The sequence below is a fragment of the Quercus robur genome, chromosome 2, assembly GCF_932294415.1.
Source record: "Quercus robur chromosome 2, dhQueRobu3.1, whole genome shotgun sequence".
Classification (NCBI taxonomy): domain Eukaryota; kingdom Viridiplantae; phylum Streptophyta; class Magnoliopsida; order Fagales; family Fagaceae; genus Quercus; species Quercus robur.
Genome location: NC_065535.1, coordinates 53,509,663 through 53,581,751, shown reverse-complemented (window position 1 = coordinate 53,581,751; position 72,089 = coordinate 53,509,663). Strand labels below are relative to the sequence as shown.

The following is a 72,089-nucleotide window of genomic DNA, read 5'->3' as shown; positions in this document are numbered from 1 at the left end:
ATGGCTGAGATGCTCCTGAAGGCCCAAAAATACATGAACGCGGAAGACGCTCTAGCTGCCATAAAAGATACCGAGAGGCTAGGAGACAAGTCCAAGCGGGAAGACGACCGTAGAGGGCAAAAGAGAGACAGACCAGAACATCGGAACAGTGACGGGAATAGAAGGAGAGATGAAAAAAATCCTCGTCAGGTAAAATTTACTCCATTGGTTATGCCTGTTGACAAGATTTTCACGCAGATCAAGGACGAGCATTATCTCAAATGGCCCAGGCCATTACACTCGTCCCCCAACGTACGTGACAAGAACAAGTATTGTCGGTTCCACAGAGACCACGGCCACAACACAGAAGATTGCAGAGACCTGAAGGAACAAATAGAGGAGTTAATACGGAAAGGAAAGTTGCAGAAATTTGTAAAGAAAGGAGAATATAGCAAGTTCAGAGACGACAACAGGACCCAAAATGAATCCTTCACTCGGGATGACGACCATACGTCCCAACCTCCACGCAAAGTGATCGGGGAGATAAACACGATCACGGGAGGACCATTCTCAGGAGGGTCATTCAGATCGCTTAGAAAAGCATACCACAGACAGGTAAACAGCGTCCACACCATTCCTCCGTCCAAGTATCGACGAACATACCAAGATATGTCCTTTAATGAAGGAGACGCCAGGGGAGTGAAACAGCCTCACAACGATCCCCTGGTCATAGTGCTGAATATAGAAGGGTTCAATACCAGAAGGATCCTTGTTGATAACGGAAGCTCAGCGGATATCATCTACCTCCCAGCTTTCCAGCAGTTGAAGTTAGATCCAAAAAGGCTCCGTCCTTTTGACTCTCCGCTTGTCAGTTTCAGTGGAGACAGGGTCTACCCCAGGGGTATAGTGACTCTGACGGTGACAGCAGGGACCTATCCGTTGCAGCTGACCAAACAAGTAGATTTCCTGGTTGTAGATTGCCCCTCGTCCTACAATGTCATCATTGGGAGGCCTACCCTAAACAAGTGGAAGGCGGCAACGTCAACTTACTGTTTGAAGGTGAAATTCCCAACAGACGATGGTGTGGGTGAAGTGAAGGGTGATAAGGTCTTGGCAAGGGAGTGCTACCAGGCCGTACTGGCAAGAAAGGAGAACCACACGTGGACGATAGAAGAAAAAGAGGAAGACGGAGTGGAGATCCTGGAAGCAGTGGAGTTGGTAGAAGGGAATGCGGACAGGACAACCAGGATAGGGACGACGCTAAGCCCTGAGATGAGAGCAAGACTAATAAAGTTCCTCAGAGGGAATCTTGATGTCTTTGCATGGAGTCACGAGGACATGCCAGGCATATCTCCAGGGATCATCCAGCATAGACTGAATGTGGACCCCAACAGGAAGCCCGTTCAGCAACGACGAAGAACTTTTGCTCCAGAGCGAGATCAGGCAGTAGCAGAGGAGGTAACCAAACTCTTGACGGCTGGGTTCATCCGGGAGGTATACTACCCAGAGTGGCTCGCCAACGTCGTCCTGGTAAAGAAACCAAATGGAAAGTGGAGAATGTGTGTAGACTTCACCGACCTGAATAAAGCATGCCCAAAGGACAGCTTCCCTCTACCAAGGATAGACCAACTCGTGGACTCTACCGCTGGACACAAGTTGTTGACGTTCATGGACGCTTTCTCAAGGTACAACCAGATAAAGATGGCTGAAGAAGACCAGGAGAAGACCGCCTTCATCACCAGCCAGGGACTCTATTGTTACAAGGTGATGCCTTTTGGGTTGAAAAACGCTGGAGCTACATACCAGAGGTTGGTAAACAAAATGTTCAACCAACAAATTGGCAGAAACATGGAGGTATACGTAGACGATATGCTCGTCAAGAGTAAGGAAGAGCTCGCTCATCTGGACGACCTGGAGGAGACTTTTGCAACCCTGAGAAAACACCAGATGAAGCTGAATCCTAGCAAATGTGTTTTTGGGGTAGCCTCGGGAAAATTCCTGGGATTCATGGTGTCCCAGAGAGGAATAGAAGCCAATCCAGAAAAAGTACAAGCTATCATTGACATGGCTCCACCCAAGACCGTCAAGGATGTACAAAAACTTACGGGAAGGATAGCAGCTCTAAACAGGTTCGTCTCCAGGGCCACAGACAAATGCTTGCCCTTTTTCAAAACCCTCAAGCAGGCCTTTGCTTGGACTGACGAATGCGAAGCAGCGTTCCAAGAGTTGAAGCAATATCTGAGCAGTCCACCTCTCTTGAGCCCGTCCAAAGGAGGGGAGAACCTATATTTGTACCTGGCGGTATCAGCCTCGGCAGTCAGCGCAGCCTTGATTAGAGAAGAAGGCAAGAAGCAACTCCCGGTGTACTACGTCAGTCAGGCCTTTCAAGGAGCTGAGTTCAGGTACCCAAGAATTGAAAAGATTGCGTTCGCACTTATAGTAGCCTCGCGCAAGCTCAGACCGTATTTCCAGTCAAATCCTATCCTTGTAATGACGGACCAGCCAATCAAGAAGTCAATGAACAAACCGGAAGCAGCAGGGAGAATGATCCAATGGGCAATCGAACTCAGTCAGTTTGACATCGAGTACCATCCAAGAGCAGCCATCAAGGCACAAGCTCTGGCTGACTTCATCGCTGAATTCACTCTTCCAGACGAAGAAGGAACTACCGACGAAGTTGATAAATGGATAATACAGACAGATGGTTCGTCAGCCCAAAAGAGGGGGGGAGTAGGGGTCGTCATAACCACCCCCGACGGAGAAGTGATGAAATATGGAGTTCAACTGGAGTTCCCAGCCACCAATAACGAAGCCGAATATGAAGGAATATTGACGGGCTTGAGGCTCGGAAAAGCTCTTGGTGCCAAAAACTTGCTTATCCAGAGTGATTCAAAGCTGGTAATCGGACAGATCAGTGGAGAGTACGAGGCAAAGGAAGAAAGGATGCAGAAATACCTTAAACTGACAAGGCAGCTAACCCAGGAGTTCGACACAGCGGATTTCGTCCAGATACCAAGAAACCAGAATATTGGAGCTGACGAAGTGTCAAAACTAGCGTCGTCAGAAGCAGGAAGGACGAGCACAGACGTGGCAATAGAAGTTCAGAAATACCCAAGTATTGAAGAGGTGGCAGTGCTCACCACCCAGAGCACAAACACCTGGATGACGCCCTTAATATCCTTCCTCCGAGACGGGCACTTACCCCAGAATACTGACGAAGCCAGAAAGGTCAAAAAGAGAGCAGCCAGGTTCACGATCCTAAATGACGTCTTGTACAAAAGAGGCTTCTCTATGCCCTACCTGAAGTGCGTCGACGAGGACGAGGCCAAATACATCCTAGAAGAAGTACACGGAGGAGTCTGTGGCGACCATGCCGGCCCCAGATCCCTAGTAAACAAGGTGATAAGAGCGGGGTACTTTTGGCCAACCATGCAGGGGGATGCTGCTAACCTCGTCAGAAGATGCAACAGATGCCAGCGGTACGGAAATGTACAACGGCTTCCAGCAGAGAAGATGACGACCATATCCTCCCCATGGCCATTCGCGCAATGGGGAATCGACATCGTCGGTCCTCTGCCCCAAGGTAAAGGTCAGGTAAAATTCCTTCTAGTTGCTATTGACTATTTCACAAAATGGGTTGAAGCAGAGGCCCTAGCAACCATCACTGAGGCTCGGATCCGGAGCTTCGTGTGGAAAAACATTATCTGCAGGTTCGGGATCCCTTTGACGATCATATCTGATAATGGGAAGCAGTTCGATAGCCAAGGCTTCAGAGAGTTCTGCTCGGACCTCGGGATCAAGAATCAGTTCTCATCCCCGGGACACCCCCAGGCAAATGGACAGACGGAAGTAACAAACAGGACGTTGCTCAAGATAATCAAAACCAAGCTGGACGAAGCAAAAGATGCCTGGCCAGAAGAACTGCCTAGTGTCTTGTGGGCATACAGGACTACAGCCAGAACCCCGACAGGAGAGACACCCTTCAGGCTTACCTACGGCTTAGAAGCAGTGATCCCAGTAGAAGTTGGAGTAACAAGCATCAGGTGAGGAGCTTTCAGAGAGGGACTCAATGACGAGGGGCTGCGGTTCAACCTGGATTGCTTGGATGAAATAAGAGACAATGCGTCCAGTAGAATGACACAGTATCAAAAGAAAATGGCCGAGTATTACAATAAGAGGGTCAAACTCAGGCGTCTGGCCATAGGGGACCTCGTCCTTCGCAAAGTCACTATAGCCACTAAAGACCCTACTCAAGGGAAGCTGGGCCCTACATGGGAAGGGCCATATCGCGTCGTTCACTACTCTAGGCAAGGGAGTTACCATTTGGAAACTATGGACGGACAAAAGCTCCCTCGTCCTTGGAACATTGAGCATTTAAAGAAATACCATGAGTAAATGTAATACACGAATGCACTCGTTACTGAAGTTAATAAAAGTATTATTCCTTCAACGTTTTTGCGCAGGCAGTACAGGTCGACCATGAGGCCTATAAATCACTAAGTAACAAGATTCCGCCTTGACGGATGTAAGTTACCGACGACCATAATACTATGGTTAAAAAGAATAAAGTAACAAGATTCCGCCTTGACGGATGTAAGTTACCGACGACAATAATACTATGGTTAAAAAGACTAACAAGATTCCGCCTTGACGGATGTAAGTTACCGACGACCATAATACTTTGGTTAAAAGACCAAGTGACAAGAGTCCGCCTGGACGGTCATAAGTCAAATGGCAGAAGTCAGCTAACGGAAGAGCACAATGCATTAAATCAACAACTAATTAACAAAGCACAAAAAGTACGGACGGATGTAAATCAGCCAGAACATCAAGAAGAAAAGTAAGTACGCTTCATTCCAGCCCATAAACACTGAGCCAATATCATTGTTTTCAAAATAAAGTAAATTGTTTGGAAATTAGATTTACAAAAAGAAAGGCCCAAAACAAGACGGGCACCCACAATAAAAAAAAAAAAAAAAATTTTTTTTCTAAGTATGTAGAGTCAAGCATCAGCTGTGCCTTCACTGGCCGGCACGTCAGCAACAGGTTCGGGAGCATCATCACCGGGGGCAGAAGACGAAGCCGCCTCCTCCAGGGCCATTTCCTTGTCCACCTCCTCCAAATCCAGGCTCTCCAGGTTGACTCCAGAAGGATGCTTGATCATGTACCTCCGGAGAAGCTCAAATCCTTTAAAATACCAGCTGAAGAGCACGGTATTGTACTCGTCAGTGGTCTGGAAAGCCTCCACGGATCGAGCGGCGATGGTCACTAGTTTCTCCTTGGCTGCTAGAAGTTGCTCGTCCTTCTCCTGAGTCAACCCGCGCTCAACTCTGAGGTCGTCCTCCAGCACCTTGACCTTCTCCTTCAATGTCGTGGCCTCGTCCATAGAAGTGATCAGGTTCGTCCTCAGGTCTGAGTTCTCCTTCTCCAGGGCCTCTATCCGGGTTGCCAGAGACGCCACCTTGGCCCCTTGAGTGAGGTACTCAGCGGTGATATGGATACTCTCTCCCAGCACCTGGAGGAAATTATGAAGTCGTCTAAAAAAAAAAAAAAAAATGATGATGAAGAGGGAAGAACCCCACACCTGGACAAGTTTGTGGACGTGACGAGAAGCCACATCGTTTAAGGACAAGTCAGATAGAGCCTTCAAGTCCGCTGAAGTAACGACCTCGTGAGCTCTTTCCACGGCCAATGACTCGTCATCCCATATTGTGGATGAACGAGTATCAGTCTTCTCCTTTCCTTTGCCAACCACGCGCGGCCTTTTGGAGCCGGGAGTAGGAATCTCTTCTATTGAAACGGCCGGGGAGGCAGTCCTCGTCGTCTCAGAAGCTATTGAAGGAACGATGCTGAGCGGGATGGAAGCAGGACCCTTCCCGGTGACTCGCACAGTCTTCTTTCCCAAATTGGACAGGGGTTCGTCCTTCTTTGACCTCATCTTTGCATACATGTCCTTGTTGAACTTTGTCGTCATCTCTGCAAGAAGAAAGTGTGTCAAAAAATTGCTTAAGTATACGTAAGGGGAATCAGCATTGACGAAGTTATACATAAGGGGAATCAGCATTGACGAAGTTAAAACTTACTCTTTTTGCCTTCAATGCCAAGCTGACGAAGAACGAAAGGAGATGGGTCAGGACCAAGGTTGTAAAACGCAAGAGATCGAGGGTCAACCAGCTCGTCCCAGCTCTCAATCGTCTCAGCGTACCCGATGGCGGTCTCTATGCGTTCCTTATATCGTCTCTTCAGCCCAGGCCGTCTCTTAACTATACCAAACAAAGAAACAAAGAAGTCAGCAAGATCAGAACTTCAAAATTGGCAAGATTGAAACAACGGGGAGAAATACTGACGCACCTAAGGTCGGGGTTCCCCACCGACGGAGCAACCTCGGGATATCACCCCAATCACTGCTAGATTGGGTCTCGAAGTCGTCCCCAGACACAAAGAAAAAGCGCGACTTCCAATACCTGAATGACGAGGGCAATCCCTTGACGATCCTAATCTTTCTCTCCCAAGGGACTAATTCGTAATACCCCCACTCTTTAGACTCTTTCAAACGATACAGGTAGGTGAGCTCACCTATCCTGATCATATCCCCGTTGGAGGCCAACCATATTTGCATACAGTTGATGACGATCCTCCACGAATTTGGCATGAGCTGTCCAGGGGCTATACCAAAATGATCTAAAAGTTCCATCAGGAACGGGTGGACGGGGAACCTAAGCCCACAGGTGAAGGCTGATTCATAAAAGCATATTTCGCTTGGAAAGAAGTGACAAGCCCTATCTTCTTCCCTAGGACGACGAACACGAACCCTAGACGGAAATTGAAACCTATCCTTAAATCTATTTACGGTCTCGTCATCCAGACCACAAATCTCCCTAAGGGCATAAAAAGCCCTAACCTCTCGAGAACCAGAGACGGCGGTATCTCCTTCAGCCGGGCCACCACTGGACGATAGCCCAGTCTCGAGGTCACTAGACCTAACCTCAGACATTAATCTTCTCCCTCCTAAACCCTCAAACCAATTTAGCGATTGACGGAGCAACGGCAACAAATCACTCAAAACGACGCTCAGACTATTGCCTTCGTACACAAAATTTTCTAAAAAAGGGTAAGTACCCAAAGACCCCCCTAGATACGCAAAAAGGAAGGAGATCGACGGGCAAGCTATCCTAACTTCTAAGCTATCAACCATGGAAAATACAGAAATCAAAAGGAAAACAAGGTACGAAACTGAAACCCCAAAAGAAAAACAAAAGCCAACACCAGAATAGAAGCGAAAAGGGAATAGCAAATCAGAAATTATACAGTAAAAGAAGAAAAAGAAGAAAGAAAAAGGAAAGAAGAACGTACCTCCAATGGCGGAATGGCAGAAAGCAGCGCAAGGCAAATCGGAGAAGAAAGGAAGCCTCAAAGTATTCAGAGTATCACTAAAAAATTGGTTTGCTTTTGCTCTCTGAGAAATAAACGAAAAGTTGAAAAGGAGAAGTTTTAAATGTGGGTCAAAAACGATTGAAAAACCAGCGGGAAACCCAAGGGTCATGCCATTAATTCCACAGACCATCAAGCGCCACGTGGCCATGATTGCGTGTAGCGCCGCCACTAAGCATTAAAGGCGGAACAAAACCCCAAGAGTCACAAGAAAAACTTTTCATCTTCTGTGATCGTCATGACGGGTCACCGACGACCCCAGAACCTGGGGGGCAACTGACGGGAATGACGACTCTACATCCCGCTGACGAACATAACATTACTGACGGGAGAATCATCCATGACGAAGTAATCAGAAACAACGAAGGAAGCCATCATCACTAACGAAGGCAGAGAGTTATTCAATGCGATCAATCAATGATCCGAGCAGTTACCAAATCGACCAAAAAGACCGTTGGAGGGCACATTAAAAGTCTCATTACTGGCCAGGTGCGTTACAAAAGAAAGCATTAACAGCCTCAACGGCTAGCCCTTATGGCCTCAGGTATAAAACTTTCACACAACCAACAGAAACGGAGATATGCAAAAATACTCTGAAACTATCTTTTATTTCTTTATTGTGTTTAACTGTGATCCTAACTTTGGCATCGGAGACTTTGTGGCAGGCGCCACACCGGTGTCCCTCGTCGAGCAAACCTTCACATTCCACGGGTGATTCCATCTGCTCACTCATTGACGGATTTGTGTTCCATCAGATCACAAGCGGAATGCTAATAGCTTGTGGAATTTCTTGGTGTGTTAGATTAGGGTTTTTTGTAGTTAATTTTCATAGATCTATAAACCCATGTGTTTAGATGCCAATAGAGTTTTGCCTCATCAAAATCTGGAAAATGCATTTTGAAATGATATCTTTATGCACAGTAGTGCTAGCATGTAATTTTGTCTTCTGCATTGCATAAAGAATAATGAGAAAACACAAAATAAAATATGCTTTTATATTTCTCATGTCGTCCACATAGCATATAGAGTCGTCCACATAGCATATAGATTAAGTTCATGTATATTCCTCACATGAAATATGAGAAAATGGAATCATAATTTTTTCATCTTAAAAGTGTTAAAAATTACCCAAATACAGTTTTCTGAAATCACAGCATGTAAGATGATTTTGTGAAGAAATAATATACCTCCGTGGTTTGATGATGAGCTCTACATGGAAATCTTGAAAAGGAACTCTTGATTTGTCAAATAATGGCAGCTGCAAGTTGAGAATTACGTGTGTGGGAGGAGGAAAAGCTACCCTCTGCCCTAAAACACCCGAGAGATAATAACAATTAAATGGGTCAATTTCAATTTTATTAGGGGTGGGAGTAGAGGTTTACTCTTGTGTTCAAAATATTGGTCTGCCAATAAATAGAAGAACCTCAGCCCTAAAACACCCGAGAGATTATAACAAATAAATGGGTCAATTTCAATTTTATTAAGGGTGAGAGAAGAGGTTTACTCTTGGGCCAAAATGGCCCAATACCATGTTTTTTTGAAATTTTTAGCAACAGAGCACTGTTTCGGAAATAATTTGGGATCTACCACTTTTTGTGGTACTCGAGCATGGTGAGCTCGAGTACCATCTTTTCATTGGTCAAACATCTTCTAAAAAAAAAAACGTCGCTATAGGGTCCGAAAACGTCACTATAGGGCTTAAAAACGCCACTATAGGGCCCCTTGAACCTGGTATGGGGACTTATAAAAAAATTTTGCAGGAAAACGCCGCTATAGGGCCCAAAAATGTCACTATAGGGCTTAAAAACGCCACTATAGGGACCCTTGAACCTGTTATGAGGGACTTATAAAAAATTTTGCAGGAAAACGCCGCTATAGGCCCCGAAAACGTCACTATAGGGCCTCTTGAACCTCGTATGGGGGCTTAAAAACGCCGCTATAGGGCCCGAAAACGTCACTATAGGGATTAAAAACGCCACTATAGGGCTCCTCGAATATGGGGCGACGGTGGATTAAAAAAACATGGTACTCGAGTTCACCAAGCTCGAGTACCAGAAAAAGTGATATTTCCCTAATTATTTCCGAAACAGTGCTCTGTTGCTAAATATTTCAAAAATTAATGCTAATGGGCCATTTTGGCCTTTACTCTTGTGTTCAAAATATTGGTCCATCCTACTATGGGCCCATAAATAAAAGAAAGATAATGGAGACCCACATTCACTTGTTTAATAGAAAATTAAACAAATATATGACAAGTTGTGATTGATGGAATATAAAGTGGAACACAAAAAGTGGAACACAAAAAGTGGAATTGAGGATTTGTATTCTGTTTAATATGACTATGCTAGTCCACATGATAAATAAGGGATATATACAATAAAAAGGTAAAAAAAAGAAAAAAGTGAATAAAATGGTAATTAACATGAAAAATCTTTCTCTTGAAGAATAACCCGTGAAAATGATTTCATACATAGAGTTTGCATCTCAGCATTCTCACATGACCATGCATTCCATACCATACATTGCATGCATTACAACATCCTTACCTATCGAGATGAGCTAGAAGGGTGGGCGAGATTGGAGGCAGAGGATTAGTGGTCATTAGAGGCAATGAAGCATCATGATGAACTTCTTGAGAGATCTCAATGGGTTCGAACCTTGAAGGAGTGGGATCCTCATATATTGGTCTCTCTTCTTTGAAATAGTAGGTATCGGCCGGTCATTAGTATAAGGCTTGAACTTGGCCAAATACTGTTATTAGACATTCTTGATAATTAAGATGACAAAAAATAAGCAAGTCTACAATACATAATAAAGGAAGATGAGTAGAAGGGAAAGGTAGTCATACTCTTACTACCAAGTTGGACAAGGGTCCGCCTCCACATCACTGCAATTAGGTATGGAATGTTCCCTCCTGGACGATTGGGATCCTTAACCAACAAGGACTCGACTCTCGAGGCAGTCAGCTAAGACGAGAAGAACTCACCAAGAACTCATAAACAACAACTCAAGCACATGAGAGAAGCTCAACTAAGAAGAATGAGGCCTAATCTGAAAGCCTAAGCATGACATTAACTGCATTATTTTTGTTTATGAAAACCTACAATCGTGAACCTATGATTCCACCTATCTTAAGGGCAGAGTTGCTAATGACAACGGTTACGCACCTCATTGAGAGATCCAACGGAAACATCCTGTCAACGAGGAGCTCCAAATCTAAGGGAGGCATGAGAAGTTGAGAACCAAAACTTACTATGCTCCAAAGCATCATAAAAAATCCCACAACTTAGTGGCAGTTCTAGAATTTTTCTAGGGTTTATTAAAAAACTTAAATTATACAAAATCTAATAAAAAGAGAACTTTATATTTTGACAAAAAAATGTAAATCCATAAAGTTTTACAATTACCTTTTACTAATTTTCATGTTTTGAAATTGTTGTATGATAGTCTCATTATCAATGTTGCTGACTACATTTCTTTCAATGTACACAACCAAACAATTATTCATTCATTGATTTCCCATTCGATTGCACAGTTCATTCTTTATAAATTTCATTGTTGAAAAACTTCTTTCTACTATTATAGTCGCGACAAGAAGGGTCAAAACTCTTCAAAAGCAATAAACTAATAGATATATGACATACTTCTGTGTCTCCACTAATCTTTTACCAAGGTTATCAATTCATTTTAGCTCTAAAAAGAGTCGTTTGTTGTGAATATCAAAAATGTAATTTTGAAGTTGATTGTCAAGTGCTAAGAAATCTCTCAGAAAAATCGGATGGATGGAACTCTTTTTGTTGGATGTTTTCTTTTTGATTGAAAGGGACTAATATATTGTTAAGGGACCAAAGTTGGGGCCAAAAATAATTTTAGGGTGGTTACATTTTTTTTTTTTAAAGGGTAGACAAATCATAAATTTAAAAAAAAATATTATATATATAATTTTTTTCTAGGTCACGGTGGTCCTGTGATTACCATGCATTTAATGTGGAGTCGCCCATGCCATAGTTGACTTAGGCATCAAAGCTCTTAGGACATGTTTGATAGACAATAATATGCATTGTAATCTAATAGCTATTTATATTGTTTTTTGAGGAACAACTATTTATATTATTTAACTATTTTGTAGTTTGATTATGTTTTATTAAATGGTGTTAGGGTTTTAAGCCTCGGTTGTCATTAAATTAATAAAATTTTAACCAATTAATTAATTAATTAATTAATTATGCTCTTGATTAAATTGATTAACATATCAAATAAGCACAGATCACATAAACAACAAAAATGATGATTTACGAAAATTAATGAAACTGTTGTTTCACAGAAAAAAATTTGGGGAGGGTTAACTTAAACAATCCTCAAGGCAACACATACATTAATAGAATTGAAGTTTGTATAATAAAATTGTGTAGTACTTACTGGTGTGATCACACGTAGTTCTGAATCTATAAACTCTTCTAATATGAATTGTTGTACACGAACTCCCTTGTTCTTGACTCTGGAATCTCCGCTCAAAGATTTGATTAGTAATTGTGGTTAACTGACTGCAACAACTTTGCTTTGTAATCAGATCTGATGTTTGCACTTAGTCTCCGGTTATAGCTTCAAAAGAGTTTGGAAAAACTCCAGATCTATGTATAGAACACTACCTTATTGTGTCTTCAAAAATGTGCTCTAGGGTTTGTATTTATATGTACTTAAGATCCATCAAAACCTTAGATCAAGCAGTTGTGAGAGAAATCTAAATTTCTAATTTGCACGAATCTCGATCAGTTGAGAAATGCAGTTCGATCAGTTGAGATAAATGACTTTTGACCTGTTAAGCCTGCAGTCGAAATGCAGTGTTCCAACACTCTATTTTTTGCATTCTTAAGTCTTCACCTATTCTCAATTTGATTTGTCTTGTTCCAATGATTAATTCAACAGTAATCATCTAAACAAATTAAGTTCTAGAGGTTACTTCTGTTCATGGTTGCCAATCTAAAAATATAGACTCTACAAGGAAATAATTATTTCTTATGAATAATTATTCTTTAAAATGAGGAATAACTATTCCTCTCTGAAAGGGTTGTAATAGCTATTTTCTTAGTAAGTGTAATAATTTCTAAAATTAATATATTTACAAATAAAAAAACTTTCCATTTGCATATAACAATTATGAAAAAAAATCATAAAAAATAACTCATATCTCTCTCAATTTAAAAAAAAAAATTTTTTTTTTAGGAAATATAATTTTTTGGGTAAAATATTTCTTAAAATATATCTTGAATTTTATTTTAATGTTACAATTTACAACCAAACTTATAAATATGTTTAATTATTTCATTACAAAATATATTTTATTTCCGATAATAAAAATTACCATTCTTGTTGTAATATCCATTCAATGTACTAACACACCCTTAAGTTGGTATCACATATATCCTTGCGCATTTTGATCAAAGGGTTGAAGGGAGATAGTGCATTAAGTTGTTCATAAGGGCTAACCTTATCTTCTTCCCCAAGGATCCCATATTATATATATTAATATTATTATCTATTATCAAATATTATTTAAATTTCATATTAAATAATATATAATATAGAAGATCTAATTATAATTATTCATATAATAAATCTAATTTAATGTAATTATTAATATAATGATAATATATGTATCATTGATTTTTTTTTTGTTTTTTATTTTTTTTTTTAATACAAGATAGAAATTTTCTTCTAGTCTAATCTAAGTGTATATGTGTGTGAAGGTTCCTCTTGAAAACTTAAACCCTCGACTCTTCCATCCACACCCCACAAGCACATATACTTATGGAGTGATCATCATACCACAATAAATACATCATTGAATTAGATGCGTGAGTAAAATTTTAAATTTAATTTTTTTTATTGCAGATATTTCGTTGACTAGTCAACCATTTGAATTAACTAGTCATCATTATATTCTAAAAAAATTGCCCACGGAATAGAGGATATTGATTTTTCTAATGAACAAGTATGATTTTTAACTTTTTAGATGATAAGAACATTGGAAAGTCCAGAGAATCACTTCTTACCGGTTCCTATTAAAAAAAAAAAAAAAAAAAAAAAACCCAGAGAATCACAGAATTTAACATTAGAAAATTTTACACGATGGTTTTTGTATTGTAGTGGGTCCCAAGCAAAACGAATTATGAGAGTGGTGTGAAATCATAAATGTTTTGGGTAAGTTTTTGATATTACTCGCAAAGTTTAAGCAATATTTACCGATGAAGTTATAATGCCTTCTTAAAATTGCTTTCAAAAAACACTTTTAAAAAAAAAAAAAAAAAACTAAAAAACACTTTGAAGATGTCCTATTGAGACAAAATCAATTTATTATTATTATTTATAATTTGATTAGGGGGTGTGCATGGGTCGGGTTGAGGGGATTTTTGACCCAACCCACCATGGTGGGTCAAAAAAATTCAACCTAACCCAACCCACATGGGTCGGGTTGAACCCATGGGTTTGACAAATTTTATTATTATTATTATTAAATTGAGTAGAAAAAAATATAAATATTAATATATTAAAAAAACCTAAAGATTAGTATCGATGTAACTCCTTAAAGACAAACAACACTAATGACTAAACAACAATAGTAATTTATTAGAGTTTGTGTGAATTAATTAGCTTTTATATAGGATAGGAAAAACTGATTATTTTAAAAATTTTATTAATTATATAATATATTATATATATATATTGATGACGTCGATTACCGTCACCAATGGGTCACACCGTACTCGCGACTCGAATTGAACCTGCACGACGAAACAAACTAAAGAATCCTTCAGAGAGCACCGGTGTGGTGCCGGCCAAAGACTCTCCGACGGTCAAGTTAGACTTCCTCTGTTTTACTTAGTGCGTTAGAGAGGGTTCATAAAAGCATACCTCGATTTCTGTGGGTATTACGCCTTTTATAGTGATAAGGGGTTGACTTTCCCTTTTTGGTTCTCACATCTTTTCAATGTGGGACTCTATTCCCAATTCTTCCAAACGTGGTGAGCAAGGATTCTCATTACCGGATCATGGGCCCTTGCTGCGTCAGTAGTGATGGGCCTCCAAAGCTGGGACCATACCTACGCAGGCCCAAGAGACCCAATCCGTCAGGCCCATTAAGGTAAGCCCACCATACCCAATATTTTATCATCTTCATATATATATATATATATATATTAAATTAGTTTTAGTAGGAGGAGCCGAGGAAGTGCTGCTCTACAGCTGTTTTTTTTTTTTTTTTTAAATTATTAAATATATATATATATATATATATATATAAATATATAAATAAGTGCCCTACAACTGATTTAAAAAAAATTATTAAAAATATATAATATATTTTAAATATATATTAAATATGGGTGGGTCGAGTCGGGTTTGGCGGATTTATAATTTTATGACCCAAACCCAACCCGACTCACTATTAAAAAAAATTTTGTAACCCAACCCAACCCACCAAACCTTAAAAACTGACCCAACCCGGCGGGTCGGGTCGGGTCGGGTTTGGCGGGTCGGTGGGTTTTTTGTACACCCCTAAATTTGATAAAATGTCATATTGAGACCAACTTAATTATTATTATAATATTTTTTTAATAATTTGATAGTTTTTTTTTTTTTATACAATATAGAAATTTTACTCTAACCTAATCTAAACGTATATGTGTGTGAATCTCTCTCTTGGAAACTTAAACCCTGGCTCTTACCCTCCCACACTCCATAGACACTTAATACTTGTGGAGTGACCATCGCGCTAAGGTTCATGATAGTAATAATTTGATAGTTAAGAGTAGGGGATTTAAAAGGTGAATATTTTTGCTAGAAACAATACCTTTTACAAGATAAACACTGTTAAATGATAAGGTATTTACTATAAATATTTCTTAAAATGTGCAACTTTTTATTTTATTTTTATTTTTATTTTATATAAGATAGAAATTCTATTTTAACATAATTTAAATGCATATGTGTGTGACGTTCTATTCTATAAACTTGAATCCCGACCTTGACCCCATCCAGCAAGTACTAATGAAGGGACTATCATGCTAAAAGTGCTATTTTTTTTCTCTCTCCCTAGTAGGAGTCTTTCTTCCTCTCGTTTTTGAATACGAGCTGTTCCATCCCAAATCTTTCTATTTTGGGTTGTATTGCTCTCTGTTTTTTCTCTTTTGGCAAGAGTAAATCATATTTAGTCATGGACCCAAGCATTCTCTCTAGCTTATAGAACCTGCAACTCACAAGAGAAGAAGAAGAAGCTATTCCTATCTCAGTCTCAAACTTCCCTGGCCTCTTGGAAGAATGTTCCCTTAGTCTCTTTGGGCGGCTCCTCTCTGATCGGCAACAGAACCAACATGCTCTGAAGAACACCCTCAGATCAGCATGGAAAATGGGTTCAGACATGAGGATTGTGGAAGTTGGAAACAATATACTCCAATTCAAGTTTAGCTCAAAATTTCAAATGGAGTGGGTTGAGAGGTGTGGGCCTTGGTGCTTTGACAACAACCTCCTATTGCTCTGTAGATGGAAAAAAGGACTGACTTCCACAAATATTTCCTTCACCCATTCTCCTTTTTGGGTCCAAATTTGGGGTCTTCCCTATGAACATATGTCACTGGACGTTGGGAAAGAAATCGGTAGCAAGCTAGGTAAATTTATGGAAGTAGATAGGCGTTCATGGCAATCTGATCAGGCAAAGTTCATGAGAGTCCGTGTGGAGCTGGAGATTGATAAGCCATTAAGAAGAGGAGCTTATATTGTAAGCTCTGAAGATGAACGACTATGGCTCACGTTCAAGTATGAAAGGCTTCCTACTGTTTGCTTCATCTGTGGGAAGCTTGGGCATGACAAAAAACATTGCCTAGCAGCAAGGGACTGGCAAACTGCTTGCCATCAATATGGGGACTGGCTAAGGGCAAGGTGGAATGCAAAAACGGCAGCCAAGGAAAAGAACCCAAGCAAAGAGATGTTCCAAGTGATCTTCGGTGAGGTTGCTGCATAGCATCTGACCGGACTGGTGTCTGGTTCTACCTCAACATACCTTCAAGCTTCTGGTCTTGTGGGCGGGAAAAATAATCTGGAAAGGAGTGATTCCTTGGGAAAAGATGACTCCACATGTGCGGATGGAAATCTTGCTGGAGAAGTACAAGCCATCAGGGGACCAGCTGAGCAGTTAAAGAGTGTAGGGACAGGACATATGACGCGTGCGGAATCAGGACAGGATTTGGGTGCTTTGGGTTCCCTTGAGATATCACGTGATCAGCTAAGGCAGGTGTTCTCAACCGAAGAATCTTTCTCCCATGGGCCAAAACGCCTTGCTTCATAAAGCCCAAAAGGCTCTTTCTCGCAAGGAAGCCCGAGTTCAAAAGCTCCATCAGAAACAAATGAGAAAGACAAAGCAGAGTTGATGAATGCGGCCAAGGCTATCCAAGCTGGTGTTATTTTTCAGGCCAAAGCTCAAGGAAAAGGAAAACAAATTTTGGGCAAAGGCAATCTGAAAAAAGTAGCCCGTGCAAAAGGAAAGGTCAGTGAAGATCAAACTCTCGCGCAGATGTTGAAGTCTGGAGCAAAGCGTTGGAGAGTGATTGAAGTTTCAGAGGAAGAGAACATCCGGGCTCCTAAGCGCCTATGTGAACCGGTCAATTTGGGTCCTGCTAATGATGTTTGATCTTGTCTGCACTTTGGTGCTTGTTGGGACCTTGAGCTTTTCTTGTGTTTGTTTGTTTTGACTTCTTGAAAAGGGAGTTCAACAGGATAGTTTTCTTTTTAAGTTCTTAGTTGGCTGGTTTATTTAAGTTGTGTTTTATGTTGCTTAAGTTTATTGATCCTGCGCCAACAGGTTAGATCCTTTGGGTCTGTTTTCCTTTTGTCTTTCCCGTTGTATTCCAATTTCTTGAAGCAATGAAATCTTTGTTCCCTATCAAAAAAAAAAAAAAAAAAAAAGTACAGCTCAACAGGGCAAGTAGAGGCTACAACTCAGTCTCCACAAAGATAACATTAACAAAACTCTAGGGGCCAAAGCCGGCACTGAGAAATAACGAAACAATAATGCTTCTACATTTTTTTTTTACAAACTTTGTTACAACTGTTTTATGTGTTAGTTAGCTGTCATTGTCATAAATTCTTCATTTTGTTTTTCCCAATATGTTACCGTATATAGTACAATTATAACAAAGTGTGTGTTACTATTAAATATTAATAAAGAGAGGGAAGAGTTGCCTAAATTGGTGGGCAACTGAGATACCAAGACAAAGGGTGGTAGATGGAAATTAAAAACTTCTTCAACCTCCCTCCGTAGACGTCGGAGCGAGAAGGGAGTTAATAATTTTGATTTGATTTCAAACTTTGTGGGCGTCATCAACTTGGAAAACCCCACCTGCAAGCCAGACAAAGTTTGGTCAGGTTGTGACTGGTGCCGTATTATCTTTTTCTTTTTTTTACTAACTTGTATTTGGAGTTCAATTTATATCCTTTAATGTAACAATAACTCGATTGGTTAGGGGTAACATCCATTCCAGCTGGTTGAAACAAAAAAAGAAAAAAAAAAGAAAAGAAAAAGAAAAAGAAATATTTCACATTTAGCTGCCAAAGTATAACTAATTTTTTTTAATAAAAAAATTAGTATTAATAAAATATCAACAAGAAAAATGATAAAACAATTACTAATTATACTAAAAGTTTGCAAACTAATGTGACAATATTCTAAAAGTGATCAGTGTTATATCAATATCATAATAAATAAATAAACCCGGTTTAAAATATTAATATTACTATTTTCATGTGTGTTCTAATAAGTATACCTGTTTACTAAAAAAAAAAAAAAAAATCTCAAAACTACTAGTATAATTTTATTCACAATATTTACAAATAGATAATGAATGTATTTGGTGTCGCATCAACAATATAATAAATAAAATTTTTAATTACTTTTTTGTTGTGTCTCAATGATTGATACATCAATTTGTAGGGCTTATCTAGTAAAATTTAAAATAGTTGTGCCATCATTTTAAATATATTCATTTGACCAATCAATAAAAGAAAGGACACATAATAAAAGACATATCAATTTGTTAGAACTCCTTTCCCTCTCCCTTGTATGTGTGTTTGTTTCTCAAAAAAGAAAAAAAAAAGAAAAAGAAAAGACACATAATAATAAGTCATATTTATCATCTAATTTTATGTAAAATATTATTGAACTAAAAAACTAATTAACATTGCCAAGGACAAGGAAATAAAAAGAACCATGCTTCTAACTTTCAAGTCCCAAACAACAAATAACCAATGTCGTCAAACAACTTAACAACTCAAGTCATTTGCATAAAAAAAATAATAAATAATCAATAAATATGTTTTGAAGTTTACAAAAAGTAAAAAACAATATACATTATGGTACACAAACCACATGGATACGTTTGATCACATAATGCAGAGTCACAAACCACATGGATACATTATAATTGGTCACAAAAACCAATAAACACAATATTGTATATAGACCAATAAACACAATATTGTATATTGTGTTTATTGGTTTTTGTGACCAATTATAATTTTTAGGAAGGTGAAGAATAATATTTTTTTTTAATTTAAAATTTCATATATATATATATATATACACACACGTACACTTTTCATTGACAAATCGTGACTTAGTTGTTGAGTTTGTCATTTAACAAAGTAATGCTATAACTATAAATTATTTTATAATATTTATACAAATTGTTGATGTAACCAATTTTTATTGGTTTTCATTTGGACCCGTCAATAATCAATGCACCACTTTAAAAGTTTATAAAAAAATATCATAAAATAGTTGTAACTTTGACATTTTCCAAAGAAAAAGAAAGCATCCCAAGTTCCCAACTAAACTAATAATTTATGGTCGGTTCAAAGTCTTGTTTACCAAAAAAAAAAAATCATGGTTCGGAAGTCTCCTCTATTTATGAAATAAATCGATGGTCGATTGTCAAAGCGACCACTTCATATCCATCTCATTCATACAAAAGTCCAAAAGTTCCATAACCAATCCTCAATTATTGTGTCTGATCTTATGACTAACCCACATAGAAATATGGACATGGTCTTGAAATTGACCTTTACATGGTGGTTATGGTGGTTGAGATTGGGTGTAGCAGACCCACAAATCAATCTGCTAAACAGTGGTTGCAGCCAATACAACGTGTCCGATGTTTCCAACTTCCACACCAATCTAAACGCAACGTTCTCAGACCTCAGAACACAGCTGAACAACAACAAATACTTTGCAACTGCACAGCAAGTAAAAGGTTCGGAATCAGCCTACGCCTTGGTGCAGTGCAGGAACTACCTGTCTAATGCTGACTGTCTTGCTTGCTTCACCGCCGCCGTGTCTCAAATCCGCAATTGCTCCGCCGCCAACGGTGCCCGTGTCATCTATGATGGCTGCTTCCTCAGGTACGTACCACCACCATGCTAGCTGCTTTTATGCATTTTTTTTTTTTTGGCCAACCATAATTTTAAGGGAGTAAGATTGTAGGACTAGCTTTTGATCCATCACAAAAATTTCTTATCAAGGTTTTTGAAAATATTATTACACTATATAATAATGAGCTTAGAATTGTGAGAGTTAAAAGAGTGAAAAAAAATCTTAATATAAAACATGATAGTAGAATGAGATAACAACAATTATAATAATTTTTTTTTTTTGAAACCTAACAATTATAATAATTATGTAAAATAAATCTGTGTAAAAAAAATCTCTAAACACATGCCAAAAGATGTGCCAAGAATTTAGTGTAGTGTATATGAAGTTGTTTGAATATTCAACCAATAAGGAGATCAGCACAAGCAAAGATCCAATGGCTCTTAGTTTTTGAAGTTGCAAGTCATGATATTAGTTGGAGTTTCAATTTTTTATAATCCTATAATATTGTCTATATATCATCATTTTTTTTTTTATCATGAACATATATCATCATTTTTTTATGTTGTTTATACGTATGTGTTTGTATATAACTATATATATAAATATAAATATTAATTCAACTATACCAGCCCCCCCACCCACCCCCCCCCCCCCCCCCCCAAAAAAAAAAAAAATCTATATTGATTCAACTAAGGAGATGCCAAGCAAAAATAAAATTGGCTCTTGCTTTGAAAAGCCATGGTATTTTAAGCCAACAACTCTTCTGTTTTCTTCTCAAAAAGAAAAAAATGACTCTTCTGTTCAGTGGGCTCTTCAAGGAAGAATTCCTATCTCTTCTAATCCAAATTTTGTTCATTTAAAAACAAAAAAAAGTCATTAACTCTTAATAATAATCTTAATTTGCTGTCATTGTCATCAGGCCATTGTTATAGGTGTCATTCACTAAGGTCCAATTTGGACCGTCCAAATAGAATCAACGGATATGAATCAGCCGGCTGGATTTCAAACAAGCCTTCCCAGTTCCTATTAGACCACAGTATTATTAATATCCGGAGGCTAAGTTGAAAACGCTACTCTACCGTGCGAACTCTTTTTTTTATTTTTTTATTACGCCTCTTTCATTTTTCCAAATCAGGTTGCGACTTGATGGACGGGTCTGCACTCTGCTCTCCTTTATTTGCTATAAACAACATATTTTGATAGTTGTTTTGAAATTATCCTTATACTTTAAAATTTTTCAATTTTTTTTTAGAGAATAAAATGTTTCAGTTTAATCTATATACTTGCAAATTGTTTTTCTAAAAATCCTTATTATTATATGATTAATGAAAAAAATCACGTGACAAATAGAATAATTCTCACAATAGCAAAATTTCAAAGAGTAGGACTAGTAGGAAGCACGTCACAAAGGTAACAAATTCGAATAGACATATAGCGTGAGTGTGCGGTGTGCAGCCAAGAATTATAAAACCTAAGAAAATAAATGGGTTATTTGATCCAAATGGGTCACATGTCGTCTAGCCCAAGTTTCATAAGTCACTGCCAAAAACAATTACGGGCCATTTGCCCCAGATAATTGTGGGTCATTTACCCAAATTAAAATTTGCAGGTCATTTAGCCCGAATTTGGTGTATGGGTAGTCTGGTTTGGTGGGTCATTTAGCCTGACTTGGGGTGCAAACTCATCTAGCCTAGCTTAGGTTCGGGTAACCTGGCCTGATGGGTCCTTTAGCATGGGTTTTGTGTAGTCAAGTACTTGGGTCCGAAGTCTAACAATAAAAGAAGAAAAAATGGGCATGAAACCCAAAGCCGATATGTTTCTTGTTGGGTTTGTTTTTGGGACTTATGTAGGGAGTTTCACATTTCTTAGTGTGAAATGTTTCACAATAGGAGATGTCTACATTTTAAACATGATATAAAATATATATATATATATATATATATATATAAATATGATGTGAAAGAGCATGAAAATTATCGGATGAGAAAGAATCAAAATCCATTTATTTATGCACAAACCTAAGTCTTGCTTCGTTGTAGGTTTTGTTATCATTTTTTGGTATTTTGTGCATGGGTGCTTGGCTTGCCATGTGACTAAGGCAAAAGTTAGGCCTGAACAATGTGTAGGTAGATACTTATAAATATAAAAGAAACATTAATAGTCTTACTTGTTACATCATGTACTTTCAATTTAACCATAAAAATTTACAATAGGATGTTAAGTAATTTGTTTGATGTTGTATACAATAAGTGATAAACAACTTATTCGATAAGCTTATAATCTCCCAAATCAAAATATTCAAAATTTTAGTTGGAAGACTCTTTAAATTATAAACTTATAATCTTCCATCCCTTCTAGGTAGTAACTAAAATAATTTGTTTCATTAATGGAAGTTTCATGTTAGATACTTAATTTGCTATTTGTGTCTTTAGGTATGAGAGCAATATCTTCTTTGACCAAACCACTCAGCCTGGTAATCAAGGGTCTTGTGGGAATCGGACTGCATCACAACCTGTTGCTTTTAGTACAGCTGCAGACGGATTGTTAAAAGATCTCCAAGTAGCAACACCTAGGATTAATGGTTTCTTTGCTGCGAGTAAGAGAGAAGGGGTTGATAGTAGTGGTAATGCAACAGTGTATGCTGTGGCACAGTGTGTTGAAACAGCTACTGAGAGTGGTTGTCAGAATTGCTTGAATGTCGCATCCAACAACATACAAGTTTGTGTTCCTAATGGAGATGGTAGGGCAGTTGATGCTGGATGTTTTTTGAGGTACTCAGATAAACCCTTCTTTGCTGATAACCAAACTACTGATATCAATTCCTTCTTAGGCAATGGTGAGTTTTGATGGAGATCTTTTTTTTTTTTTTTTTCTAAATGTATTGCTATATAGCTAGTCACTGCATCAAAATTTTTCATAATTTTGAACTATAGTGGAATTTGCATATTTTGAAGTATTGTAATTAATGATGCTTGATCTTTAATAATAGGAGGTTCAAGCAACAAGAATGCCATCATTGGAGGAGTAGTTGGAGGTGGAGGTGCTCTTCTCATTATAGCTTTGTTTGTCTTCTTCGTAATGATAAGAAGGTCCAAGGAAGTTCGTAGAGGTAATAACACCAAGGTTTTCAATAAAATTTAAATTATGATGTTTTATGTTTTGTTTGCAAGGACAAGAAATTATAAACGTTGTTACATTATTTTTCATTTTTCCTTTTCATATATATATATATATATATATATATATATATATTCTGAATAAGTAACTTTAGATACATCAATATTTGTATGAGTTTTTCAACATAAATGAAAGGACCATAATTGCTTTCCTCCATAACAGGTGACATTTTAGGGGCAACTGAACTACGAGGCCCAGTGAATTACAAATACAATGATTTGAAATCTGCAACAAAAAATTTTAGTGAAGAAAACAAACTTGGAGAAGGAGGCTTTGGTGATGTATACAAGGTAAAAGTCAAGAAACCTAAAGCATCGTTGCCCTCTCTATATGACTCATTTTTTTCATTGTCGTTCGCTGCAATCAATTTTCCATATTCAATTCACCCTCGCATTTATCATCATCTTGTTGTGTGGTGGGCTAATTTTCATTTCTTTGTCTTTGCAACATTGACCAGGGTACTCTGAAAAATGGGAAGATGGTCGCTGTTAAGAAACTAGCTATAGGCCAATCTTCTAGGGCAAAGGCCGATTTTGAGAGTGAAGTGAAGCTTATAAGCAATGTTCATCATCGAAATCTGATCCGTCTTCTTGGGTGTTGTAGCAAAGGACCAGAGCGAATTCTTGTCTATGAATACATGGCAAATAGTAGCCTAGATAGATTCTTATTTGGTAAGTTAAATTCATCTCTTTAATCTTAAGAAAGCTTGATCATTTATAATTGGAAATTATGTTAAATTCAAATGCATGCATTTAATTAACTCTAAAAATAGGCTAATTTATTATTTCATGTAAAAGAGAATTAGTTCTCTTTGGTAACAAATTTTGGATGGTTTGATTTCTTCGTTCTTCAATCTTTGTTTTGGGAACTTTCAATCCCTCTTGAGACTAGAAGGCTTTGATTTTCTACACCACAATTGCCCTGGATTGGCGGGAGGTTAAAGAGAATTGAGATGGTTTTGTTGTGCTAAAATGGAGGAAGCATGTGAAAGTTGATCTATTTCTTTTGTGCCGCAAAATTTTCATTTTTGATCTTGAAACTATGGATATACAAACTTGAAACTTGTTTGAGTTTGGGGCCATCCTCATTTGACATTGAAACTAGTAAGAAATATTATTGAAATGTTGAGAAGAGTGGTAAGAAAATAGTGGTGGAAAATGGAAAGGGATGTTCAAATATAATTAGAGGATAGATTCAAAAGGAAATTAAAGCTAGAGGACAATGTAAAGCAACAACTAAATGGAATCATGACAATGTCAAGATGAAGATATGGTCTTTTTGTTTTAATTATCTTGGGAAAGAAATATTGGTGTATACTATTAGTAAGTAGAGTATGTTGTCTATTCTTGAAGCTTTTCTAAATGCGTGCAAGTTATAATAAACTTTTTTCTTTGAAGTTCAATAAATTGTTCACTCAATTATATAAGATTAAAAAAAAAAATTATTTTGAAGTTGAAGCAAATTCCAAATTTAATATCAGTGATGCATATAGTTATTGACTTGTTTGTAAAACATATATTTAATTTATACATGCTATTGGGAAATAGGTGAAAGACGAGGCTCTCTCAATTGGAAACAACGGAATGATATAATCTTGGGTACAGCCAGGGGACTTGCCTATCTACATGAGGAATTCCATGTATGTATAATTCATAGAGATATAAAAACCGGCAACATTCTCTTAGATGATGATCTCCAACCCAAGATTGCAGATTTTGGGTTAGCAAGGCTTCTACCTGAGGATCTAACTCATCTCAGCACCAAATTTGCTGGAACATTGTAAGTTAAACTAGTAAAAATCGATTCCTAAAAAAAAAAAAAAAAAAAAAAAAAAAAAAAAAAACTAGTAAAAATCATCCTTTGTCCATCAACCAAGCTTTACCATATAAATCTTGACTAGACTATACTCGATTTCACCTATGTTGAATTTTTTAAAAATAGTTTAAGATTATGTTAAGATTCTTATCCTACGCTTTGTTTGTTTCAGCATTAATGTTTTCTGAAAAATGGTTCATTTTCCGAAGAGCATTTTCTAGAAAACTGTCTTATTTTCCAATGTTTGGTAACGACCTTGAAAATAAGCTTGGGAATGTTTTTTGGTGTTTGGTATGCAATTTTTAAAAATATTTATTGTATAATTTAAAACATGTATATTATGTAAACTAACTAATGTAATCATTATAAATAAAAAAATCAAGAATGAATTTGGTTTTCATACTAATTAATCTAAAATTTTGACAATAGATACAATCAAAATTAATTAATTGTCAAATTTTCATGATCTCTACCATTCATCTTGCTCATATATATAAACAGTAATGTACATACACACACAAACACATACACACATATCAACCATTTGTCTACTATGGTCAACTACAAGTGTTCAATATTACTCTAAATTATGTATTTACATAATGTACTACATAATATATCATCACTGCATAGTATTTGGCAACAAAAAAAGTATTTGCCAACAAATGCAATTCTCCTAAACAATTATCATTTATGCTATAACAATATTATTAGTCCACGGTAAAGATTGTCCCATGTAAAAGCAATTTAGAGCAATATAGGTACTATGTTTAAAATTTTTATCTTTTACTTCATTCATTCTTTCTTCTTCTTCTTCTTTTATTTTTTATTTTATTTTTTTATTTTTTTGCACTTTATGTATGAAAAAGAAGTAACTTTTGCCTGGAATCCATCAAACCGAAAATTTCTTAGAGAAAAAAGAAAATCGAGATTGAAATTCAAAGCAAAGAATTGGGGTTTTGGTAGGGAGGAATGAAATAATTACCACTGCAAATTTGTTCTCTTTTGCAAGTCGGAGCTATTGACCAATCAGTGAAGGAAAAAAAAAATCTAATCAGAGAATTGTGTTACAGAGGGGAAGAGAAATATGGAGAAAAGAGAGAAGAGGGACAAGTTAAATAGAGAGATCTATGAGAAGAGGAGAGACCAGAGTTAGTGATAGTGAGGGTGTGAGGAGAGAAAAAGCAAAGGGAAGAGAGAAAAAGTGAGAAAACTTACTATGAGAGAGAGAAGGCGCCAAAAAATTATGTTTCTCACGGCTATAGATGAAGATAATATTTATAGGAGATGCAATGCGTGAGAGAGAGATTGTTTTCCAAAAAAATTTTTTGGAAAACAACCTATAGAAAATAAGCCTTATTTTTATTAGAGTTTTCCGTTGACTAAAGATAATTTTCCATTGACTAGGTTTTTTTTGTAATACCAAACACTGGAAAATGTGGAAAACAATCTTTACAAAGGTTTTCCAACGAAACAAACAGAGTGCTAATAACATAATTACAACAACCAAGGCTTAGTCCTAAAATGTTTGGATAGTGAATCTTTAATAGACTAATTAGGGTTAACCATATATATTATTTTCGAGTTTGACTTACCTCTAGTATTTTTTTAATTGAACATATCATTTTGTTTTAAATATACAATGACAAGTGATAGTGAGTTTGAATCCACACTTTTTATATAGTTAGTAGGTGAGGTGACAGTTTCTCACTAAAATAAAAGAAAATTCATTTTTAAAAAGTACTGGAGGTAAGCTAACCCATTAATTTCTATCATTTTAATCTATCTAAAGTTGTACAATTTGTTTTCTTTTATATATATATATATATATATATATGAAAATACTATCTATTGATTCACATGTTGTACTTGTAGGATAGGCATATAGAGAAACAAATCCAAAGATTTTACATAGTAGTACTTGTGATAAAAAAAAATAAATTAGACAATTTCTGCTCATATTTATATGCACCCTTATTCACCATTCAAATTTAAGTAAAAGGAATAGTAATTGGGCATTATTTATTTATTTGAATGGTTTCGCTTTGCAAATAATCTCACTATAATGAACACAAGAATGGCTGAAGTCTCATCAAATTTGATGGGATGACATCCCATCACAGTTTTTTTATTTTATATATATATATATATATATATATATATATATATAAAAGGTTGTTAAAACACAATGTCCTTATTGCAAGATATGTGCTAAGCAAATAGGATCTATATGCCAAGAGGATTATCACTTATTAGTTCTTTTTTGTTCTATATTTTTTAGCTGAATAGTTCTTTTTCGTTCTTACCATTTTTCATGGATAGCTAATTTGATCTACCCCTCAGAGGATATACGGCACCTGAGTATGCAATCCATGGTCAGCTATCAGAGAAGGTAGATACTTACAGTTTTGGGGTCATTGTACTTGAAATTATATGTGGCCGAAAAATCAGCGAGGTACAGCATGCTTTTGATGGCGACTACCTCCTTGAACGGGTAATTTCCCAAATCAATATGGTTTACTATTCTCAAACTTAATAACAAACGCAGGAAACATATATCTACTGCTTCTCCAAAAAACAAGTAGCTTTAGTTACTAGGTTCCTCATTTTCTTCATTTGATCTAGATACAACTTGCAAGTGTGCGATAGGTAAATGCTTGTTAGGCTATCTAGAAATAATTAGTTGGCCTTCTATTGCTTATCTTAAAATTCTTAGAGGTATGAAAAAAGAAAGAAAGAAAGAAAGAAAGAAAGAAGATGAAGCTAATTTCACATATCATTTATGTTTCAATTATTAAACAGAACCAAAGTTAATTTTACATGTCATTTATGTATTAAATATAGTGCTTATATTAACCCCCAATCACTTAATGGATAAGAGACATTATCTAGTTCTTAAAAACACTACTTACACTACCGCACATCCTTGGTGGTGCGATGGTCACTCTACAAGTATAAATATTTGTGGGGTATGGGGGACAAGGGCCGAGGTTCAAGTCTTTAGGAGTATACTTAGATTAGGTTAGAATAGAATTTCTATCTTGTAAAAAAAAAAAAAAAAATTGTTTACATTTTTCTAGCTCGTTATGGTTACTCTACAAGTATAAGTGCTTGTGGGGTATGGGGGACAAGAGTCGAGGTTCAAGTCTCTAGGAGTATACTTAGATTAGCCTAGAGTAGAATTTCTATCTTTTATATATATATATATATATATATATAAAACACTGCTTACATTTTTCTAGTTCATTATGGGTTTCCTCCTTATTTATGGTGCAATTATAGGCATGGAAATTGTACGAAAATAACAAGCATTCAGAGTTGGCGGACGAAACCTTAAACCCAGAAGAATATACAGCAGAAGAAGTGAAAAAAATGGTAGAGATCGCTTTGATGTGCACGCAGTCATCAGCTTCTGTAAGGCCTTCAATGTCTGAAGTTGTTGTTTTGCTCAAAAGCAAGGGATCAATGGAGAATAGGCCACCTACTAAGCCAGGTTACGTTGATACTGATAGAAAAGTCCGTGGAGACACATCCACTTCAACCGGATCCTCCACATCTAATGCCACTGCCTCTATCTCTCAACTCTCTGCTCGCTAACCTATGGATATCTGAAATTCTTGAGTGACTTCTATGTATAAAGTTTGATACTTTCCTTTAATTTTGTTGTATCTTGTGTGTGTCAAACATGGAAATTCAGGTTATGAAATTCAATTCATGTTACTTTACCTCACCCCAAATTATACATATAAATCTATCAGTTAGAGAAAATTGGTATCTATTAGTCGAAATAAAAATAAAAAGAAAGAGATTTGGCTTACTTTTAGTACTTTTTTAACTGAAAGTCTCATTTTGTTTTAAATACACAATGGCAAGTGGTAGTGGGTTCTAATCTCCATATTTTATTTAGTTAGTGGATGATGTGATAATTTCTCATTAAAACTAAAGGTAATTCTAGTTAAAAAAGTACTGGAGGTAAGCCAAACCCAAAAGAAAGCACTATTTTATCCCCTTAACACTATTGATTGAGCCTCTTTCTTCTTCTTTTTAAAAATCAATCTTGAGTCAAGACTCTGTACAAGTTATTAATCATGGAAAATTGGATTAACTTGCCTCAAACTACCATATAAAAGGGAAAGTTTATAGACACAATTTTGCACCTGGCTAATGGGGTAGATTGTTTATAGTTTGTAAAAAAGTAAGTGGTCAGTTCAGATAAAAATTAGTAAAAATTTGCCAACTCAACTATTGTGAAAAATGTTATAATTTTTTTTTTTTAAAACATATCTCCATATGGAAAGAGGGAGGAGAAATCTAGCGTAATTGATGTTGATATGAGAGATAATGAGCTTTTGTGAACGCTCCTTTCTAGGTGGGGTTGCTTGGTGGTCATCCAATCTAGACACTTCTACAGCTAGGCCCATGCTTAGGGTCCATTTGAATACCGCTTATTTTGCTGAAAACTGAAAATTGAAAATACTGTAGTAAAATAATTTTTATATGTGTGAATGCCGTGGGACCAATTTTTAATTTTGTTTCTGAATAAAGTACTTGTGGGTCCCGTGAGCAGTGCACGGGACCTACTGAACATTGCATAGTGTCTCCTGAAATGTGTGCATCCAAAAAAAAAGAAAAGGAAACGCCAAAACGCCAAAATGCAGACGTTATCCAAATGGGTATTTAGTCTCTACTGATCATCAATCAGGTTGACTCTTAGTGATTGAATTACTTTTCACTAAGTTCCATTGGTAGGCGACTCATGTGGTAGTGATATAATCCAATCACACGTTGGCAATTGTGCAAATTGTGTCAAAGTCAGGGCCGACCCTACACTTAGGCGAATTAGGCAATTGCCTAAGGCCCCCAAGTGGAAGGGAGGCCCCAAAATTTTAGAAAAAAAGGGGTAATAGGGCCAAAAAAAAAAAAAAAAAAGTTTAAGATGAATTAGAAATATCCGGTCCATCCTTTTAACCAAAAAACAAAAATTTTGGTAAATTCGGTTAAACATTAGTTTTAAACAAAATCATTGCCCAAAAATAACATTATTATCCCCTAGACAAACCAAAAATCAACAAGAATCCGGTCTAAGAGATTAACCACAAAACAATCACAAATCAAAACAAATAAAACAACTCAAATCCCTAAAATTTTTAGTTTTACCGTTCCTCTACTTCTTTGACTCTTTCTCTCTGCTCTCCGCCTCTCTCATCTCAAGGCTCAAGCAAGCTTTCTCCGCCTCTCTCATTCCTTCTCTGAGTCTCTGCTCTTCGCCTCTCTCAACTGCTCTGCCGCTTCTGCGCCTCTACTTTAGGTTTTGAGATTAAGAGTTTTCTGCGTTAAGGTATAATTTATTTCATTATTTGGGTTTGGGCGCTTGGCTTTTAGGTTTCAACCTTTCTATTCATTGTATTTGTTAAGATAAAAAGCTTGGGTCTACCTCTTGCCTGTTTCACGTTTGTTCAGTTGGGGCCTTCAGTTTCAATTTTTTTTTTTTTTTTAAAGCCTGCGTTTTTCTTTTTTGGGTTATAGATATTAGATACTATTTGTTTTGTGTTTTTTTGAGGGTGGGTCTTATTAATAAGCCTTGTGTTATGGCTTTGCTTAAATTTTTGTTATGCTTGTGCTTAATTTTTTTTTTTTTTTTTAATTTTAATCTTGTGTTTATATATATATATATATATATATATATTTTAGTTAGTGGTAATATATTGAATAAGTCTTTATTCTTTATTTATGCAGGTTGAGATTGCTAAAATCTTGTTATTGTTTGGTGAAACTACAACAATACTTTTTTATATAAATCGGGTTCTATTTCTCATTTGCTCTACACTTGAAAATTATTTTTTATTTTAGTCTTTATAAATATATTGTTTGATTAGAAATGTCTACTAGAAAATATGCATCTAGATATGAAAAATTTAAAAAAAGAAAAAAAGAAGAAAAATTAATTGAGTCTCAAAAAGGATCAATGGATAAATTTGTTATTTGTAATAAACAAAATATAACACAAATTTTAGATGAAAATATCACAAATGAACAAGAAATTCACCAAAAAGAGTTAGAAGATAATGAAATGATACAATTGCAAGATAACAATGATGTTCAATTTTGCAATACAACAAATCTTGATAATGAACTTCAAAATAATTTAGAAGAAAATGAAAATAATGATGAAAATGTCACAAATGAACAAGTTCACCATAATGATGTTCAACTAGAAAAAAATGAAAATAATAATGACATGTTGAATTATATTCCTTCAAATATTTATGATCCAGGTAATTGGAAAAATATTGACACAAAATTAAGAGATTTATTAGTAGAAAGAGGTCCAATTAGAGACAATGATATAATTTTTCCTACAGGTGATGACACTAGACATTTTTCTACTATTCATTACACTTGAATATTATCAAATGGGGAGAAGTATGATAGAAAATGGCTAGTGTAATCAAAAGATAGGGACCAAGTATTTTGTTTTTGTTGCAAGTTGTTTGAGTCTAAATGTACTGGCCAACTATGTAATGAAGGAACTCGAGATTGGAAAAATATTAGTTCTAAAATTAGAAAGCATGAAACAACTAGAGAGCATATTACTAACATGAACACTTGGCTAGATTTGGAAATGAGATTGTCAAAAAATAAAACAATAGATTGAAAAAGAGATGTTAGAAGAACTTGAATACAAAAATTTAATTAGTCAATTTGCATCTCAAAAGGCAAGAAAAATAGATTTTAAATGAAATATATTATAATATAAAAATATTAAATAAACATCAATTTAATTAATATATAAGTATAGAAAAGGCTCCATTTTTAGTTCACGTCTAAGGCTCCAAAATGTCTAGGGCCGGCCCTGGTCAAAGTATGGCCAAGTGTGTGCTCATAGAAGAGTTGAATGTGGCTAGGCTGCTATTAATCGCGTGGAGTGAGTCAGGCCAGATTGTGTGGTCAAGCAATGGCCCAACAAGGACTAGACATGACTTTCCTTTTGATCAATCAAATGCAATGTATTAAGCCAAGTTGTCTTGTTGGTTTGATGGACCTCGACCTAATTAGGCTGGTCCGACCTAGGCTTCTAGTGTTTGCCCCTTCTAACACAGGCCTTTTCTAGAAATTTTTGGAGCAACTACTTTCTTTATTTGCTACCAAGATTGTGGAATTTCTACGGTCATCTTTAATTATTATTATTATTTTTAAAATTTTCCTTTAACAGTTTAAATTTATCTTTAAAGGAAAATTCTAGAACCAAACCCGGGCTGCCTTGAGTCCAAGTCCAACATTTCCTGGTAGTTATTTTTTCCTTCTGCAATCTGGAGCCTTTGGCTCCATAGAACAAAGTGGTGTTTAAAAATGCTGCTGTAAATCATAACTTGACCAAAGAAGTGAAGTACCAAGCAATGGAGTTCCAATACTGTGCTGCTCAAATTTGAGAGGTAAAGAGTAAGCAAACAATTAAAGTAAAATGGTACAAGCCGGAAGATGGATGGCACAAGCTCAACACTGATGATTCCACATTGGGGAATCCTGACTTAGCTAGTAGTTGAGGTGATCAGAGATCATATAGGGTGGTGGATTAGGGGCTTTACCCGATGCATAGGGGTGACAACCAATGTGGATGAAGAACTTTGGGCTATTGGATTTTTTGGTAAATAAATGAAGTGGTAAAAGGAACAGAGTTTGAGGTATTGGGTGTATTGTAAAATGATATGGTGTAATAGATAAAAGTAACTTTTTAGATAGTAAAGTAGTAGATTTTATAAAAACCCAGATGCTAATGCTCTAAGGAATAGGTTATCAATGTGTTTAAATCTAATTTTATGGCTGTAGAAATTGAAATTGATGCTATTGTTGTTTTTGACTGAGTGTTTGAGCCTTTTAGTGGCAATCTAGATCATGATACTCTTATGACGGATTGCAAGGATCTATTGAGACATTTTTTGCAAGACAAGGTGACCCACTGTTTTCATGAGGCAAATTCGTGTGTAGATGCGATGGCAGGGAAAGAACCAGATCTTATTCAAGACTTTGTTGTTTTTGTCCCCTATGTGAGGCTTTGTCGTCATGACTCTGTTTATGCTTCCTAGTTAATGAGAGACCCTTTGTTTACCCAAAAAAGAAGAAGATAATATTGCTAGTTGCAAGTGAAGCACTAAACAAGTGATAATATTGGATTAAAAAAAAAAATTTTTGGGCATTAGAGACTTTTGGTCAAAAATTAATTAAATTTTGTTCTGTTACTTCCAAATCTTCATAATTTTGGGAAGAACGAAAAATTGGAGTTTTGAGGGAAGAAGAAAGGAATATGTGTTCTCTCAAAACCATTTCATTCTCCTTTTACTTAAAATCTCAAATGAACAAATGACCTTTTTATTCTCTTTGATTAAACTCCGAAACAAAAAAAGAAAAAGAAAATTCTAAATTGATTCTTTCTATTCAATTCCTTATCATCGATTTGCTTACACTTACATTGGAATGTAACTAGCATCTTGGAGCCACCTACAAAGAATTTCTTCATATAATTATCTAGTGTGTATGGGATGAGGAGCTACATACATATTGAGGGCCAATTAGGTACTCGAAGTTTCTAGATACTTTTGGTTAACAAAATAAAAATAAAAATAAAAATTGCCCCTTTATTAGTTTTTTTTGTGGTTAAAGTTAAGCACAGGTTTGAAGAATGTAGATAAGTGGGATGATGGAAGTGGGTAATAATTTAGAAAAATAAATAAAAGAGAAAAGAATGATGATGGGTGGAGGTAAGAATATTTGACTATATTTATTTATTAATTTTTTTAGAGCATTGGTAGTAGATTCCCCATAAATAGGGAAGCAAATCTAAAGAAGACCTAAAAAACAGACATCACAATATCACATTACCTATTACACATTGTTCATTCCTCGTATCAATATTTTATTGTTTTAATATTTTGATAACTTTAATGAAGAAAAGTTAGAGAAATAATAAAAAATAGGAAATCTGATATGTGTGAAAAAGAAAAAGATAAATTAGCCAACTAAAATAAAAGAAATTTTTTGAAATGCTGATATCAATGCCCTGCACTACTTTTTCCCTTGTGCGAGTGAGGACTGCAAGCACAGACAAGGAAGGGTGAGTGGGTGTCTCTTGACTACACATATCTTCTCCTACGCCGGCCATATCAATTGTGCGGAAATTTAATAAGACGTTAGAATCTGAGTCTGAGACACGGAAGGGTGAGTGGGTGACTTTTTGACTTTTAGTCTTCCATATTACCCAATTTGGTCAATCTCTATCATATTCATAATGTTATACAAGATTTGACCCTACAATTCAATTCGGTGCGGGAGGGGACCAATTTTGGCTGCTGAAGGATTTGTGGTATTAATAATTTGAATTTTACCCGCACACCTTTGGTGCAATGATCATTTTAGGAGGAAGTTTCACACACACACATATACATTTAGATTAGGCTAGAATATAATTTATATCTTGTATTAAAAAAAAATTTGAATTTTGGATCTCTTTTGGCACCCTATCCAATTTTTCCTATTATTTTGAGAAGCATTCACATCAAGGTTCTCAAAAGATATAGCTTTTAGCAACTTAAAAATTTACTTTATCTTTATCTATTTTAACAACTCACTTTACAAAACACCCAACATCAATAGTTTTTTTTAGCATTAGCATTCAACACAATAAAATAATATATTCAATACAATAAAATACTTTATCAAACATTCACGCGTGTATGGGGCGAATAAAAAATTCTTTTTTGCTTTAACATTCGACTACAGCCTACAGTGAGCTGCTAGAGATAATAGCCCATGTAGCTAAGGCTAATTTTTTTTTTTTTTTTTTTTTTTTTAACTTTATCTTCTTTGATGTAGTGCTTTTTTAGTGGGTTGGTTGCTATTATAGATTTTTAGTTAGCATTTTTAATGTGAATGCTCTAAATACCTAAAATCCTATCTATCCATTGGAATAGTCACTTCCTTTGAAAAAAAAAGAACTACATGGAGTTGTAACCCTAATTTTAAAGGAAATTAGAAAGAAATATACAAGACGAAATTTTGAATTTAATCTTAGTAAATGGATTGTATTATGTCAACTAATATGATCAAGTACCTTTATTTTAAACTTAACAAAAAAGAGAGGAAAAATTACACTTTACCATTCTAAACTATATTTCATATTATGATTTGCATCCTAAACTTTTTGAATGCTCGTTTTGCATCCAACGTTTCATGAGATTTATGAGGTTCTAGATTTAAAATTGGTGTGTACAGGGTGTGAGGATTGCATAATGGTGGCTTAAGGCCTAGTTCTAAGGCCCCCAATAAAATAAAATTAAAAACTGCGACCCCTTTTATCACTACAACAAAATGTATTTTTAGTGACGAAAAAATTCGTCACTAAAAGTCTAGTTTTTCATCACTAAGGACCTTTAGTGATGAAATCGGACTTTTAGCGACGAAACTCATTTTGTCGCTGAAACCCCGTCACTAAAAGTTCTGGTGACGAAAAATTTTGTCATTAAAAGTTCGATTTGATTTTAAAAAAAAAAACTTTTAGTGACGAGAACGTTTCGTCGCTAAATGTTTTCCTCGCTAAAAACACCATTTAGTGACGAAAATATTTTGTCACTAAAAACACTTTAGTTTATTAAATCATATTTAGTGATGAATAATTTCGTCACTACAACTATTTTCGGGTACATTTTTCGTCACTAAAACTATTTTTAAGAAAATCCAAGCACATATAGCGACGAAAATTTTCGTCACTAAAACCATTTCTTACAAAATTTTGCTACATTTAGCGACGAAATATTTTGTCACTAAAACAATTTTTTGCTGCTATATTTGTGACGAAAAAATTCGTCACTAAAACTTATTTATTTATTTATTTTTCATGGCTTTGATATTAACCTATAACTTGTTATTACATTATTAAAACCTCACATTTGAATAATCCATTTATTTCAACAACATATTTATTAAAAAAAGATCCATACATTCCACAAGTAAAAAATAAAACGAGTATCCAATTCAAACTCCTTCCATACAATAATTGCTTGCAACATATACAATAACTCAAGATGTTTTATAACAATACAAAAAGTGTAGCATAATATAATTAGAACTAACGGAAGATGTCCTCGTATGTCTTCAAGTAATGCTAAAAGTAAATCTCCTAAAAGCCACCAATAAAAAATCTGCACAAATATAAAAACAATACTACATTAAAATCGTAAATTAAAAACATTAACTATGTTATAAGAAATTCTAAACATCACAACAATCCACCACAAAACCAATCACAAACATCACAAGTATAGAGTGTTTACAAGTATTGAAATCAATTAAGTAATATTAATCACATCTAATCAACAAGGTCCATTCACATTTGCAAGAAAATAAAAACACTCCCAATATGAATTTAAATCACCTTATAGCACCATGCAAGCCACCCACTTGCTCCAACACAACAACCCATCACAAAACCAATCACAAACATCACAAGTATAGAGTGTTTACAAGTATTGAAATCAATTAAAGTACTATTTATCATACTTAATCAACAAAGTCCATTCACATTTGCAAGAAACTAAAAACACTCCCAATATGAATTTAAACCACTTTATAACACCATGCAAGCCACCCGCTTGCTTCAATACAACATACTACTACAAATCCAATTTCCAACATCACAAGTATAGAGTTTTACAAGTGTTTAAATCAAATAAAATACTATTCATCATATCTAATCAACAATACTCTTTCACATTTGTAAGAAATGAAAAACACTCCCAATATTAGTTTAAATCACCTTATAACACCATGCAAGCCACCCGCTTGCTCCAACACAACAACCCACCACAAAACCAATCACAAACATCACAACTATAATGTTTACAAGTATTGAAATCAAATAAAATACTATTTATTACATCTAATCAACAATACTCATTCACATTTGTAAGAAATGAAAAACACTCACAATATTAGTTTAAACCACCTTATAACACCATGCAAGCCACCTGCTTGCTCCAATACAACATACCACCACAAATCCAATTTCCAACATCACAAGTATAGAGTTTTACGAGTGTTTAAATCAAATAAAATATTATTCATCACATCTAATCAACAATACTCATTCACATTTGCAAGAAATGAAAAACACTCCCAATATTAGTTTAAACCATCTTATAACACCATGTAAGCCACCCGCTTACTCCAACACAACAACCCACCACAAAACCAATCACAAACATTACAACTATAATGCTTACAAGTATTGAAATCAAATAAAATACTATTCATCACATCTAATCAACAATACTCATTCACATTTGTAAGAAATGAAAAACACTCCCAATATTAGTTTAAACCACCTTATAACACCATGCAAGCCACCCGCTTGCTCCAATACGTACAACATACCACCACAAATCCAATTTCCAACATTACAAGTATAAAGTTTTATAAATTTTTAACTAGAATTTACCTACTTTGCTCAAGCTAAGTTTACAACTTTCAGAAAAAATCCAAAGTTAACTCGTGTTCTTCACCTTGTTCCTCACAATTTCTTCAACCACAAAAGAGAAAGAGAGCTGGAGATAAAAGAAAGATAACTTTTAGTTAGCTTTAGCTCACATACAAAAGAAAAAAAAACTTTTAGTTTACTAAGAAATGGATAACCCACCAAAAAAAAAAAAAAAAATCCCAACCAAAATTAGCTCAGTACTTAAGCTTAAGCTTAAGCACAAACAAAACCAAGTGAATCTCTTGAATTTGATCCTCAAATCCAAATGCAAATCTAAAAAATACAACTGATTAGTAATAGTTCAAGTGAGTTTATCATTCTCTTTATTAAATCCACATTATACAAGGGATAATCTACACGTACTACTCAGACCACAAAGGTTATACACACACTCAATTACATAGCAATATCAAGATGTAAGAATAATTCTCCTCCCTAAAACAAATTCATTAAGTCACAGCAATCATAGGCTCTTCAAACCCCTTCCCCACTCGATAATAAGGTACTAGAAATAGTTTCTTAACACATTCAAACAATAATATACACCCATCACAAATGTCCAAAGCTGCTAAACCCCAAAAACTTATTGTATAGTAGTTTTGGTTTTGAATCCTTCAAAGTAGAAAACACACAAAGAAGCATACAAAAAATCAATTAAGCAGTAATAACCAAAAAAAAAAAACAAGCAAGCACTTGGGAAAAATTCATTTTGATACCACAGCAATCACCCTAAGTATACAACAACATCAAGCAATACCAATCAACATAAGAAACATAAACAATTTCAAGCAATACCAAACTTGTACCATAATTAAACCAGTTAGTAATTAAGTAAATATCCAAATTTGGAACATGAAAAACAAAAATCAAAGACTCACTCACCAGTACCCTTCTCAACCCACGGCGAGATAAGTATGGTCGGGACCCGAACACCCAACTGGCCTTGAATACTTGAGTTTATCAAGGGATAATCTACAAGTACATGGCACTTTTAGTGTAATCCTACATATACAAATAAAATAAAATAGCTTTAACAATCTAATCAAATTTAACCAGAAAATAAGCTTAAGGTAAGATGTCACCCATGATTTACAAGCTGGACTTGTACATAACTTTAGGATAAACCTTATATAGCAAACAATAATTCCAAGAACACAACAACAGATAGTACATCAATAATTATCAATTTAAAAAAAAAAGAGAAATGCCTGAAAAGGTTGGGATGAGAAATGAGACGTACAGATCGGTAGGTGGAGAAAGAGGCGAAGTGTCGCCGGCGTGGAGGAAGGCGAAGCATTGCCGATGCGGAGAAATCGAAGCGTCGCCGATGCAGAGAAATCGAAGGCTACGGCGGTAACAACTTCAGGAATCGTTGCGAATGGTTCGTATCGGCATCGGTTGCGAATCGTTCGCTGGGTTTGTGCTCAGATCTGCGGCGTGCTCAATTGGCGACGGTTGCAAATCGTTCTTATTGGCAACGGTTCAGGTGGGTTATCGATGATGGTTCAGGGGTTTATCGACGACGGTTATCGACAATAGATTGGGTTCTTATAGGCTTGGCTTCTTTTGGGAATGAAGGTGAAGGTTGTAGATTAATAGGAAGAAAATAAAACGACACACACATGGGTATTTATAGTGGTCTTTAGCGACGAATTGGTCCATCGCTATTGCTACCTCTTTGTCGCAAAGGGTAGTAAGCTTTTAGCAACAAATTTCAGTTTTGTCACTAAAGACCCAGGTTTTGTTAAGATTTTTAGAGACGAAATTCATATTTCGTCGCTGAGGCATACTTTTAGTGACGAATTGTGATTTCGTCGCTAAAAACATGGAAGTGCAAAACTATTATTATTTTTAGTGACGAATATTTTTTGTCGCTAATTCTTCCTTATAGCGACGAAATGATTTTCGTCACTAATACTATCCATAGCAATACCTACAGTGACGAAATATTTCGTCACTAAAGATTTCAACTTTTGGCGACAAAATATTTCGTTGTTATAGATTAATTAAACTCGCGCCAAAGTTTCCCTCCGCTGGCGCCCATTTTTCAGATGACAATAGCGACAAAATTTATTTTTCGTCACTAAAAGTTATAATTTTTTTTCATTATTAGTGACGAAATTCATATTTCGTCGCTAAAGCTATATTTTTAGCGATGAAAAATATTTCCTCATTAATTTTCATCACTAAAAATACATTTTGTTTTAGTGTATATATATATAAAAAAACCCCATCCCATGGTAAAAAGGCTCAAAATTGTAAAGTGATGCTAGGAATACTACAAATTTTACCATATGGATCTTACATATAGACGTGTTTCTAATTACCAAAAAAAAAAAAAAAAAAAAATCAAATGTTCTTCATGAAAATTGCTAGAGCTACAACAAATTTTACATAAAAAAAAAAACTAATATATGATGTGGTAAGAATATGATTGGCCACTTAAACAACATACTAATAATCTCTATCCCCTTTTTAACACAAAAACAAAAATTTATAATGACACATTGTCTTAATCAAGATAAAGTGAACATGTGTTCAAAAAAAAAAAGAAAGATAAATGAACATCATTTCTAATAACATAATTACTTTTTATTTCTTTTTGTTAAATTTAATGTTAGAACCATTATATTTGATTCTCTATATGAAATTAACTTTAGTTTGGTTAGTATTGATTCATCAAATTATTTATTTAACTTACCAAATTAACATTAATTTGGTTAGTATTACATAAATTTGGTTAATTGATATTTAAATATAAAATGTCTTACTTAAATTTATCTTCTTAAAGCATACCCATCAACTTATGCAAAAAAAAAAAAAAAAAAAAAAAAAAAAAAAAAAAGAAAAAGAAAAAAAAATTTACCTCATTAAAAGACCTCTTTATCTATTTTATATAACCACTCACTAAAAAACCCCTTTATCTATTTTACATATATAACTACTTTTACAACACACCATACATCTCATTCTTTATTATTTTACAATGCATCACATTAAAATAATCTTACTTTAATGCTACTGTGGGGGGAGAGAGAGTCAAATAGTAGAGGAGAGAGATTAAAAAAGGAATAAAAACTCTACACAATGTCATAGTGATTATTTAAATATACATAAAAATTTGTGCAAAATGCCCCACTAGATACGAGAAGTTTATATGTATTTTTGTGAACAATATAATATCACACATTTTGCATTTAGATGGATTTTACATTATCCAATGAGAATGCACTTAGGGCCTGTTTGGTTGGAGGGATTGAAAAGTAGGAGGATGGAAGATTGGGAAGGGATAGAAAAGTGGGAGGATAGAAGATATTTAGTTTTCTCTAATTTGTGTTTGGTTGAGAGGATAGATAAGTGGAGAGATGAAAAACTCATTTGTTAGGTTGAAAAAAAATAAAAATGAAAGGATGGAAAATGAAGTTAGTATAAATTTACAATTATATATCTATTAATAAAATAACAAGTAACACATTTTTTATATTAAGAAATTGTGTATGGACACTTCAAATTTAATTTATATATATATATATATATATATATATAAAATTTGAAAAAAAAGAAAAGAATGAGAAGTATTGGAAAAAATCCAAACCAAAGAAGAAGAAAAAAAAGAACAAAGAAAAAGAATGAACCATAACAGACCGAAGAAGAAGAAAAAATAGTAAAAGAAAAAACTGAAGTAAATAGAATAGTACGTATAAATATAGAGACACAAAAATCAAAGGAAAAAAAAAAAAAAAGATGAGAGGCAAAGAAGAAAGAACCCATGTGCACGAGAGTATTTTGGTTAGCTAATTTTCATGAGCATTTTCCACTCAGTTTTCTCCTCATTTTGGAGAGAAATGTTTTTGGTGGGCTCGGGGAGAAAACACCTGAGTACTACTAAATTTGTTTCCTCTCCATCCTCCAACCAAACGCTCACTAAAAATATTTTCTCTTTACTTTTCTCTCCTAAATTTTCCATTCTCCCTAAAATCTCTCCAACCAAATGGACCCTTAGATTCCAAATTATATCGAGTCGCTTGGACTGACAAAATTGAGAAAATGGTTAGGTGTTCAAATTAGACACCCACGATTAATAATAAAAGTTGTGGGGCTTCCACTTAGGGCTTTAACCAATTAGACAATTGCCTTAGGGTCCGTTTGGATATAGCTAAAAACTGAAAACACTGTAGCAAAATAATTTTTAAATGTGTAAATAGTACCGTGGGACCCATTTTTAATAAAAAAGTTGCTGAAAAGTGAGGTTTGTGGGTCTCGTGAACAGTACACGGGACCCACTTGTGTGGCTGAAAAGTGGTTGAAAAGTCAAATTGTGCGGCTAAAAAACAAAAAAAAAAAAAAGCTGAAAACGCAAACGCCCAGTGTGGGTGCGCAAAAGAAACGCACACTTAGTGGTATGGTGGAAGAGCCGCCTAGTTTGGAGTTCAATTTATACATACCCTCTATGTGCTGCCTCACTAAGCTAGATGCAATATGCATTCCAACTAAACTAATAATTAAGGACTTCTTCCGGTTCTCGTCCTGTAAGCATCTTTTTCATTTTCTTTATTTCTCATCCACATACTGCATAATCTTCTCTTACATTCATTCGTAAGACAAAATTCACAAGCTCCATATTTACTACTAAGGTTGAAGATGAATCCATATAGAAAAATGGATATGGTCTTGAAAATTACCTTTACATGGTGGCTATGGTGGTTGAGATTGGTTGTAGCAAACTCACAGATCAATTTGTTAAACAGTGGGTGCAACCAATACAACATGTCCCTCGTGTCAAATTTCTACAACAATCTAAACGCAACGTTTGCAGACCTAAGAGCACAGTTGAACAACAACAAATACTTTGCAACTGCACAGCAAGTGAAGGGTTCGGAACCTATCTATGCCATGGTGCAGTGCAGAAAGTACCTGTCTAATGCTGATTGTGTTGCTTGCTTCACCACCGCTAGGTCACAAATTCGCAACTGCTCTGCTGCCAACGGTGCCCGTGTCATCTATGATGGCTGTTTCCTCAGGTAACACCACTGTGATTTTGCTCTGGTTCGTTTGTTGTTTCACTTTGTTGACAGCGCACCTATTTTCTATCTCGTAATGATATTGAGATAGAGATTTCTTTTTTCTTCCTATTTGTTTCTACATCTTGCGAAATCTACTCCAAGAGGTGAGGTCATGCCCAAGATTTGCCAACTTCTAAAATCTCTTAGGGAATTCTAGCCTTTTACCCCTATTTTTAAAAATATTTGGCAATATGCTCATGTTTTGAAACTATATAGGCTTGTGCCCCTGTTTCGAAACTAGATTTTATTAAAATCAAGTTTCAATGAAAAACTTGCTTGGTTTAAAATCGAGTTATGCCTGATCAAAATTAAAAAAAAAAAAAAATTGCATGGAACTCGAGTTCTATACCTATAGCGGCGTTTAGGAAGACCTATAGTGGCGTTTTCAATTAATTTTTTTTTAATAAGTTTGATCGCCCCATACCAGGTTCAGGGAGCCCTATAGCGGTGTTTTAAAGCCTTATAGTGGCGTTTTAAAGATCTATAGTGGCGTTTTCATGCAATTTTTTTTATAAGTTTGATATACCAGGTTTAGGGAGCCTTATAGCAGCGTTTTAAAGCCCTATAGTGGCGTTTTAAATGGAACTTGAGTTCCATGAACTCGCGTTCTATGAACTTGAGTTCCATGCGTTTGTTTTTTTTTTTTTTTTTTTTTTTTAAAGTTTGATCAGGCATAACTCGATTTTAAACCAAGCGAGTTTTTCATTGAAACTCGATTTTGAGATAATCAAGTTTCAAAACAAGGGCACGAACCTATATAGTTTCAAAATAGGAGCATATTGCCAAATATTTTAAAAAATAGGGGTAAAAGGCTAGAATCCCCAATCTCTCACTCACATAGAGTGGGCATGGCCAAGCCATGCATATATCTCTTGTGTCATTAATTTCCTAGCGATGCCCCTTTAGACCACATCTTCAATGGTCATAAACAATATGCCAAAGTAGCAGATAATATAATATTGTTTAAAAAATTCTATATATTACTTTCGTGTTTGTGTGTTTTAATAAGTATTACTATTTCCTAAAAACAAAACAAATATAGGGATGTTTATCCCACATCGGTTGTGTGTGTTAGAGTTTCAGTCCTTATAAACCCAAACTACTACTACAAAGGTTAGACCCCTTTTGTAGTGATACTTTGGTTATATAATATATTATAAGCATATTTAAATAAATAAAAATAGTAGACAATAAAATCTCTAACTCGTGACATAGTCAAAGGTCACACTTGACCAGGGCGCTTAGTGCCCCCTACTATACAAAGGCCCCCAAACATTTTTCCTCTACTTTTAAGAAGTTTCAAACAATTGAGTAATGCTAGAAAAAATGCAACTTTAAATACATGAGGCTTACAAATATATGTAACAATCATAGAAATTTTGAAATTGTTAATCCAATAAAAATTTATTTGGTGATGGGTTCAAGTTATATTTGATGTAATTATTTAATATAATTTGTAGATGTTGACAAGTTATTAAAAGCATTTTTGAATTGCTTTTTTTGATTGATGATATATCTTTGTAGGACAAAATATAGCTATAAAATTAGTTGTAGCTAAGGCTACCTTACTCAATATCTTTTTATTGGAGGTGAATTTTGACAAATTCACAATTGGATTACATGTTCTTTCATATCCTCCATGCTTGCAAAATTTCTAGAAAATTAAAGATCAATAGTTATGTCATTAATAAATTATTTAAATTGCAAGTTTTTATACCTTAAAATTATGCATAAAATATAAGCTTATAGATCATATAGTAAATGATATTCGATTGATACAAAATTTGACATATGTATTAAGAGCGTAAAGAAGATGCAATTCAACAGTTAGATTTACAAAATATGTAATAATGTTTATCTTATTGAGTAAGATTGTAACCTTAGGTTACAACAAATCTTGTAACTAAACTTTGTCAATCTTTGTAAGCCTCAAGTTTTAAAATTTATAAGGAAAAAGTTTGACTATAAAATTGATTGTAGCTTTAGGCTACAACTTCCTTTAAAAAAATTAATATTGCTACATATTTTGAAAATCTAATTGTTGGATACACATTTTAAATTTTGTACCAATTAGATATTATTTACTATACGATCTATAAACTTATATTTTATACATAATTTTAAGCTATAAAAACTTGCAATTTAAACAATTTATTAATGACATAGCTATTGATCTTTAACATACTTATACGAGAGAGAGAGAGAGAGAGAGAGAGAGAGAGAGAGAGAGAGAGAAGAATCATATAAAATCCTTGGACAAAAATAATTAGTGAATAGAATAAATGCACCTACTCATTAGCACAAAATGAATTAAATACTTTGGTATAAATGCAAAGGTTTAATGATCTAGCTAGAAGACAAATCCTTAGAGCACTATTAAGGATTTTCAAAACCAACAAGAAAAAGAAGAAAAAAAAGAGAGGGATAATTACAGTAAACCTACTTGTGGTATGACCTGTTTTCACTTTGCCTACCCGTGGTTTAAAAATTTACACTTTGCCCACCTAAACTTCAATCCGTTACCCATCCGTTACCCACCTCTGTTAAAACCAAGGGTAAAAATGTATTTTCTCTTTTTTTTATTTATTTATTTATTTTTATCTCTCTCCTCCAAAAACAAAAAATAACATAAAAAATACAAACAAAGAAGATCAAAGTGGGGATTTTGCAGAGAAAAAAGTTGTGTCAAAACAATATCAGATTGAGAGGCCAACTTTCTTCATTTTTAGATCTCTCTCTCAAACTCTCATCGTCTCTCTCTCACTCACTCCATCGTCTCTCTCTCTCTAAAACTCAGATTTACCCCTTTGTTCCACTGCACCGAAAGTCAATTTGGTTCGTTCCACAGCAAAAACCCAGATCGACCACTATCTTTGCTTCATGGGTTTTCTTTTTTTGCTTTTGGGTTGTGGGTTTGATAATGATCTGATTATGGTGGGGTTATGGGTTGTGGCTTGTGGTGGTTGTGGATTGTGGGCGAGGTGGTGGTGGTGCTAAGTTGTGGGTTTTGATAGTGGTGGTGGAAAAAAAAATCTTCTATCATCTATGACAATTTCTTACCCAGGTTTGGCATTTTCCAAAAGCAAATGACTTCTTGCGAAGTTATAGCAACAATGATTAGCGTCGGATTGTCCGGGTTTTTCTTTTCTGGGGGTTCATTTGGCCGGCAAAGTGAACCCAAACACGCTAAATTATTTACGTAGAGACACAGATTCACAGGATTTCAAACGGTGTGGGTTGTAGACAAGAAAGCAAAACTTTGGGTGAGAATTCTCTCCATATCCTTTGTAGTTCTTGAGATGGAGAGTGGTTCTAGTCTAGATCTGGTCCAAATCTCTAGATTTTTCTAGATCTAAAGATTTGGAGTGGTTCCCTCTCTTGGAGTTCAGTTTTTTGGGCGGCTAGAGCCTGATTTCTAGATCTTTAGATTTTTTGTTTTTTGTTTTTTTTTTCTTTAAAATTGTATTAATACTATAAAGCAATAAAAAAAAAAAAAAACTCTCCCATGGCCTCCATAAAAATCCAGATCTCCAAAATCAAAACCAACAAGAAATACAATTTGAACCCAGTGAAACTAGAACTGATTGACTTGTTTTCCATGCTTTGGTTTTTTATTTTATGGCTTTAGTAGTTTGTGGGGTTTCGGTCTTGGTCGCCGAAGCCTGGAGATGAGCTTGCATTGATGGCTTGGGATTTTGAGTGAAGCCGTGGTTTACAAATGTTGTGTTCTTGTGTTCGTGAGGAAAAGATTCAATGGTTGGTGTTTTTTATCTGTGTTATATTCTGATTTTTAATAAAAGGGAGTTTTTCTAACCTTTGAGGGTGAGGTGGGTAACGGATTGAAGTTCAGGTGGGCAAAGCGTAAAGTTTTAAACCACGGATAGGCAAAGTGAAAACAGGCCATACCACAGGTGGGTTTACTGTAATTATCCAAAAAAAAATCTAAACCCAGCCCATTTCCTCATAGGTTGGACTCTAACTGCGAAATTCCCATGTGCATGGAAGCAAATGCTATCTAAAAATATTAAAGTTGAACAATTTCTAGCCATCATGGCACTTCCTCGCTGGCGTGTGTGTGTCGATGATGTTAGCATATGTCTGTATGTATGTAAATAAACGAAAAACAAAAACAAAAAAACAAAACGAAACATAACCATCTTGCTTGTTATATCATGTACTTTCAATCCAATGAAAAAGCTTTACAATAGGACTGTTAAATATTTTGTTCGATATTCATTAAAAAAAAAGTATTTTGTTTGATATTTTATATAATAAGAGACAAACAACCTAGACCTCTTATACTTGGTACTTAAATCAGTCTATCCAAAATTTTAATGGGAGGCTCTCACAACTTATAACCTTCCATCACTTATGGGTAGTAATTAAAATATTTTTTGTATTAATGGAGGTTTTATATGTTGCAAACTTTATTTTTATGTTATTTAGGTATGAGAGCAATAACTTCTATGATCAAACCACTTTGCCGGGTAATCAAGGGCTTTGTGAGAATCGGACTGCATCGCAACCTACTACCTTTATTACAGCCGTGGAAGAATTGTTACAAGCTCTCCAAGTAGCAACCCCTAAGATCAATGGTTTCTTTGCTGCAAGCAAGAAGGAAATAGTTGGTGATAGTGGGGAAAAAGTAACAGTGTATGGTGTAGCACAATGTATTGAGACTGCTAGTGAGAGTGGTTGTCAAGATTGCCTGAAACCAGCATCCAACAATATAAAAGTTTGTCTTCCTGGTGTATATGGTAGGGCAATAGATGCTGGATGTTTCATGAGGTACTCAGATACGCCTTTCTTTGCTGATAACCAAACTACCAACATTGATCTCTTCTTCGAAAATGGTGAGTTTTGTGGGAAATCTTTGCCTAGCTTAAGTGCTATATAAATAGCCGTTGTATCAAAATTGTCATGTTGTTAGACCAAAATGGCATTTGTAAATTTTACATATTTTAATTTATTATACGCAGGAGGTTCAAGTAAGAAGAAAGCCATTATTGGAGGAGTAGTTGGAGGTGTAGGTGCTCTTTTCATTATAACTTTGTTTGTCTTGTTTAAACTATCAAGAAGGCCCAAGGAAGATCTTAGAGGTAATACCACCTAGGTTTTACAATGATATTTGAATTATGATGTCTTGTGTTTGCTTCTTTTTTAAATTTTAAAAAAAGACTATAAAATTCATGACATTATTATTATCATTTTTGTTCAAATAATGTTTTTGTCTAATTAGATATAGATACATCAATATTTATATATGAATTTTCTTCATAAATGAAACGACCATAGTTGCTTTCCTCCATACAGGTGACATATTAGGGGCAACTGAACTGCGAGGCCCAGTGAATTGCAAGTACAAAGATTTGAAATCTACAACAAGAAATTTCAGTGAAGGAAACAAACTTAGAGAAGGAGGTTTTGGTGATGTATACAAGGTAAAAATAAAGTAATTAGAGTTTAAAAAACATCATATGCATGTTTCATCACATTGTTCCAATGATTGCAACGAGTATAGCCCCAGTTTTGTTTTCTAATTTCGATCAAATTATAGTATTGTTATATAACAGGAATTGGTATCATGTATATGTCTCATTTTTCCAATGTCATATCGTCAAATTTCCATGTACAGTTACTACAGCATTTATAATCCTCTTGTTGTATGGTGGACTAATTTGCCATGCCTTTATTTTGTGTATCAATGACTAGGGTACTCTAAATAATGGGAAGATAGTTGCTGTCAAGAAACTAGCTATAGGAAAATCCCCCAAAGTAAAGGCAGATTTCGAGAGTGAAGTGAAGCTTATAAGTAATGTTCATCACCGGAATATGATCCGTCTTCTTGGGTGTTGTAGCAAAGGACCAGAACGACTTCTTGTCTATGAATACATGGCGAATATGATCCGTCTTCTTGGGTGTTGTAGCAAAGGACCAGAACGACTTCTTGTCTATGAATACATGGCGAATAGTAGCCTAGATAAGTTCTTATTTGGTAACCTACACTCATCTCTTCAATCTTAAGAAAGCTTGATCGCTTATAATTAAAAACTACTTTTGACATACATGCATTTAATTTAGTTTAAAAGTAGGCTTAGATCTTATTTAATTAAAAATTACTTTTGGGATATAGGTGAAAAACAAGGCTCCCTTGACTGGAAACAACGGAATGATATAATCTTGGGCACAGCTAGGGGACTTGCCTACCTGCATGAGGAATTCCATGTATGTATAATACATAGAGATATCAAAACCAGCAACATTCTTCTTGACGATGATCTCCAGCCCAAGATTGCAGACTTTGGGTTAGCAAGGCTTCTACCTGAGGATCAAAGTCATCTCAGCACCAAATTTGCAGGAACATTGTATGTCAAACTAGTAAAAATCATCATTCTTTGGAGTTTGTCATTGTACTTTACTTTGCATGGTTTGTGCATTACTTGCATAAAATTTGAAAGGAAGTGTAAGATTTCCTTACACATTATGATAAAGAAAAGATGCTTAACTAAAAAAATACAAAAGGTGGGGTTAATTATGTCAAAAACCTTGTAACTTAATTGACACATTTTAGTATTTCAACAAAATCTAGGGTTCAAATCTTTGTCTCTCAACTAATTAAAACATAAACTTTTAAATATATATATATATATATATATATATATATAGTTTAACATATTAAGTTGAAACTTCTACAACAAAGAGGCAAATACCTAGCCCTCCTTAGGAAGAAAAAAAAAAAAATCAACAATTCTAAAAGCTATAGGGTCCATTTGGTAATATTATTTTAGTAACGTTGTTTGTATTTTTTGGAAATACGTATGGGTAAAAAAATGTATGAAAATACGTATAATATTGTTTAAAAACTAAAAACATATGTTTAACACATGTACCAAATGGGCCCATAGGCTCTTCTCAAAACATCAGCACTTTTGAATTTCAAAACTCATTTATCTCTTTAGCGATTCATTCTTAGTAGTAATTAGTTTCTTATATTTATATAATTATATTTGTGTCTTTAGTGTAGAAATTTGGTAATCTCTTGGTGTTCATTCCCTTTAATTGTTAGAAGTTATTCTCTTGTTCAAAATCCTTGCTATCTTATCTTCTTTTTCCTTTCTCTAATATTGATTTTATCTTCTCTTTGGATAGATTTTTTTTCCTTTTCGTTTTTTAATCCTTTCTCTCCAAAATCACAATGAGCACTTAAGTTGTTTAAGTAAATTTTAGGTAATGCCAGAGTACGGGGGACATGGTGCTCTCTTCTCTTACATTCATAATAGACCTTACTAATTAAATTTATAGTGAGTCTATTATGAATATAAGAGGAGTGAGTACCACATTATTGTACTCCATAATTACTTAATAATTTTCCAAGTTGCCTAGGCCTCTTCTTTTTCTTAGACAAATTTTTGGGTTGAAAGAGTTTAACCCTCACCCTCCCTTAAACCCTCCATCCTACCACCTAGGCTGGCCAGCAGTACCCTTGCCATCGTATCAATTTGAAAATCTAAAGATGTCATATGAGGGCTAAAAAATTAGGCATGGTTAACTTTAAACAGTTAGCTAGTCATCTAGTCAGCTTTCTAAAGATGTCATATGAGTGGGTGATTCAAAGAACAAGGTAATTAAGGAAATTTGAAAAAAAAAAAAAAAAAAAACCTTGCAATCCTAGGGGTACCATATTCTTGTCTTCTTCCAATAAAAAAAAAATTACTCTTGTCATTTCAAGCTTGAAAGAGGCACATTTTTTTTTTTTCCGGTTAACCATGATAATTGCATAATATTAAGAGTTAATAAGTCTATTACAACATACAGAAGTTTTGTCAGAAGCCAAGAGGCTTGGCCCCACAGGCACATAATATTAAGAGGCACATTTTACTCATTTATGAAAATTACTTGACTCAAAATTTTCAAAGTATTGCCAGCACAAGGTCAATAAGTCATATTACATGTGTTAGGTCCCAAAAATCTGATTTATATAATTTAATGACCTCCTTAATAATCTTTTTTTTTTAATCTAGAAAAATCTTAAACATGTTTAGGCCCCTATCAATCCATAAGACAAGAATTCTCTTATAATTTAAAATTGATTTATTTCATGGTTTAAATTAAATTTTATAAATCTAATAGATATACAAACATTTATCTCATTTAAGATTTAAATGTAATAGACCATCGCGTACCCTTGGTGCGGTGGTCACTCCAAATGTATAAGTGCTTGTGGGATGTGGGGGGTAAGGGCCGGAGTTCAAGTCTCCAGGAGAGAATTTCATACACATATACACTTAGATTAGGCTAGAGTAGAGTTTCTATCTTGTATCAAAAAAAAATTTTAATGTAATAGATTTAAAATTTCACACGCGAGTCTATACTCTATAAATTTGTCTTAAATGAAATATTTGTCTTGAAGGGCAAATGACTAATATGTCATTTGCCTTATATGACATAATAGTCAGTCCATCTTCAAATTTGTAAAATTTGGTTTGAGCCATAAATGACGTAAAATATATCTATATCAAATGAAAAAAGACCCTCTCTTCTTTTTCCTTTGGGTTTCAGCCCAAGCACAAGAAACAATATTAATGATTAATAGAAGAAGCACAGGAACTCGGGCTTGACACATTTTGCAAAAGATAGTGAGTGAATTTGTTTGAGAGTGCATATTGCAAAAAATGTAGAGAATCAGAACTTAAGTAATGTAGAAATGATGGTTTTCTTTTTTCTTTTCTATTTAATTAAGAATAAATAAATAAAAATAGCTGATTTATACGCTATATATATAGGAATAACAATATTTCCTTTATATCAATCTTGACGAGGTTTTATACTCATTTTCACCTATGTAGGAGACATTTTTTTTTTAATACAATTTTATGATAATTTTAGGTTAAGGTTCTTTTACAAGAAATTGATCAAAGGTGGATATAAAATAATTTTTTGTTCTATAAAAATAGGTGTTCTATTTTTGCTCATATATATGCATCCCGGATTCACCATTAAAATATAAGTTTTTCTTAGAAGACATTAAAATATAAGTTAAATACAAATAATTGAGCTCTATTATTTTGAATATAAAATCTAGATGGGTGTGTTTATATAAATATATTGGAATGGTTTCGCTACAAAAGTAATACAAACATGTGTCATCAATAATATAAATGACAGTTTATCCTCGCCTATATTAAAAACTGATTGATATCTTGGTCTAATAATAAAGAGTTATCATCAGGAACAGATGTCATATGTTGAAACTATCTAAATAATAATAATAATAATAATAATAAATGATGTTAAAAGAGAATGTCTTTATTGCAAGATACGCTCAAGCAAATGAGAGCTAATTTGATCTTATTAATCCTTCAGAGGATACACAAATGAGAGATAATTTGATCTAATTAATTCTTCAGAGGATACACGACACCTGAGTATGCAATCCATGGTTAGTTATCAGAGAAGGTAGATATCTACAACTTTGGTATCGTTATTCTTGAAATTATTTGTGGCCGAAAAAGCAGCAATGTCAGGAATGATCTTGATGGTAAATACCTCCTTGAATGTGTAAGTTCTCTTATCAAAATGGTCTACTATTCCCAATATCTTAACAACAAACCAAGTAAATATGAATAAGTCTAATTACACAATTTTTTTACTCTTTTTTTTTTTTGTGGTAATATACTAAAGTGATATATTGTGAATGATAAAAAATAAAAGTAATGTTAGTAGTTGGTCTAAGTAAAAGTTATTATCCTTTCACCAAAAAAAAAAAAAAAAAGTATAAATAATTGTCTACCACTTACGACATGTCATTCCAATAAACGATGAAAAAAATTGTCCCCAACAAAGTTAAGAAAATACCTTTAATTGATCTACCGAATATTCAAATATTTTTTTTTTTGAGAATCACCGAATATTCGAAATACTTATTAGTACTAGGTTCTTTATTTTCTTCCATTGATCTAGTACGGATGCCGAAGGGGTGGGTTGGACATTTTTTAGATAGGGTCATAAACAGAATGGACATATAATATAATAATTGTTCCATTATCCATTTATTATTTATTTGAATTAATAATTAATACCTATTATTCACAAAACTAATTTATTTTAGATACCACTCAACCCACTCAAAAACCTCATAACCCAATTATTATATTCACATTTGTAATTACAAAAATTGTAAAACCTCCCAACTAACCAAATGACCCCCTTTCTATTTTCAAAAATGACCCAAATACTCCATAAACCTGTAAACTAAGATGACCAAAAATCTTTATGAAATCTCCAAAATGACCAAAATATCTCACCATAACTTGTAAATAATAAAATACCCTTGAAACTCCAAAATGATTGAAATACTCTAAAACCTCTAAAAATAACAAAATTATCCTCAAAACCTCCAAAATAATCAAAATACCCTTCCCCACATTAACGTCTAAAATATCATCAAAATGACAAAAATCCTCCTAGACCTCCAAAATAACCAAATAACTCTTGAAATCTCTTAAATAAACAAAATAACCCTAAAAGCTCCAAAATGACTGAAAATTATAATCAAATTGAAAGATGGAAGAAAAGTCTTTATACAAAATCCTTTTTTACCAAATTGAGTTTTGACTGGTTGAATTGGCTTAAATGTATTGTTTTCATATATATATATATACACACACACACTATCTTTGATATATTTAATTCCTATCATGCAACTATCATTTTTTTTCCTGGATTCTGTGTGAATATTTCTCAATTTCACTTGTTGTAAACATCATATAGTATTTTGCTATAAAATTAAAAGTCATTTCCGTTCAAAGATGCAAAAGATTGTTAGATGTTTCACTTGGATTTTCATTTAAGCTTTTTCGTTGTAGACATTTTTGTATTATTTATGGAATTATGGTTTTTGAAGAGGCTGTACGCTCTTTATTGTACTAAGAATTATCTATAGGTGTTCTGGATTTAGTGACCTTTTAGGCGCATTTTTGTTATTTTGGAGATTTTGATCATTTTAGAAATTTTGGGAGGAAATTTTAATGATTTTGGATGTTTTAGGATATTTTGGTCATATTTAGAGGTTTTTAGGTATTTTGATCAATTTTGATATTTCAAAGGGTATTCTTGTTATTTTCTTTGAGGTTTTAGGGTGGTATCTTAGTCACTTTTGATATTTTGGGGGTATATTGGTCATTTTGAAGGTTTTAGTGTTATGTTGGTCATTTGAAAGGTTTCAAAAGTATTTTTGATCATTTTAGAGCTTTGTGGATATTTTCTTCATTTTAAATATTTAGGGGATATTTTGATTATTTTTGAGGTTTTAATTGTAATTTACTCATTTTGAAAGTTTTAAGGGCATTTTAGTCATTTTTGAAGTTTTAGGGGTATTTTGATCATTTTGTAGTTTTCAAAGTATTTTAGTCATCTTAGAGATTCTAGGAGAATTTTGGTCATTTTGAAGATTTTAGTGGTATTTTAATAATTTGAAGGTTTAAGAATATTTTGGTTGCTTTCTAGGTTTCAATGGAATTTTTTGTCATTTGGGAGCTTTCAAGGATATTTTCAATTAACTAAATAACCCCATCATCATCATTCACTAGTCAGCATATGCTTGTAAAAATAATGATCTAGTTGTATGGAATGGATAAAAGAAATTCTAGACATGTAAAGCGATGAAATCTCGCTGTATGGAATATACACCTATTGCTCGTTATTAAAAAAAAAAAAAAAAAACTTTTAAGATATAGATTATTGAATTAAATTCAGTAATGTGTGAAACACTTGTTACTAGTTAGACTACCTAGCAATCCTTTGCTTGCTATGCACGTTCTCCTTATATGGACAAAAAATCAACTAAGTACATATACTTATCCTGAAATTCTTAGTACGTGGTATGAAAACAACCAAATTACTACAACAAATTTGACTTTTTTCAAGGGTCAAAATCTTTAAAAAAAGTATTAAAAAACCTTGAAAAAAATTATTTTAAGAGTCCAATTGACCCTTGATAACCTTCGAAACATAAACCGTCGAAAAGGAAAATTTAACGGCCTTCGTGGCCCTTAAAACAAGTGCTCTAATCTTATTTTGAGGGTCAAGAGACCCTTAAATAACCTTTTACCAAGGTTTAAAAAATTTATATTTACAACCCTTAATAAATAAGGTTATTTAAGGGGTCTCTTGACCCTCAAAATAAGATTTTATTATTATTTTTTTTAAAAAACCACAATCATGCACAAATATATATATATATATATATATATATATATATACATACACAAAAATTCATAATTGTTGAGATGATATGCTATGATATTGATATATAGCAAAAGTGGTATATTGCTACAATTACACTTTCTTTGATCTCTAAACTCAAACCTACAAATTAACAGATTAGGGGCTACGTACAAACTGCCGATATGTCAATTATTGTTTAAGAGAAAAGATATCAACAACCACACTTTGTACAAAGACCAAATCTGTCCAAGAGTTAAAAGTTTTGATACATTTTATTCTTCATCATCATCTCCAAAGCAAGAAGTTATTAGCTAGTACAATTGAACATTTCAGCCATTATGGGTGCCCTCAAGTTTCTGAAAAAGAGAGAATGATACCAAAAGTCAGATTAACCCGATCAATATTTATATGATCTAATTCAATAGTCAATAGGGGCAAGCGTTTTAAATTGTAAAAACAAGGTTCTTTGCACAATCTGACATGGTAGTAGGTGAACAGAACAAATCCTAATACATCCTATATAAGGCCAAAGATAATGAAAGGAAATAAAAATCGGTTACATGCACAGCTTTATATATGTGTCCCTTCCCAAATTCTAAATTCTTCACATGTTTCCTTACATCTAAATTCTAGGCATGCACACACATACAAAGATACGGGTAATTAAAAAAAAAGGGTTTTATCACACAGTACCAGGAGTGTAGCTAGAAAATTTTACTTGGGGGGGCCGAATTGTAGTATTGATATATTAACCATAGTTCATATTGAATACAAAATTATTAACTTTGATATATTGTTATATTCTTAAATATTAATGAATATACAAAAATTATATAGTTTATTATAGACAAATACCAAAAAAAAAAAAAAAAATCCAATAAAAGAACAGTTCACATCAAAATTATGCCCAACAATCTTTAATGGAATAAAGATAGCAATACAAAAATGTGAACAAAAAAATCTTAAATACCCTTATGCATATCAACACGCACATAGTGGCAAAAGAAAGAAACAAAAATAATACTAATGGTAAAATAACAATGACGATTGATAAAAGAGAGAGAAAAGAAAATGCACTTGCATATTCACTTCTTTAAAGAGTCAAGAAGATGATGTTGCACCAGGAAAAAAAATGGATTAATAATTTTGGTTGAGATAGGAGTTTTTGTGTTGAGAAGAAAGAAAATGGGGCAATGGGTTGGCACTAGCAGCTACAACAAAGCTCAATAGGTACCTAAAGATGAAAAAAAATTGAAATTATGTTGGGAAATGGGTTGTCAATGATGCTAGAGAGTGAGTTATTATCCATTGGATTAATTATAAATTTTTTAGACAATGGAGAAGATCAACAATTAGTCATTATCTTTTAGACTAACTATAAATCTTAGGAATAATTGGGGTGGACAGGTAATAAAGTTTTGAACAATTGAGGAGGCCAACTAAAAATCCATTGGACTAACTAGAAATCTTAGAAATAATTGGGGGGGCCGGTTCTAATTTTTTGAGAGGGCTATATCCTATTACTAGTATAGTTGTAGGAGAAAAAAATAATTTTGGGGGGGCCATGGCCCCCCCAAGGAGCAATGTAGCTTCGCCCCTGCACAGTACCTAAAGTTTAGCATGAAAAACACAACTCTGATATATGGTGCAATTCTAAAAGGAAGATAATCAAAGCCCCCTGAAGACAAATAGAGAGCATAAACCAGTATATCAGCAACCCAAATTAATAGCAAAGCCACCTGAAAAAAACAAAAATGGAAATTTCACAATCAGACTAAAGGAACAAAATATCACAACATTGAACTTTCAACAGATAAATTAGATATACATCAGCACCAGACTTTTTTCTTCTCTGGCCTACATATAAAAGGGTCAACATATGAATTACATTATAAACCGTAAGGATCATATGATCTCAAAGATACACTGTTTCTTATTCCGGTCCAATCATTGTGGATGCTATTGATGTTTTTGTTGCTGCCACTACTCAAACTAATCCAAAAATTAATGGAAAGAAAATTTAGAAATCGAAGGCTACATTTTACTTTCTATCAAGGATATTTCATTGCTTAAGACTTCTTTTCATTATCAACAAAATATGCATTTCGATCTATTCACAACTAGACACCGAGTTTTTTAGTTACATTTGAGTTATCATTTTTCAGTTACAAATAAAGTTAGATCTCAGTTTCAAGAGAGCCACACCAATTACCGAGACAACATATGAATTTGGGACCAAGGATATTTTCAAAGATTTTTCAAGATAAGGATTGCAAAAGCAAACTAATACCAATAGCTCAACTAGTCATTCCAAATTTATCCAATAGTACTAAAACATTGACTAGCTTGAGATGATCTTCATACCTTAGTGATCACTACTAGATTGGGCTGATTGCGAGGTGATACAACTCAACATTTGCATCATCATATTGTCATAATTTGCTCTTTGTGCTGCCATTTGACTAGCTTGTTGTTTCTCAAAATGTCTTCTTTGTTCTGCCTTTTGAATAGCTTGTTGTTCGAGCATGCTTTTGAGGTGCTTTACTTCTTCTTTCAACTTTGCATCAGCCTCTAAGCGTTTTTGTTCAGATTCTTGGAGTCCCTTCTCAAGATCATACATTCTAGATGGGGAGGAACCCCATAACTTGGTAGGAGTGACTCCAGCCCCATAGCCAGGAACTCGTCCATGACGCTCAGGTCCAAACACCTCCACAAACATTTGATCTTGAGATATTTGCAATGCCCCCTCATTCACTTGAGTAGTAAGATTCCTCAATGCCACCTAAAAAAGAAAAGTAACTTACAACAAAACCACATAAAAATATACTATGTATATTAAAATAATTAGAGGATTTCGTACCAATGCATCTTGTGTTGGTTCATTTACTGCTTGCCCATTAGCTTGCACATGGGTGATGTCAAATAATTCAATTCTACTAGGGCTATTACATGTCTTCTCTTTCTACCATTTGACAAAACAAATAGAAAGCATATAGTAATTAAGTATTGAAGATGAATAATGCAATAACTCAGCAAAACAAAGTCAAATAACAACAAATAGAAAGCATTCCAATAGTGATAGTAATAGATAGAAAAACAAAATGGGGTGGTACAGGTAGAGGTGTTGAGTGGCTGAGAAGCCGTTGACTGGCAGTACTGATCACTGATGGAGCCAGCTGAGGGGGGACAGGTCACCCCCACCCTTCGTTTTCACTCTCCCCCACCCCCTAATTTTTATAACATAAATATTATCGTACAGACAGCGACTAATACAATGATCATCCGGAACTCCGGCTTCTTTTTATTTTGTTGATTATTCTACTTTTAGTAGTTTTTTAATCTCCTCATTTAGAATTGTCTTATGTGCAGCTGATAAAGATATTTTTTACTTGATTAGGAAAACAAAATTCCACCTATGCTACAATTTTTTATCATTTTTTTTCTTCTAAAAACAACAAATAGAAAGCATTCCAATAGTGATGGTAATAGATAGAAAAACAAAATCAAAAAACATGTTGATTACAATATCATTGGCAGTGATATTGTAGTCATTGGCAAATACCTCTTCCGCACTATGTTGTTGGAAACTTTTTGAACTAGAAGTGTGGATAATATTGTTTTTGTCCCGATTTTCCTTATTTTTCAAACACATGTCCTACATTTAAGAATGATAAATCAGTCCCATAAACCAACAAATCCACAAGACAATAATTAAGAATAAATTTGATAATAAATTCTTTGTAATGGTACCATATAATCTTGCTTGCTCCACAAATCCACGAGACAATTCCAATCATCCTTCTCTAGTCCGGCTGTTAAAGTAAATTTCACATGTGATTTATGTTTATGGGTCCCTATTTTATGGTGCAATTATAGGCATGGAAACTGTACGAGAATAACAAGCATTCGGAGTTGGTGGACGAAACCTTAGACCCAGGAGACTATAAAATAGAAGAAGTGAAGAGAACTGTAGAGATCGCTCTAATGTGCACACAGTCATCAACTTCTCTAAGGCCTTCAATGTCTGAAGTTGTTGTTTTGCTCAAAAGCAAGGGGTCACTAGAGCATACCCCACCTACTAAGCCAGCCTACGTTCATTCAGATAAGAAGGTTGGTGAAGAAAAATCAATTTCAACTGCATCCCCCATATCTAAAGCCACCGTCTCTATCTCTCAAATCTCAGGTCGCTAAACTATGGATATCTAAAATTCTTAAGCAACTTGTATGTATAAAGTTTGATAGTTTCCTTCATACTTGTTGGATCTTGTGCGTGTGTCGGACATGGGCTTGTGAAACTGTTATAATGAAACTCATTCACTATTTCCTTACTCTAGATGGGTATACGTAGAGATTGTAATATGAACTCACTCTCAGAATCTCTAGCTGAGTACAATTACAAGTGGTTGAATGAACAATTGGCTCACAATTGCTTTCTTGAAAAACAAGAAACAATCATACTTTTTAGGTTTCTCATCAACCGAATGGCGGTTGACAAGAAAACCTTTGAAGTTTAAATCAAATAATCAAAAAAATATCTCCTTTTGTTCTAGTGATTGTGTGGATGCAAATTCTTTTCTTTAGATTAAGAATGTAGGTTTTGAAAGCTTTTATATCTGATAATAGAAAAGCACAGAGAGAGAAACCAACTTGAAGTTGAGACACCAAATGAGAATTATGAAAGGGGATGTTGGCCGTGATAATGATGTCATCCACATAGAGAAGGGGGAAAATAGTGACCTTGGAAGTATGAAGTACAAATAAAGAAGGGTTTGCATAGGAAGCTGTGAAGCCCAAATGGAACAAATGATAGGTGAATCGATCAAACCAGGCATTAGGTGCCTGCTTAAGTACATAGAGAAATTTATGGAGTTTGCAGACATGTTGAGGGCAAGTAGGATCAGCATAACCCTGTGGCTGCTGCATATAGACATCCTCCTTTAGAAATCTATATAAGAAAGCATTAGAGACATCCAGCTGCCTAAGAGGCTAATGAAAACTCACAACCAAGGAAAGAACAAGCTTGACAGTAGCTGGTTTCACCACAGGATTGAATGTTTCTGTGTAATCAATATCAGGCTGTTGGTGAAAGCCTTTTACAACCTAGCCTTATACCTGGCCATAGAACCATTTGGATTCATTTTTAGTTTGAATACCCGTTTACATCCAACCAAATTGACCCCAAGAGGCATTGGAACAAGAGACCATGTGTTTTGCTTTTGTAGAGTAGAAAATTTAGAGGCTGTTTGGCCACCCTTTTTTGGTCACTCAATTTCCATCATTCATCACTTATAACTCATCATTCATCACTCATCACTCTAAATACCAAGGCTGTTTGGCACCATCACTCACTTCCTATCACTCAATATTTTTCACACTATTTGTGGGTCCCATACCTGTCATTGGTGCAACTTTTTTTTTTCTTCAATACCCAAACTCACCGAACCTAGAGAAAAAAAAAAAAAAAAAAACCAAAACAGACCGAACCAGTGAAAAAAAAAGAAAAAAGAAAAGAAAAGAACAAACCCAGAACAGACCGAACAGCCAACCCAGGAGAAAAAAAAAAAAGAATCGAACAGCCAACCCAGAGAAGAAAGGAAAAAAAAAAGTCAAAGGTCAAAAGTTGCGGCTGAGTACTGTTTGTGGGTCCCCTATGTGTGTTTAATTACAATATTGCCATTGAGTTATGAGTTATGGAAACTGAAAACAGCCAAAATGTGTTTTCAATTTCCATAACTCATAACTCAAAAATCATAGAATTGAGTGATAGAAACAGAGTTATCGTTTGCCAAACGGATATTGAGTTATGGGTCCCACCATTTTGAGTTATGAGTTATGGAAACTGAGAATTGAGTTACGGAAATAGCCAATCCAAACAGCCTCTTAGCATCCATGGCTTTGCACCAGCTGGGGCATTGAGAGGCAATCTTGTAATTAGGAGGTTCAGTGGCATTGTGGTCAATAATAGCCTTATAACACAGTTTGGACTTAGTAATGCCACTCTTAGACCTAGTTTGCATAGAATGTGTATTAAGAGTAGAGATAGATTGAACATTGGAAGATGGTGTAGTAGGAAGAATAGGAGCAAATTGAGGTGGAGGAATTAAAGCTGAATCAGGTAGGGAATGAGATTGTGAAGGAGGAACCAAGGTAGACTTAGAAATGACAGATGGGGAATTAGACTTTGGAGATGGAGAAGTTAAAGAAGTTGATGAAATAGTAGTAGTGGGTGCTGGACCAAGAAGAGATGGTTGATTAGTATAATGGAGATAAAGGAGGTTAGAAAACCAGGATTGATTATAATTAGCAGAAGTGGGAATAGATGAAGGAAAAGCAGACAAATAGAGAAAAGGGAATTTGGACTCATTAAATACATATCTAGAGGTATAGAGTTTATTGGTAGAAGGATCAAGACATAGATAGCCTTTAGAACAAGTAGAATAGCCTAAGAAAACACACTCAGTGGTTCTTTGATCAAGCTTATGAGCTGTATAAGACCTGAGAAAAGGATAGCAGGCACAACTAAACACTTTCAATTGTGAAAGGTCTGGTGAGGAATGATGAAGAACAGACTAAGGGGAATTAGAGTGTAACACAGGAGTAGGTACCAAATTAATCAAGTTGACAACAGTTTGAGTAGCAAAAGACCAGTAAGAATTAGGAATTTGGGATTGTGAAAGGAGAGTAATAGCTATTTCAATAATATGTCTATGTTTCCTTTCAACAAGCCCATTTTGTTGTGGGGTGTAAGGACAAGAAATTTGATGATTTATGCCATTAGGGAGAAGATATTGTTTAAAAGGATGTGAAGTGTACTCTCCTCCTCCATCAGACCTAAAGGTTTTAATTTTTGGGGAGAATTGTTTTTCTACCATGGATTTAAAATGCTGGAACTTGGTAACGACTTTAGATTTATTAACAAGCAAGTACAACCAAGTAAATTTGGTGAAATGATCTACAAAAATCACATAGTATTTATATTGATTAACAGAATTTGGAGCAGGCCCCCACAAATCTGAATGAACAAGTTCAAAAAGAGAATTTGCAACAAATTTAGAAGTACCAAATGGTAATCTATGCATCTTACCTTGTAAAAAATGAGTACAAGACTGTAAAATATTGGTAAATTTATTTGCAAATGGAAGTAAAGAAGATAAAGCTAAGCTAAGAACTTGGTGATTAGGATGACCAAGCCTGCTGTGCCAAAGTTGAAGTAAAGAATTTTGAGAAGCAACACTGTTGTAGATCCTAGGAAAAAGACGAAGATTGTGAACTTTGTTTGGATAGATTGGATACACCCCTTGTTCACTCTTGCCCTGATAAAGGACATTCCCTGTGGCCAAAGCCTGAATAGATAGTCTGTTCTCATCAAAATAGCACCAACAATGATTATCATGACAGATTTTATGCATTGAAGCTAGGTTTGAGGCTATTGAAGGAACTATTAAAACATTATTGAGAGTAAGAGATGAATTAGATGAGTGAAATTACCAACATGTGTTATAGGAATATTTTGACCATTGCCTATAGTGAAATGATCAGCACCATTATAAGGTTTTGGAAATGCAAGATTGTTGAAGTTAGCTATGACATGGTTTGTTGCAGCACTATCAGCTAGCCAGGGTTGTTCTTGTGTAATGGCTGCATTTGATGCTGTGGCCATTGCTACAAGTTTGGTTGGAGGGTGCTTTCCCTAATATGCATAGTCCATTCTATGGTAACAATCCAAGGCCAAGTGACCTGTTTTACCACAAATATGACATATGGGCCTATAAGTTCTTTGAGAAAACTGATTTGGGGAATATTGGGAATTACTGGCCTTGTGACTGGTTCTAAGATTGTGAACTTGGATTAGAAAAGTTCCTACCGCGACCTCTTTGGCCATTGCTGGAACCTCTTCCATGACCTCTATGACCATAAGATTGCTGATTATAATTGGTATTATTTGGAGGTCTTGTAGTGTTAATTGCCATAGCAAATGTTTCTTTGACTTCAAAAGAATCATGTAGAGACTCTTTTTTGCACCAAGCATGGTAGCTAGTTCATCAAAAGTCAAAGTTGTGCTTCTAGTTTGTATAGCAGATCTAAAGGCACTATACTCTTTTGGAAGACCTTTGGTAACTATGTGTAAGAGTTCTTCATCATACAAATGAACTCCTACAGCTATTAGCTTGTCTCTAACCACCTTTATCTTTTGCATATTCACATCCACAATCTCAAATCCTTTGCGAATGTTGTGAAGTTCTCCTTTGAGATTCATCACATGTGATCCGGAGATGGAAGAAAATCGATTCTCTAGAACCTTCCACACATCGATGGTAGAAGTACACCCAATTGTAAGTGCAAGCATTGATGGTAAAAGTATAGAGCTTATAAAGGTCAATAGAGCCTTTTTTATTTTGGATTTCCAAATCTGAAAATCTGGATTGATCATAGTTGTAATTGAACTGGACAGATCCTTAAGAAATTTATCAGGAACTAGTTGAAACTCATCAAGGAGATCAAACATTGCATAAGTTTCTAGCACCATTGTTATTTGATGCTTCCAAACTATGTAGTTCGAGCTATCCAGTTTTACTATCATCATGTTAGCTATGTTTGATAGAAGCAATAAAGGTTGGCTCATCAAATTCGTAGAAGAGAATGACGGAGCCATTGTTGAAGTGCTTGAGGTTGAAGTGCTTGAGGTTGATGTACCGGAAATTGAAGAAGCCATAGTTGGATTTCCCAAGGTTTGATCTGATAACATGAAAGCTTTTATATCAAATAATAGAAAAGCACAAAGAGAGAATTTTGAAGAAGATGAAGGTGAAGATGAGAGAGTGAGAGAGAAAAAAATTAAGAGAAAACAAAGAATTGAGAGAAAACTTGTATTTTTGATTGATAGTGAAAGTATACACTGTATGAGATATTTATACTAATCTATATTCTACTCTAACTGAATCTTGTAACTATCAATAATTAAGCACGTGTAACAATAGCATTTGAACAAATTAACAAACTTAATAATAGACTTAATTTTGGAGGGAAAGTCTGTTAAGGAGGAATATTTCTATTATGATTGGTATGATTATATCTTGATGAATCCAAGCTTGTGTTTGGGCTACTGAGTGAAACGACACCATGTGAATTGGTGAAGACAAGTGTGCATACTTAAGTTGACTTCTTCATGCGTGTGTCAATAGGGGAAACGCTATCGTTTGGTGTGTCCTGTTTCTATGTTGTGCTAGTACTCTGTTTAACAGGTTTGGGGTATTTATAGGCTCTTGAAAGAGGGGGGGGGGGGGAGGGTAGGGGAGGGGTGATCACTTCCTTATGAATGGGGAACCTGACAGCAATTCATTTCTTAAACGACTAAGGAATGGTTTAGGACCCCTTTCCGATGTTCTACAATATGAGGGCTATCAACTTCATTTAACAAAGGAGTGATAGTTGGTCAGAGTATTTAATGCGGAGTGATAGTTGTTGGAGTGATGGGCTGTGTTTCAAACACTTAGCATTGTGCTTTGTGTCCCACATTGGTTAAAAGTGAACCATGTTATGTGTTTATAAGCCACTATCCACCTTAAGTAGTAACTTGAAAGATAATGGGCTAGGTTTTAGAGTTGGGATTGGGTTGGGTTTATGCTTGTCTCTACCTCTATTGGGCTGTATCATTTTCCTTTCTTTTCCTTCTAGCCTTCTTAGCTTAGTCCGTTGGGCATTTAATTAGCAGCCCGTTGGGTATGCATAGTGACCATTGGGGACAGCCTTAATCTCTCATTTCCTTTGGCTAATAAAACCCTTCAGCCCTCATTTCTTTTTCTCATCTTCCTTTTCCAGCTACACTCCTCAACTCCTCTGTTTTCTTCTCTTCTCCCACAAAACCTTATACACTTGTTTTGGGTGTAAGGAAAGGCAAAATAAGAAGGATGTTCTTTAGTTCTTCTTGATTGGGTGTGCGTCCATCTCAAAAATATTTGCTACAGTCTAATCTTAGGGGGTTGTTTGGCCAAGAAAGCCTAACGCACTGAGTTCTATTTCAGGTGACATGAATCAACTTTTAAGGATAACGCAATTTGTGTGATTCTATAGTTTGTGAGATCTTTCTAACTATATCTATTTAAATTTGTCATTGCTAATTTTTTAAGGTTTTATATAGTTAAGTCAAAACTTGTTTATTTAGCCATATTTTTCAACAACAGTTAGCCCTCCCAAGAAGATAACTAATATAACTATTAAATTAATTATGACGTTATCATAGTTCGACATTGGTCCACCTCAAAAACCTTGACCTCTCCATTTTTCAATTCTTTGAACAATTCAGGTTTCAAAACCATGCTAGTAGCAGGGTGCATGCCTAAGTTGAGAATGCCAAAGCACTAGTGAGGTTGGAGAAGATGAATACCAACAAAAAGAAGTCAAAGGCTAAAAATTTGAACGTGTCCAATTCTATGGCCAATCCTAAGCTCTTGCCATGTCCCTAGATATTGTACAACATAACTAGAGAAATAAAAGGTGATTCGATAACCAAATTTAGCTTATTGCCCACAAAACTAATTTGTATAAGAGATTGGGCACATGTAACACCTTAAGAATCAAAAGATGGAAGTAGAGATGTTGCCTATACTAAGAATAGACATAGCAGACCCATCGATTGTGTGAATAGTAGGTGGTTCGCAAAATTGAAATTAGAAAAAAAAAAGGACAAATATGGTGTCATGTAATTGCGACAGGCAAAGTTAAGAAGCTAAAACAAAGACTTACTAGGCAACATAGAGAGAGTAGGGTAAGATGATGTATTACCAGACCTAGTCAGAGCCTAAGTGATGATAATTTGGTCCTTCATAATCTTAAAATTTTACAAAAACAACACTCAATAGATTGCTAAGTGGTGTAAGATTGAAAAATGTTGTACAAAAGTGTAACCTGAATGGATGTGTAGGAGTAGAGTCCAAAGTCTTTATTCTTAAGTAAGTCAAATTCTAAGGATAAAAATTGATAATTTGTCTAGTTTTGACTCTTGGTAAGTGGGGTGAAATGGTTTCGTTGGGTCATGACAAAAAAATATTGGAGAATCAATCTCGAAGGCAATTGAAACAATAAAACCAACTTAAATAGACCAAAGGGCTTTAAAAATATCGATTTTATGAAAGTTTCATTGCCAACTAAAGTGAGTTTGGCTACAACTTTTTGCTTTTTAGGAATCCGATGAGACGTCATATTATTCATATATGGCAATACCCTACTTGCGAGGGTGTAATGCCTTCAACAAGCTAGGGAAAGACAATGCCTTTTTAATGGCAAGCCTTACAAAGTGGTAGGAAAACCAATACAATATCTTATGATTTAAGCATGGTGATCCACTATATGCGAGGACTAGCCAACCCTCAAAAAGATGGGAATGCCAATGCATAAACCTCGCAAAGTGCCAAAGAAGCCAATGAACCCTTACCTCATTGCCATATGGTAATTTGCTATATGCAAGGATAAAACTTCTCTTTAAGAAAATAGTAAGCCTATGCATTCTTTGAGTCACTATATGCATGAACTGTTGGAAAACACAGTTTTGCATCTCATACAAAAACATGTAGTAAAAATAAACGGATCTACTTCATTCATGTGAGATAGCATGGAACATCTATATTTTAGAAACAAAGAATAGGAAGGCGTATCTTGATGCAGTGAAAGTAAAAAACAAACGAAAATTGAACTTGGAAAGACTTTCAATCTTCACCCCAATTCCACATATGCCTAAAATGTGTGGTCTCTCAATCAGTTCTATACGTACTTGTTCAAGAGAATAAGAGAAAAGTCTTTTGAGAAATCTATATGTTTCTCTTTTTTAATCATATGTATATATTTTACTGTACTTGCAGTTATTTTATTTGATAACTCTTATTAAATAAATAACTGATTATCTAATTGGGTTAGCCTTTTGGGCTAGCCTAATTGGGCTTTAGTGTGTGGCTCAGGTTGGGATTAAAAGGGACAAATAAAGCTCTAACTCCAATGGCTTTGGGCCTATCTGTCAACTTTTGACAAACCCAAAGTTATCATTAATTATATATTTTTTTGAGAAAAACCATTAATTGTATTTAATATTACTATATAAATATAATTGCACTTTAGGCCTTATTAATAAATTATATCTCAAAACTTTATTATCTAAACATTTAACCACTTCATGAAAATATTCGTAGTAATACAAAGTCATAATATATAACTGTCACTTTGAAAATTACTACCTCTTGATCCTTGAGTACTCGATTTAATCCTTTGAGTTATTCATATATATATATATATATATATTTATGAAATCTAATTTCATAAAATATAAACTTTAGTAACTCTTTACTAAAGTGTTTAGGCTTAATACTCTGAATAACCAAACCCATAAAACTTATTGCAAGAGAATATTTTATGTACTCTAAAAAGAGATTATGAATTTCATCTTGAGAATATGTGTTCCTTCAACACTATGTGTGGTTGCTCAACATACTAAGGTTTTGATGTTAGATTAGATCTCACTCCTGATATATCAAAGCAACCTATATTTCATGATTGGGTTCACTATTTTCTCAGGATTGAGAGTTTATGTAAATAAAAGTCATGAGATTTATTATTCATTTGACAGTCGTTAATAGAATAATAAATCTCACAGCGGTCCAGTTCAATATGTCTTATACACTTAAAACATATTAACATATCAAGTAGAAGTCTCCACTTCCATGATCAAGACAAATCATCTTAGTTGACATGTTATAGTTTTCGTAGATGAAATGCCCAATTTCATCATCGACTACGAACTAAGATTTTGAGTTTACAAAGAACTTGTGATTTACATCTTCTGTGACTAAATCACATAAATCAAATACAATGCATCTTAAGGACTATATGATAATGTCCAAATATTCATGTTACCATTATTTTAGATAATAAAACAATTTTATTACAAAGAACTTGTGATTTACATCTTTTGTGACTAAATCACATAAATCAAATACAATGCATCTTAAGGACTATATGATAATGTCCAAATATTCATGTTACCATTATTTTAGATAATAAAACAATTTTATTACTTAGAACATAATGTCATACACAATATTATACAATAGGATTTTAGGGCACTAATCCTAACATGAACGTGATCTATTCAAAAGATTATGGCAAGACAAACTCTATTTAAGCCGCTGTTTGTGCGAACACAATTAGCCCCTAAGAAATAGTGACAAAAAAGTGCACCATGACCTGCAATGGGCGAAAACACAACTTATATATGGGAGCTTCTTGAAATTAATGATGTAGTGACCTAACACATGTCGAGTATAAGTCGACTACCAAGTGGCAAGCCAAGTTTCAATGTATATGAGTTGCTATCTATGAAACCAAATATCCTTGTCAATATAGCACTAAAAAAATGGCGCACAGACAGCAAGACACGTGCTTAGTCAAAACTTGTCCACAATAAAATGACAACCAAGCAACACATCTACTAACTAGCTAAAGCAAAGGCAAAGCCATGTTCATAACATGTCCAATCAAGCACGTGTCATTCTCAAGAGACTAAGGTTATGTTTGGTAAAAATTTTTATTTTCTATTTTCAAAAACTTGTTTTTGGGAATATAAATAAATAAAAATTTTCTTGTATTTTTAAATAAAAAACATGTTTGGTTAGCTAAAATTAAAAAGATAGTTTTTTGAAGAAAAAAATAGAAAATACTAAAATATGTTGTTACTAAGATTTGAACTCTAATGCTAACTCATTAAATGAGATAGATTTATTAAATTAATTGCGTGTTTTCATTGACTTTTGAAAATTAGAAACCGAAAAAAACCTTTAACATGTTTTCAGTTTCCTTCACAATATGAAAATTGAAAATAGTTTTTGATTTTTGCCTAATATAAGTTACCAAACAAGTTTTTTGTCTTAGGAAACAGAAAATTGTTTTTGAAAATAGAAAATTGAGAAAAAAAAAAAACGGTTACCAAACAGACCCTAAGTGTATACAATCTATCAAAGTTATGCTACTCAATCACAAGCAAAAGCATGCTCATAGCCTACAAAAATGTAGGTGAAAATTCAACTTTGGTCCTTATTATTTTTAACTTGCTGTCAGTTTGGTCCATACCAACAAATCATAGCTTTTCTTTCACTTTCTTGGCAACTAAACACAAAAACACAAATCAAATTTACTAATCTCCAACTCTGGTAAACACAAATATCAACTTAGCAACTAAAACAAACCTAAATTTGGACCCAAAATGAATGTAAATTAAAAATAACATGGTCCAACTTGACTACAAGTTTTTTTTTAAAAAAAGTACCAATTTGATTGCTACCAAAATGTAGAGATCAAATTAACTGCATGTTGAAAATAATAAATACCAAAATTGAGTATTACCAAAATGTAGGTAATCCCAAAATATATGGAGTAATGGCATTTTGGCCAAAAATGAATTAGGGTCCTAATGTATATTGGAGAGAGGAAGGGTAAAAAAGGAATTGGGCATTCAAGTAGAGGAGGGCATATATATCTAGGGGTGAGTAGTGACCGAACCTCATTGACAAAACCGAGCCTCACCGACCAAATTACACCGAACTTTGGGCCGACCGAAAGAGCCAATGGCGGTGAATAGAACCTAGTGACCCTTCCAACGCCGGTACGGTGACACTGTCGGAGTTGATTTTCGAAACTGACCCACAAACCATACTGACCGATGCATATATAGAGATAGAAATAAGGGAAAAGGAGGAAAACATTCTTAGTAAATAACTATAAAGAAATCTTCCTTATTCTGGAACCACATCTATTTTTTTTGCCTGAGCCTTTAGTTTTTTGCTCAAATTTGCCCCAATTTTGTGCAAATCCACCTCTTGCCCTTGCTGTGTGCATAGCTCTAAATGGTACAGTATAGATCTCTCACTCTCTGTGTGATTGTGCAGTTATCTCCATGTATTTTTTTTGGTTTGCATAATGCTATCTTGTGATTTTGAGTACTCTGTTTACTTCTTCTTTTTTGAGTAAAGGGTACTCTGTTTACTAAAGTATATTTCATTGAAGTTGACTAAAATATCTAAGCTTTTGTGGTTTACATGGATTACACTTTACAGCTAGATTGCACAAGTACTTTTTTTTTCCTGCTAAAGCAATGATACTAACTTAACTTAAGATATTGATAATATAAAATATAAATTATATTTTTGATAAGATTTATTCATTGTAAAGTATTTATTTGGTCAAAAAAATTATTATGTTATTGTTACTGTTGAACTTGATTGTGATTGAGTAATGACTAACATTTTTTTAATATTTCAAACCGATAAAACCGACCGTAATTAACAGTACCACTGTAGGTCGGAAAACTAATCCTTGGCAATATGCATCGGTTCCGGTTATGGAAAAACCGATCCTTATCGGTTTGGAGAAATTTTTTGAAAAAAACCACATTGACCGAACCTTACACACCCCTAATATATCCCCCATCTAAATCTTCGTCTGTCAAGCTGATAGAGCTCTCTTTCTCTCGCTATTGCTACTCGTTTCATATTCTACCTTTCATATTTTATTAACAAAGCAAAGGTACTTTTATTTTTTTTATTTTTTATGTTGTTTATGTATTAGGTTTTCTGTCTTAGTTTGATTCTTTTATTAACATTCTTCACCGCGTTAAGTGGTTTCATTTTATACAAAAATTTTAGCCCATATTGCTATTACTCTTTTTTTTTTTTTTCTTTCTTTTTCCTTCTTCTTCTATATATATTTTTTTCTTTTCCAGCAATATAAGAAAAAGAATGGCTCTTTGGAAATTTCTAAGCAGGCGAACAAGGTACAGAATCTAGAAAGTGCTAGGGTTTTGGTTAATTTTTTTTTCTTTAATTTATTGGGTTGAAAAGAAGCTTCATTTATTTGAAACCCTTATCCTCCATTTACTTTCATTCACAATTTTGTTGGACTTGGATTCATAATTGAGACGTGTGTTGGTATGGCAGGATTGGGCACATGGATTTGGATTTGGGAGATTGGAATCCAATTACCTTGTTTGGATAGTTTAAAAAGGATCGAAGATTTGGATTTGAAAAATCTGTCAAGGGTTTTGAACCTTAAATCCTAGAATTTGAAATAACTTCTAAACCCATAAAATTTTAGAAATCCATTATACATACTTCTATATTGATAGGTTTGAAATTAAGGCATTTCGAATCCATCACTTTTAAATTCAAATTCAAATCCAAATCTAAATTCAAGTATCCAAACACAACCTATATGAAAGAGGGTTGTAATTGATTTAGTGTTTTTCCCTGCTCAGATGGAGAGGGAGAGGCTCATGAAAATGGCTGGTGCCGTTCATACTGGTGGAAAAGGAAACACGAGAAGGTTTGACAGTCTTTCTCCTTTAATAAAATATGTCGAATTTTATTTTGTAGCTTAATCAACTAAAAAAAGGTTTCTTTCTCACTAGAAAGAGTTGTTCATTTTATAAAAACCAATATTTATTCTTTCCTTCTTATTTGATTCAATACAAGCTATTTGTTATGGTGTTAATTGAGTTAGAGCTCATTGGCACAAATGTGGGATATGATTATATATGATTTAAACATTAACTTTTTCTGGAATGAAAACTATTCTATAATTGTTTTAACTAAATGAGGAGAGAGACAAAATTCGGCACCCTAATTGCTGAATTACTAAAAAAAAAATGGCATCTTTGGTGCCAATTTTGAAAGGGAGAGGAAAGAGAATGAGGGGACATAAGAGAAAGGAGATAGAAATGTGCCACAGTCTGGAAAATGGAGAAAGGATAGAGAAAATTAAGAGAGAAAAATCATACACACATAATAGTAACTATAATGTAATTGAAAATGAAATTCCAAATTATCTTTAATAAATAATAATACCGACATAAAATTTTTACAATATATTAGCATATATTTTTGGATTCAGATTCTCTAGATTTCCTATGGTACTCTACCAATAGATTTCCTTAATTCCTAACCACTCTTTAATGATTTAATGGTCTAGATTCTTCCATGTCAGCATTCCACTAACAATATTCTTAAAATAATAAAATAATGTTGCAAATAAAACAATTAAGATTATTGTTAGTGGAATGTTGACATGGCAGAATCTAGACCGTTAAATCATTAAAGGGTGGTTAGGATTTAAGGAAATCTATTTGGTAGAGTACCCTAAAAAATATATAAGATCTAAATCCATATTTTTTACATAACATGTATACAATAAATTATTTTCGAAGTAATAAACACAAACATAATAAAAATTAGAGAATCAAGAAGTTTACTACAATTTTGATACCAAGCGATGGATTATAAGAATTATAGAGTGATACTTGGAAAAAAAAATCAAATAATCATAAATAAACAAAAAAGAACAATGATACAAAATAATAAAATTCAGATATTGTAAGTATTACAATATATTATGCTAAATAAAACATAATTTACAATGCACA

At 34.4% G+C, this 72,089-nt stretch overlaps 3 protein-coding genes, 1 long non-coding RNA gene and 1 pseudogene across 4 annotated transcripts in view; 3 read left to right on the top strand and 2 right to left on the bottom strand.

Moving 5' to 3' along the window:
- LOC126700444 (uncharacterized) overlaps positions 1 to 4,499 on the top strand; it is a 5,300-nt gene extending 801 nt beyond the window's left edge. Inside the window, exons 2-4 of the mRNA XM_050398635.1 lie at positions 327 to 948; positions 1,039 to 3,573; positions 4,443 to 4,499. Of these exons, the coding sequence (XP_050254592.1) occupies positions 327 to 948; positions 1,039 to 3,573; positions 4,443 to 4,499 (3,214 nt within the window). The remainder of the gene's footprint in view (positions 1 to 326; positions 949 to 1,038; positions 3,574 to 4,442) is intronic.
- Positions 4,500 to 4,981: 482 nt separating this feature from the next.
- On the bottom strand, positions 4,982 to 6,607 carry LOC126700439 (uncharacterized). Its single transcript, XM_050398622.1, has 3 exons — positions 6,331 to 6,607; positions 5,564 to 6,242; positions 4,982 to 5,494 (listed from the first exon to the last, which is right to left on the bottom strand). The coding sequence occupies exons 2-3, from the start codon at positions 6,041 to 6,043 to the stop codon at positions 4,982 to 4,984; spliced, it is 993 nt and encodes a 330-aa protein (XP_050254579.1). The 5' UTR covers positions 6,044 to 6,242; positions 6,331 to 6,607.
- Positions 6,608 to 19,368: 12,761 nt separating this feature from the next.
- LOC126714002 (cysteine-rich receptor-like protein kinase 2) lies at positions 19,369 to 28,550 on the top strand. The gene is made up of 8 exons (XM_050413985.1): positions 19,369 to 19,857; positions 22,261 to 22,664; positions 22,818 to 22,937; positions 23,168 to 23,295; positions 23,463 to 23,676; positions 24,553 to 24,784; positions 27,164 to 27,314; positions 28,103 to 28,550. Exons 1-8 carry the CDS (start codon positions 19,475 to 19,477, stop codon positions 28,415 to 28,417), a joined length of 1,947 nt encoding a protein of 648 aa, XP_050269942.1. The 5' UTR covers positions 19,369 to 19,474; the 3' UTR covers positions 28,418 to 28,550.
- A 13,455-nt stretch (positions 28,551 to 42,005) lies between these two features.
- On the top strand, positions 42,006 to 58,825 carry LOC126700436 (cysteine-rich receptor-like protein kinase 2; annotated as a pseudogene).
- On the bottom strand, positions 54,689 to 57,774 carry LOC126714005 (uncharacterized). The gene is made up of 2 exons (XR_007651516.1): positions 57,495 to 57,774; positions 54,689 to 54,990 (listed from the first exon to the last, which is right to left on the bottom strand). It is a non-coding gene; the product is annotated as an uncharacterized LOC126714005 (long non-coding RNA).
- Positions 58,826 to 72,089: the final 13,264 nt, after the last annotated feature.

Excerpts from the sequence above, each read along its gene's own strand:
- LOC126700439 (XM_050398622.1), bottom strand. The coding sequence starts at position 6,043 with ATGCTGATTCCCCTTATGTATAACTTCGTCAATGCTGATTCCCCTTAC. Across the intron at positions 5,495-5,563 it reads ACGTCCACAAACTTGTCCAG|GTGCTGGGAGAGAGTATCCA; the intron begins GTGTGGGGTTCT and ends AATTTCCTCCAG.
- LOC126714002 (XM_050413985.1), top strand. The coding sequence starts at position 19,475 with ATGACTAACCCACATAGAAATATGGACATGGTCTTGAAATTGACCTTT. Across the intron at positions 22,938-23,167 it reads GTCCAAGGAAGTTCGTAGAG|GTGACATTTTAGGGGCAACT; the intron begins GTAATAACACCA and ends CCTCCATAACAG. Across the intron at positions 23,296-23,462 it reads GCTTTGGTGATGTATACAAG|GGTACTCTGAAAAATGGGAA; the intron begins GTAAAAGTCAAG and ends AACATTGACCAG.